Consider the following 72,089-nt stretch of genomic DNA (forward strand, 5'->3'; position numbering starts at 1 on the left):
TGTGGAGTTTGCACATTTTCCCTGTATCTGCGTGGGTTTCCTCCGGGTGCTCGGGTTTCCTCCCACAGAATGAAAGATATGCTGGTTGGGAGCATTGGCTATGCTAAAATGATCCTAGTGTCAGGATTAGCAGGGTAAATACGTGGGGTTGTGGAAATAGGGGCCTGGCTGGGATTAGGGTTAGTGCAGACCCAATGGGCCGAATGGCCTCTTTCTGCACTGTAGGGGATTCTATGATGATACCTGCTGCAGCTCAGAGAACTTCTGGGGGAGAGTAAGGGAGAGTTGATTGGCTACTGATGAACATGCGCAATTGAGATCTCTCTGATGATTGGTTGGTAATAAGCATGAGCAGATAAGGCCCACATGCTGATTGGTTACTAATGAACATGTGCGGGTAGGATGAAGACGCTGATTGGCTTAGTCAATGCACATGCGTGAAGCCTGTAGTGTTGGGGGAGGGATGCCGTTGGAAACGTTTAGGCCATGAGAGGCTCCGTGTCTGCCCGGGCCCTCCGCCTGGTGTCTCAGCTGCCTTCTATCTGCTCGCTCCCTGACAGCGGCCGCTGCCGCCTCCTGCCCTCGGGCCGCGCTGCCCCTCGCACTGTCCGTGCTCGCTCCACGGGCCCTGCGGCGGGTCAGTGCGGCCCTTCCCTTATCACCACCCCCATCTTCTACGTGAACGCGGCTCCTCACATCGGCCACCTGTACTCAGCGGTCCTGGCGGACGCCCTGTACCGTGCCAGGATTTTACTGGGACATGAAGCCAAATTTGCAACAGGTACCGGGACGCAGTAGCCGCAGCTGGTCACAGAATCCCTATGGTGGAGAGCGAGGCCATTTGGTCCGTCGAGTCTGCACTGACTCTCCCGATAGCAATCCCATCTTGGTCCTTTCCCGTAACCCCACATATTTACCCCAGTAATCCCCCAACCTACACATGTTGGGACACTAGGGACAATTTACCTTGGCTAGGCTAGTCCACTCAACCAGCATATCTTTCGGACAGTGGGAGGAAACTGAAGCATTGAGAGGAAACCCATGCAGACATGGAGAGCACATGCAAACGCCATATAGTCACCCAGGCTGGAATTGAACCTGGGGCTCTGGTGCTTGAGGGAGCGCTGTGAACCACTGTGCCACTCAGTCATCCAGCGAAGAGAGCTGGGAGGCTCTTCCAGGTTTTCCTCATAGCTCCAGTTTATTGAATAGTGGAGTTGGTGGAATTAATTTGGAAAAAGCGGTGCACGTGTTGTGTTCAGTGTTTGCAGTGAAAGAAATCTGCATTTTAGTTAATATTCCTGTACAATCTTGTCAAAGTTTCCCACAGGTTTTAGCAATTTAGTTTTAAAATTTCATGGAGTTCTGAGTTGCAGTACGGTTGCCAAATCAAATATTCACTCAATAATTTAAATAAAGTAGGTTTTCAACACTAGAACATTTCATGGCAATATGCCCTAGGATAACTTATTTCAACATTTCCTTACACATTAATTGCAGAGTTAAGGCTATTTAACAATAAATGACATAACTATTACAAAAGGGGTTTCTGTAGATCATGATAAAAGCAAATTACTGCAGATGCTGGAATTAAACAAACAAAATGCTGGAAAATCTCAGCAAATCTGACAGCATCTGTAGAGAGAGAACAGAGCTAACATTGATGATGAGTCATCCAGACTTGAAATATTAGCTCTGTTCTCTCCACAGATGCCATCAAACCTGCTGAGATTTTCCAACATTTTCTGTATTTACTGCTGTAGACTTGATTGATAGAACACTACAGCACAAACAGGCCCTTCGGCCCACAAGTTGCGCCGATCATATCCATACCTACCAGGCCGTAGAACTATCTATAACTCCCAATCCCATTAAATCCCATGTACTCATCCAAAAGTCTTTTAAAAGACCCCAGCGAGTTCGCCTCTACCACCACTGACGGCAGCCGATTCCACTCACTCACCACCCTCTGAGTGAAAAACTTACCCCTAACATCTCCTCTTGTACCTGCTCCCCAGGTGTACATCCTCTTGGTGTAATTTCCTAATGTGTATTCTTATGACTGCAGATTCAAGACTTGAACTATTTTAGAGCAGATACACCATATGTAATGAGCTCTCTTCTTGAATAAGCATAGTTTGAAACTGCACTGACACATCATTGGATCCTTAAACTTTAATTGTACAGTTAAACTAGGAAATCCTGAAGTTCCTGTCAGCAATACTTCCCCAGGGTACGCTGCTGCAGCCTTTGTTAATTGGCTTCATGCTGAAATCATGATAATGGTGTGAACCAACTGGTATGGCACTAATGACAGCTGAAAGTTAGGACTAGTGGTTAGGCCTGGTAAGTGAATTTTCAAAAAGCAACAAATGAAAGTCACTAATGAACAAAGCATCTGGTCCTGAAGAATTAGTTTTACAAGTCTCATTTTACATGGGGTTATGTAAAATAATACAGAAACAGGCCATTTGACCCAACCATTGATTATTTTTGTTTATTTTGAGGTAGTTGAGTTGCTGGCTGGGCCAGCATTTACTGCCTTGAACTGAGCACTAAGAGGGCATCAACCAGATTGCTAGGGTCATACGTAAGCCAAACAGGTAAAGCTGGCAGATTTCCTTCCCTAAAAGGCAGATGGGTTTTAATGACAATCAACAATGGTTTCATGGTAATCACTAGACTATAATTCCAGATTTTTAATTAATTCAAATTTTACCATCTGCTGTGGTGGGATTTGAACCCAGAGTCCCCAGACCATTACCCAAGATCTCTGGATTACCAGTCTAGTGACAATACCACTATGCCACCATCTTTCACTGAAACCTCCTCCCATCTTTTATCATCTAAACCTACAATCATAACGTCTACTGCCTTTTCCCCCTATATGCTTGCCTATTTTCCAGTATAAATGCATCTATGCTATTTGCTTGAACCATTCCTTGTGGTAGCAAATTCATAATTTTTGCCACTCTTTGCATGAAAAAGTTTCTGCTGAATTCTTTGTTCAGTTTCTTAGTGATCATCTTATTTTGCTGCTGCGTAGTTACCCTCTTCACCACAAGAGGAAACATTCTCTCTGTATCCATTCTGTCAACCTTTCATAGTCTTAACTTCTAATAAACCAATCCACCTCACAGCCTTTTATTTTCAAAAGTGAAGAGTCCCAGCCTCTCAACCCTTGCCTGTGATATGTACCCACACATTTCTGTTATCATCTGTGTAACTCCCCTGCACTTTCTGCCATGCCTTCATATCCTTTTAATAATCAGAACTGCATGCAGTGTGCTCTAACCAAGTATCGACACATGTTTAGCTTCCTTACTTTTCAAATCTATCATTCTCAAATGAAAGCTAATTGTTTGTATTTTTTGAAGCCTTGCTAACCTGTAGCACAACTTTTAGTTGATTGTAGTTAAACTTTGTTCCTCTATGCCACATGGGGTTTTTTTTTTGTTTGCTCTTATCTCTCCCTTATTTCTATTTGGATTTCTAAATCAATGGGCCAGGACTTAGCAATCACAGTTGGATTGCACTCTGCTACTTTTTACTTACACTGGTGGCATCACAGGGGCTCATTAGTGCATCTTTTGGAGTACTATATACGATGTTTTGGAGATCAGAAGTTATGGGCCCTTATTTTGCTTTCCATACATGATTTAAATGTAATATATAGTTTCTGTTCTTGTTGGCTTGATCCTCAGTTAATTTACTTGTTTAGTCAAGAAGATTGACTCTAACAATGAGGATACATTGATCTGGTTGAAGAGCCTCATTGTTGCTTGCCCCATTACAGATCCTCTGTGGATCTGTAATGGGGTTAGTGGAGATTTTGCTGACAAGTCTGGAAAATCAGAGAGAATTTGTTCAGGCGGTGACCAGCAAGAGCCATTCTATTATCACTGAGGGCTAACCCTGGGCCATTATGGTGTCTTGATGCTGATAGCTACATTGCACCATGACGAATAGGAAAATAGAGCATTCCCACGATATATATTTGTCCAACTATGAGCTAGCTGATGAGACTTTTAAATAATATTGCCTTCTGGGGGGAAAGTTACCATTACTCTGACAATGCAGTATGAATATCAGAAAAATAGGAAATATGAAAATGTTGATATCTCGTTTCCAGATTTCCAACATTTTCAGTATTTTGCTTACCTGAAAAATTTAAATATTTAAATAACGCATTATAAAAACCTGGAAATATTTGTAATGACTGTTGTGACTGATGTTTTGTGGTAAAGAAACTTGCTTTACTGTGCTGAAGGATTTGAACCTGAATCTATTTCACTTTGCACAGATTCTGTCAGACCTGCATTTTCTGTTGTTATCTTATATGTTAGGTATTCTTGTATAACACGGCTGTATAATTTATTCCAGGGACCGATGAACATGGCCTGAAGATTCAACAAGCTGCAGATGCTGCAGCTGAAGAGCCACTGAAATTCTGTTCCAAAGTATCTTTGGAGTTTAGGACTTTATTCCAACAGTCTCTAGTTTCATACACAGATTATATTCGAACTACAGAGGAACGTCACAAAAATGCTGTCCAACATTTTTGGTGCATCTTGCGTGACAAGGGTTACCTCTACCAAGGATCATATGAGGGATGGTATTCCGTTCCAGATGAGACCTTCCTGTCTGATTCACAGGTTATGGAAAGAAAGGATGCATATGGGAACCTCATTAAAGTATCCATAGAGAGTGGACACAAGGTAAACCTATGTATGATACTTGGGAAGTGCTGTATCAATGTTCTGCTCTGATCAGCATGTGAGGATAAGTATATTGGGATAGATGTTGATGGAAAGGAATAATATCGTTGCTGTTGTATACACTATTTGCATTTTATAATTTATAGAATATTATGGCTGCTTTTTTATTGCCTATTAATGTGTGAAAGAAAACAGAACTTTTTCTCTAATTTTTTAGTATTATCAGTTTACTGCAGAATGGGTTTCCTCCGGGTGCTCTCTTTCCTTCGACAGTACATAGATATCTAGGTTAGATGGATTAACCATTCTGAATGCATGGGGTTCCAGGGTTAGGGTGAGATACTCTTGTCAGAGAGTCAGTGCAGACTCGATGGACTGAATGGCCTCCTTCTGCGCTGTAAGGATTCTATGATAAACCTTCCCTCTGCACTGTCTGAACAATATACCACAATCTGAACTTAAAAGACCACATTTGATTTTGATTTGATTTGATTTATTGCTGTCACATGTATTAAAATACAGTGAAAAGTGAAAAGTATTGTTTCTTGCATGCTATACAGACAAAACATACCATTCCTCGAGAATGAAATGAGAGAGGGCAGAATGTAGTGTTACAGTCATAGCTAAGATGTAGAGAAAGATCAACTTAAGGCAAGGTAAGTCCATTCAAAAGTGTGACAGTAGCAGAGAAGAAGCTGTTCTTGAGTCAGTTGGTACGTGATCTCAGACTTTTGTATCTTTTTCCTGAAGGAAGAAGGTGGAAGAGAGAATGTTGGGGGCGTGTGAAATCCTTAGTTATGCTGGCTGCTTTGCCGAGGCAGCAGGAAGTGTAGACAGAATCAATGGAGGGAGACATTTTTGCATTAGTATATTGTCATTGCCCCACTTGCAATCCACATGCGCTCTTCAAGTGAGAAATCTAGTTTTGTGACCTTGCTGTATGCCTGGTGGAAACTTGATAGAGGTGCTTTGACTTTTGGGTTCTTTGATTATCTATGCACATATATTCTATGCAATTCACAGTGAATGTTTGTACTTAACCAAAGACGTCAAAATGCAATATCTGAGAAAAACTGGGGTAGTATTTGTATTCTCAAATGTATTTCTAATCACAGGTAGAATGGACTAAAGAAGAAAATTACATGTTCAAGCTGTCTGAATTTAGACCAATGTTATTAGACTGGCTGAAGAAAAATCCACATGCAATATATCCTGAAAAGTTCCATCACATTGTTGTCCATTGGCTACAGGAAGAACTTCCAGACTTGTCGGTATCACGACAGAGAAGCCGTTTGAAGTGGGGTATTCCCGTTCCTGGAGATTCAACACAAACAATTTATGTATGGTTGGATGCCTTAGTTAATTATCTTACTGTAGCAGGTTATCCGGAGAATCATAATTATTGGTGGTCTGGAGTACATCACATTGTTGGGAAGGATATTCTGAAGTTCCACGCTATATATTGGCCTGCTTTCCTAATAGCTGCTGGTTTGCAATTACCAAAGCAAATTTGTGTACATTCACATTGGACAGTCAATGGTCAGAAGATGTCCAAGAGCCTTGGCAATGTTATTGATCCCATAGAACGATTTTCTGTGTATACTGCTGATGGCTTCAGATATTTTTTGCTGCGGCAAGGTGTGCCAGAAACAGACTGTGACTATTACGATGATAAAGTGCATAAAGTTCTAAATGCAGAGCTTGCAGATGCATTGGGAGGTCTCCTTAATCGTTGTACAGGCACACGTCTGAATCCTGACCAAATCTACTCGTCTTTTTCAAATCACTGTTTTCCTAAGAGTCCTTACGTGGGCCATTCAAGCAGAGCAACAGCTGAGGACTACAGAATGATCCAATTAGTTGAGCAACTACCTTTAGATGTTGAAAATTGCTTTGAAAAGTTTCAAATTTATAAAGCTTTAGAAGTTATCAATTTTTGCATTCGGTTAACAAATGGCTTTTTCCAACGGCATGCTCCCTGGAAACTTGACCGGACGAATGCCGAAGATTGCTGCTGGCTGGATACAGTGCTTCATGTTACTTTGGAATGCCTGCGTGTTTATGGGATTCTTTTGCAGCCAGTGGTCCCAGCACTTGCTAACAAATTGCTCACGCGATTGGCTATTGGGCCACAGGAACGAGACTGGAGACATTTGGACTTTTTAGCCAAATACCATAATAATATTTGCCGTTTTGAAGGAAGAAAGTTGGGGCCTGATACTGGACTCCTGTTTAACAGATTGGAAAGGACAGATAAAACACAGAGCAAAGCTCAAGACAATTGGAAGCTGATGAAAATTCAACACACTCTAAAATGAATTTGAGCTTTTTTAAACTCAGCCATGTACAAATAATGTGTCCTGAAAATATTGTAAACATATTGATAGTGGTAGTCATCTTCAGTATTGGAATGCAAAAACGTTAATATAAATACTTTTACCCACAATAATGCATTTGTTCTCTTTTTATAATTTTACTATATCCTCAGTATTCATAGAATAGAATTTTACCAGTCCAGAAGGAGGTCGTTCGGCCTATCATGCTCATACCAATGCATCACAAGAGCAACTCTATTCTTCATGTAGATGTGCAAATTTTTTCTCTTCTGATATCTAATACCTTTTGAAAACCGTGATTAAATCTGCCTCCACTACGCTTTCAGCTAATGCATTCCAGATTGTAGTTACTCGCTGTGTAAAAAGCCTTTTTTCTTGTATCTTTGGTACTTTTGCCATTCATCTTATTTGAGCGTCCTCTGGTTCTTGACCCTTTGCCAATGGGAGGTTTTCTCCCTTCTATACATCCAGACTCCGTGATTTTGAATACCTCTATTAAATCTCTTCTCAACTTTCTCTAAGGAGAACAAACTCAGCTTATCCACTCTGTTACTGAAATTCCACATCTCTGGAATCATTCTCACAAATCTTTTCTGCACCCTCTAATACTATTTCATGCTTGTTAGAGTGTGATGTCCAGAATTGGACTCTACTATAATTCGGTTCAAACTTGTGTTTTATAAAAGTTAACCATATCCTCCTTGCTTTTATACTCTGTGCCTTTGTTCATAAAGCACACGACCCCATGTACCTTATTAATCACTTTCTTAACCTGCCCTCCATCTTCGATAGCATGTGCATAATATACAAGGGCAACACAGTGGCATATTGGTTAGCTCTGCTGTCACACAGCGCCAGGGACCCGGGTTTGATTCTGGCCTTGGGTAACTGTATGGTGTTTGCACGTTCTCACTGTGAGTGTGTGGATTTCCTCTGGGTGCTCTGGTTTCCTCTCTCAGTCCGAAGATGTACGTAGGTCAGATGGATCGCACCTTAGTGTCCAAAGAGTTAGGTGCATTAGCTGATTGAGATGTTCTGTTGGAGACTTGGTGCAGACTCAATGGACTGAATGCCTGCCTTCTGCACTGTAGTGATTCTGTAACTTTTAGGTTTCTCTGCTGCTGTAGCCATTTTAGAATTGTATCCTTTAAAATTGCATTTTTGTTCGCACTCCCAAAATCTAAGACTTAAAATTTCTCCACCATGTCTACTCATTCTACCAGATTTTATATCCTGTTGACGTCTACTTCTGTCCTTTTCGTTTTACAATACTGCCAAGTTTTATCATTTTCACATTTTGAGATTGTACCCTGCACATCCAAGTTTAGGTAATTACCATATCAAGAAAAGTAATGATGCTAGTATCCAACCTTGAGGAGCTCTATACTTTGCACCCATCAAAAGTTTATTAACCTTATCAAGCTTCCTTGTTATTTCTGAACTCAAGATTCTGAACACATTGCCATTAACAATTGATTTTCTTTAATCCCAATTTGTCCCAGTGTCCTATGAATATTGTTTCGAAAAACTTTCCCACCAGTGAGATCAAACTGACTGGTTTGTAGCTGCTGCTCTCACCTTTACACTCATTACTGTACAAAAGTGAAATATTTGCAATTCCAATACGGTTTGGCATGACTAAGTAAATCAGCCTTTCACACAATGGAAGTAATATACTTTCATACCATGTATCTTTAAAGTGTCGGTGTTACTGTGTTGCAGTGGTCATCATTTGTAATTAAGTAGAAGGTTTGATTTATTTTAAAGAAATGGAAGGAAAACCCCACCTGACTTGTGCTGTTAGTTGAGCCCTATTTCAGGATTCACTTGGATTGTTATCATCTTGCACATTCCAGTCCCATGTTCCGCTAACTTTTGCTTATTAGGTATCAACCCCCATTATGCTTTTGCTGACTTTTACTGCACTAGATGGCATTAGTTCATAAATCAGTGGCTGCAATTCTGAAGACACTGTCCCCCTGAATGCAGTGTAAATTTTGATTGTCTCCAATCTATTTTGGTTACACACACAAAATAAAGATCAGCTGTGTAGGAAAAGTAATTTTATGTGTGTTGTAAACAGATTTTTTGTACCCATGATCGTGTTAAATGGACCAGCACAAATTGTTGTAAGACTAAAACGGCAAAAGCAAGATTGAGATAATAAAGGAAGGCTATCATATATCCTGCAGCTTCATGTGGCTTGAATCAATATCTGGTTTAAAAACTAATTGGATTATAAAGTGCAACAGAGAAACATATTGGCATCTGCTGTTGGTGATAGAGTATTAGACCCTAACTGCTGTTGAGTTATGCATTATATCACCAGCCACTGTTGTAATAAATGTTTGCACATTAAACTGCAAATATTAAAATTTACAGGAAATCTGGGGAAATTATTAGATATTTTCATAGGAAACTTTGTTTTTGCCAAAACAATTTCAGTTTGGGCAGCACAGTGGTTAGCACTGCTGCCTCACCGCTCCAGAGACCTGGGTTTGAGTCCTGGCTTGGGTCACTGTCTGTGTGGAGTTTGCACATTCTCGCTGTGTTTGGGTGGGTTTCCTCTGGGTGCTACCGTTTCCTCTCTCAGTCCAAAGATGTGTGGGTTAGGTGCATTGGCCATGCTAAATTGCCTCTTAGTGACCTGGGATGCGTAGGTAAGAAGGATTAGCAGGATAAGTATGGTGTAACTGGGAATAGGGTCTGAGTGGGATTGTCAGTGCAGACTTGATGGGCTAAATGGCCTCTTTCTGCACTGTCAGGATTCTGTGATATATTGTCCTGTTACACTGTCAAAGATCTTTTTTCTCCCTCATTTTTTTACAATCTTTTTTCCTGCGAGTACTTAAAACATTACACCTAACTTTTTAGTGTTCTAATGAAAGGTCATTAACCTGAAAAACTAATGGTTTCTCTCTGCTTGACCTGCTGAATATTTAAAGAATTTTCTCTTTTCATTTCAGATTTCCAGCATCCGTAATAGTCATTAAATGAGGATTGTCAATTTAACTATATTTATTACAACTCTGCTTCCTCAGTCAGAGCTTAAAACTTCCTCGACTGAATTCAACCGAAGAAAGCGTGTAGTTACTTTCAAATATCTTTGCTTCAAGATAAGAGAAAGAACTTGTGTAAGGTCTTGGTACTCACTTTCAAATTCTCTCTCCTTGCTCCCTTGCTGAATAATAGCCATATACATTACAATGCTGATTGGAAGAAAGATATGGTGATGATTAAACCTTCCTTTCAAATGTAGAATTTATAACATAGGCCATTTGGCCCGCAGGTCTGGCAGATATTCAAGCTTTAGACAAAACTCTTCCCACCATATTTCCTGTAACCCTATCAGCAAACCTCATTATTCCTTTCTCTGTCCTTGAAAATATCAACACTATTCAAATCAACTGCTCAATGTAATGATGAGTTCTGCATTCTCTGCTTGAAGAACTTTCTCCTGGTATCCTGTTGGATTTATTAGTAATCATCTTGTATTTAAAGAAGTTTTCTCTCTTTCTGACTTTTTGATTCCCCCTCTGTCCATCTCTTCTTTGTCAGTGGTTTTTCTTTTCTGACTTCCTGATGCAATCCCCCCTTGGGAACAGTAATTCGTGTCTCAGCTCGGAAATATCTGATGTGGAGATGCCAGCATAGTGGGGTGCACAGTAAGAAGTCTTACAATACTAGGTTAAAGTCCAACAGATTTATTTGGTATCAGGTGTTTTTGGCAAAATATCTGAACAGGAGGACACCATTCAAGCCTGTCCTGCTATTTGATAGAATAATGATTGATCTTTATCTTGAACTCCATCTAATTCAGCATGCGCTAAACTTTGCCTTCTTAAAGTCATAGGACAAGCTGAACAAAGCTCCAGCCTAGCAACATAATAATGCACTGCACAACTTAATGATTCAATCCTTGGGTTACGTTTTGGGAATCCTAGCTATTTCATGATAGAGGAATCTTGACAATTTATATTAAGTCACCATACAGAGTGACCAAGTGCTGCGTGAGGGTAGGCCACTTTGCAAAATATCTCTCACTCAGCAGTTCAACTTGAGACAATAGGAGTGAATTTGGATCTTCCACTTGACTGTTCGTACTTATTATGCTTCGATAACCTATATGTTTCTGGGCAACAAGAGCAAGCTTCCAGGAATTTTCACCTAAAATAAGATTGCTTAATTCAGTCTCAGAAGAATCTTAAACCAGTAAGTTCTTTTGAGGAAAAAGAAGTTGAATGTTAACAGCTTATTTGTTCTGTCGGTTCCCTTAGGGAAATGTGCTAAATGGGGGGAAGATATCTGTCCCTGAAAAACCTGGTTAACAATAGAACAATTGTTAGTGGATGACCGGCAATGGGAAAAATAAATATCTGATTTATTCTTACAGTCTTCATCACCGCATCCAACTAATCAGACAAATTCTAGCAGCCACCTGGAGAGGGTCAGTTTGATCCTGACATTCTCCGGTCCCAACATATACCCTCTTGGTTTCAGCACTGCTCCTCATGATTTAAATGGTTCTGACAGCCTCAGTCTCACCTTAAGATTTCCTGATTGATTGGTACTAATGAAGATTTGTTCCTGAAGTTCTTCAAGCGATGCTGGACCAATTTTAGAATATTTAAGAATAGATTCCATAGAAGCAATATAAGATTTGGCATAGCAGTCAATAGGTCAGAACCGTCTGACATTTGCCCAATTGTGTTTGATGGTTTGGAGAGAATTTTTTTTCACAGGTGTCTTTAAAATCTTTGCCTCTCCCAGGAAGTGAGGGCAGACAGAAAAGGATGAAGTGTCATTGATCTGAAAGGGAGTACAGATTTTGGATACCCAAATGGGATGAATATATATTGGCATGATTATTTTTCTCATTCTGAGTATGTAAAATATAATATGTAATATTGGAGACAATTATGTTTACTGAGGCAGACTGACATGAACATTAAATATCAAAGTAAGGGTTGGTAGTTGGCATATATGTTTCTGCATTTTGTAATATGCTTTGATATAGCCCTTTGAATGTAATTTACTGCTGTAGAATGATTTTATTGTATCAAGGTTATGGGTTTCCCACTACCAATGACATATTACCACTATAGAGGAAGTAAAAGGCGGCATAGTGGTTAGCACTGCTGCCTCACAGTGCCAGGCACCTGGGTTCAGTTCTGGCCTTGGATTTGTGTGGAGTTTGCATGCTGTTCCCATGTCTGTGTGCGTTTCTTCCAAGTGCTCCAGTTTCCTTCATATAGCCCAAAGATGTGCAGGTTATGTGGATTAGCCATGGTAATGCACAGGGTTAAAAGGGAAAGGAAGAGGGCAGGCCTAGGTGAGATGCTCTTTTGGAGATTCGGTGTGGACTCAATGGGCTGAATGGCCTCTTTGTGCACTGTAGGAATTCTGTGGTATAATAGAAAATGCTGGAGACACTCAGCAGTTCAGGCAGTATCTGTGGAGAAAGGTTAGTAGCTTCAAGTCAATATCTGTTTGCCAAAAGTGGTTCCAGAGATACTGCTTGATTTTTCAAGTCTTTGCAGCGCTTTTGTAGCATCTGTTTTTACATAGAACATAGAACGCTACAGCACAAACAGGCCCTTCGGCCCACGAGTTGCGCCGATCACATCAACACCTATCTATAACCCCCAATCCCATAAAACCCCATATACTCATCCAGAAGTCTTTTAAAAGACCCCAGCGAGTTCGCCTCCACCACCACTGACGGCAGCCGATTCCACTCACTCACCACCCTCTGAGTGAAAAACTTACCCCTAACATCACTTCTGTACTTTCCTCCCCGCACCTTAAATCTGTGTCCTCTCGTAGCGACCATTTCAACCCGGGGAAATAGTCTCTGAGAATCCACCCTATCCATTCCTCTCAACATTTTATAAACCTCTATCAAGTTGCCTCTCAACCTTTGTCTCTCCAGGGAAAAGAGACCCAGCTCCCTCAACCTAACTTCATAAGGCATGCCTCCCAGTCCAGGCAACATCCTTATAAATCTCCTCTGCACCCTTTCAATAGCTTCTACGTCTTTCCTATAGTGAGGCGACCAGAACTGCGCACAGTACTCCAAATGAGGCCTGACAAGGGTCTTATAAAGTTGCAGCATTACCTCCCGACTCCTAAACTCAATCCCTCGATTAATGAAGGCCAGTACACCATACGCCTTCTTGACCACCTCTTCCACCTGTGAGGCCGATTTAAGAGTCCTGTGGACCCGGACCCCAAGATCCTTCTGCTCTTCAACACTACTAAGACTCCTGCCCTTGATAGTGTACTCGTTCATCCCGTTGGTTCTGCCAAAATGGACGACTACGCATTTATCCGTGTTGAAGTCCATCTGCCACTTCTCCGCCCAGTCCTGCATCCTATTTATGTCCTGCTGCAACTTTTGACATCCTTCCAGACCATCCACAACACCACCGACCTTTGTGTCATCAGCGAACTTACTTACCCATCCCTCCACTTCCTCATCCAGGTCATTTATGAAAATGACAAACAGCAAGGGTCCTAGAACAGATCCCTGGGGCACTCCACTGGTGACTGACCTCCATTCAGAAAAAGACCCATCCACAACCACTCTCTGCCTTCTGCAGGCAAGCCAGTTCTGGATCCACAAGGCCAAAGGCCCTTGGATCCCATGCCCTCTCACCTTCTCAAGAAGTCTTGCATGGGGGACCTTATCAAACACCTTGCTGAAGTCCATGTACACCACGTCCACGGCACTTCCTTCGTCAATGTGTTCAGTCACATTATCGAAGAACTCAACTAGGCTCGTAAGGCACGACCTGCCCTTGACAAATCCATGCTGACGATTCCTGATCATGTCAAACCTCTCCAAATGCTCGTAGATCTTGTCCCTCAGAAGCCTCTCCATCAGCTTACCAACCACTGAGGTCAGACTCACCGGTCGGTAATTTCCCGGGCTATCTCTGTTCCCTTTCTTGAAAATAGGGACTACATCCGCAATCCTCCAATCTTCCGGAACCTCTCCCGTCTCCATTGACGACGCAAAGATCATCGCCAGGGGCTCTGCAATCACTTCCCTCACCTCCCACAGTATCCTGGGGTATATCCCATCTGGTCCCGGCGACTTATCTATCTTGATAGAATTCAAAAGATAGAATTCATTTTATTTCAGCTTTCCAGAATATATGTCTTTGTTTAAACTTGGTGCCTCCAATATATCATATAGATCACTGGCATGCTAAAAAAATACAAACACACACAAAGTATTTTTGAAGTTTGTGGTTCTCTGTGTAAACACTATATTGGCAGCATAAAACATTGCAAGGAGGTTGAATCAATGGTAGCAATTATTGAAGTTTAATTACCGAAGTCCTGAATGTATTTTGTGGCACTAATAAATCAGTGGTTTAGAGAGTCATCATTATTTCTTTCAACATCCACGTATCACTCGTTTTATCTGGAAATAATTCTGTAGGTGGTAGCTAGATAAGGTTGTTCACCTGCATTTAAGATGTGAGATCATAGAATTGTTACAGTGCAGAGGCCAATGGTGCCATTGTGTCTGTGCCATCTCTAAATGAGTTATTCATTTAGTGCCATTTCCCACGTTCTCCTCGTAACCCTGCGCATTCTTCCTTTTCAGATGCACTGTTGCAGAACACTTTAGATACATCAAAGTGCCACAGGGATGGGGTGTAATAGTTGGGTACAGCAACAATTCCATGTAAGATAGAAGAGAGTTAAGGGTCATGTTCATGCCCTCAGAGCTTTGTGGTCTCATTAGTACATGTGCTGCGAAGAAGCTGAAAGAACATTGTTCTGTAAAGCAGATTTCAATCTTGGCAATTTACTTTTAATGTGCACGATGCCACAAGAGAGCTACTTTTCCAATTAGTTTGAGGAGAAAAGCAGAGGGGTAATCCTCACAGTATTTGATACTCAACTACACCTAATCTATATTTGATAATCTTGTCTGAATCAAGTTTTTTATTTTTACAGTAACTTGGTATGGATTGGTAGTAGCAGTGCAAAATAGGTTTTAGCCTACTATTGGCTTATCACTGGCTCCAGTACTACTAATGTACAGATCAAAATGGCATTGTATTTAAAAAAAAGTGCTGCAAATACTCAACAGTTCAGACCATGCAGAATCATAGGTAATAGGAACGGGAGTGGGCCTTTTGGCCCCTCGAGCCTGCTCCACCATTAAACATGTGATGGCTGATCCTCTGTCTCAATGCTATCTTCCAGCACTCTTCCTGTGTCCCTTGACACCTTTAGAATCTAGACATTATCTATTCCTCTCTCAATATATTCAATGACTTGGCCTCCACAGCCTTCTGTGGTAGAGAATTTGACAGGTTTATCACATGTTGAGCAAAGAAATTTCTCCACATCTCAGTACTAAACGGCTGACCATGTTTCCTGAGACTGTGACTCCTTGTTCTAAATGCCCCCCCCCACCACCCCCCCAGCTGGAGGAAACAATATCACTGCACCAAGTCTGTTGTACAGCACTATCAGAATTTGAGACATTTTGATGAAATCCCCTCTCATTCTTCTAAATTCCAGGGAATGCAGATCCAGTCGACCCAATCTCTCCTCATATGACAGTCTTACCATCCCAGGAATCAGTCTGGTGAACCTTTGCTGCACTCCTTCTATGGCAGGTACATCCTTTCACAGGTAAGGAGACCAAAACTGCACGCACTTGCTGCTCCTGGTGTGGTCTTACCAAGGCCCTGTACAGGCACAGTAAGACATCCTTGCTTCTGTACTCAAGCTCTTTTGCAAAAGAGAAAGAAGAGTGAAACTGAGAGCAGAGCCAGAAGGTTAAAAGAGCGAGACTGAGAGTGGAGTACTATCTTGGAGTTTGGTGCTCTGGATGTGATATCAGAATTCAAAAGTGAGGTGTAGCAAGTGAAAGCAGCTGATTGATGAGTACAGTTGAGGATGCATTTAATATAGCCAGTTGTCATGGTACACAATGGTACAAACAACACAGATTAAAAAAAAGAGATGAGGTCCTAAAAGCAGAATATGGGGAATTAGGAAGCAAGTTAAAAAGTAGGACCCCAAAGGTAGTGATCTCAGTGCCATGTGTTAGAGCATAAATTGCAGGCTATATCAGATAGAATACAATCATAGAATCCCTACAGTGCAGAAGGAGACCATTTATCCCATCAATACTGCATTGACCACAATCCCACCCAGGCTCTATCCCCATAACCCCACATCCTGCTTATTTCCCTGACACTAAGGGTCAATTTATCATGGCTTATCATGGCCAATCAGCCTAACCCGCACACCTTTGAGCTGAATACATGCCTGAAGAGATGGTGGAAGGGGTGAGTTTCAGAATCCTGGGACTTGGAACTGGTTCTGGGGGAGGTGGGATCAGTGGATTGGATACATCTGGGCGGGACCAAAATCCAGACTCAAAACATTGGTTCCATTCTCTCTCCATAGATGCTGTCAGACCTGCTGAGTTTTTTCAGCATTTTCTATTTTTGTTTCAGATTCCATATCTGCAGTAATTTGCTTTTATTTTGGTATGTTGGCCTTCATTGCTTGAGAATTTGAATACAAGAATATGGATGTCTAATTCTAATTGCAGCTGTACAGGGCCTTGGTGAGACCACACTTAGAGTACTGTGTGAAGCTTTGGTCTCCTTATCTAAAAAGGATATACTTGCCATAGAGGGAGTGAAGGTTCATCAGACTGATTCTTGGGATGGTAGGATTGTCATATGAGGAGAGATTGGATTGACTGGGCCTGTACTCACTGGAATTTAGAGGAATGAGAGAGCATTGAATTGAAATCTATAAAATTCTGACAAAACTGGACAGACTAGATGCAGGGATATTATTTCCCTGGCTGAAGGATCTAGAACAAGGGGTCACAATCTCAGGATATGGGGTAAGTCATTTAGGATTAAGATGAGGAGAAAGCAGAGAGGATGATGAACTTTTGGAATTCTCTTCCACAGAAGGCTGTGGAGACCAAATCAGTGAATTTATTTAAAAAGAAAAGGGATAGATTTCTAGGCTTGAAAGGTGTCGGGGGGTATGAGGGGAAAGCAAGAATATGCTGTTGAGATAGAGGATCAGCCATGATCAAACTGAATGCCAGAGCGCACTCAAAGAGCCAAATGGCCTACTCCTAGTTTCTATGCTTCTGTCTTGCAAGGTACGCTGAAGATTTGTGAGCCACCACCAGAAGAACTACATATCAATCTTTTCATGTTGGGTGCAGTCAAATCTCACAAAGAAAATTATGTCTGCTACACAAAAGATGGTTAATGATTTGAAATGTGATCTGGAACTTCCTCTCTCCACAGATGCTGCCTGACCTGATTCTCATTACAGGAATGATAATTTTTTTTTAAGAAAGAGAAACATATCAAGTAAAGGCAACAATTAACCAGCTGTAAAATCTTCCGGAAGACTCAACCCACTGGTCAATGTTTTGGTCCCTCCTTTTAATCTCTTCCTTTGGCTTGGAATATACTGTTCCTCATGTCTCTTGGCAGGTTTTCTACATGGCGCTGTTTAAACGTTGGTTGTTCTAGAATTCAAAACCATTCAAGCCAGATTGTATTCCTGTGCTGGGTCCAGTTATTTTTTTTAATCTTCGCAGGGATACCATTTAGGAATTCAACTTTGGGAATCCTGAGTAATAAAGAGGATTGGAAAATCAGCCAAAGTTTGCTGGCACTTGCTGGAAATTGCACGCGGTCTGTCTCAGGACAGGTCACCTCTGAAACTCATCACAGGAGAATGAGGTTCTGTAACATTCCCAGTTTAGGTCCACGGATTTAAAAGAAAATCGAGCCGGGCGACCAGAGGGGGAGGATTTTCTTCCCGTGAAACTGCACCAGTCGCTGCTTTCATGGGGGGAAAAAAAACCGCAAGGGAACAAATCAAGTAGCAATTGTCACATTTTAACAATGAAAAATATAATTTGCGCCAAAGATGAAAAAAAACAGAAGATACTTTGGAATGCTTTAGGTAGACAGATATATTTATCTGGGTGGCACATCCAGCTTTAAGGTGGCCTGCCTGTCAGTGACGGATACTCTGGGCTATGTTATAAGCAGTGCTTTGTCCTGGCGTTCAGCCTCCATCACTGCGTCAATTTCACCTGATCAATTACTGCGTGGCTCCATTAATCAGCACAAAAAAAAAACAACGCGCCCACAGCCAGAGGGGGGAAAAAGAAGCAGCTTTTATCATCAATCCAATTCTGTTCAGTCAAAGTGGTGGGGGGTGGGGGGGGCAAAGAAATCACCCCCAGCAGCAAGCTTCGACCTGCTGCTAACGATGCTCTTACAGACAATCTCAGCCCCGAGCCCCATGTCTTGTGTTTAATTTTTAGGTTGGATGTTTTGACCCTAGCCCCTTCCACCGGTGGATACAAAGTGAGGGCTCCCGGTCCCCCTTCCAACGTGAACAGATCATTTTGTGAAGATTTGTCTCACTTTCGTTAACAGTACAAAGAGGTTAATTTCCAATATGGCAAATCGAGTGGCGGCGAATGGCGAGAGACGGGGCTTCACATCTAAAAAGGTGTCCACTGATTATGAATCGTCTTTGGAACTCTCGGTGCAAGCGCGGATATTTAAAATTATTGTAATCGGCGACTCCAATGTTGGTAAGACGTGTCTGACCTTCAGGTTCTGTGGAGGGACCTTTCCCGACAAGACCGAAGCTACCATAGGAGTAGATTTTCGAGAGAAACCGGTGAATATAGAAGGAGAAACGATCAAGGTAACCAGCCTTATTAGGGACCGAGGTTAATTTTTGACAATAATAACTAATGTGCTTCCTGGTGTATGCGGGCATGATAATTCCTTTTCCCATCCCCATTGACGAAATGTTGATTAGCCCAGTCTACTTGATTTCATCACTGTGCCAGTCTTACTAGGAGTAGACCACTATATGTGACAGAACCAAGGTTCTAGTGATGTCTTCATTTCAAACCTCCCCGTGGGATAGAAAGCCTCACATCCAAACTTGCCGATGAGAAAGATAAGAGAAAGAGATGGAAGCAATTATGAAGAGATATTGATAGATTAGGTAATGGGCAAAGCCGTGTCAAATGGATATTGGTGTAGGCAAATGGTGAGATCACCTTCTTTGGCCTTAAATGGATAGAGAATTGAATTGTTTCTAAATGATGTAAAACTAGAAATGACTTGGAGCTACAGGTACATAACTAAAGTGTACTGGATAGGTATAGAAAAATAATCCAGAAAAGAAAACATGATGCTGGCCATTATATCTGGAAAACTAGGAATGCAATCATGCTTTGGATGTCCAAGTTCATGTTAGACCTATACCTTTTTGATTTGATTTGATTTATTATTGTCATGTATTAGTATCCAGTGAAAAATATTGTTTCTTGTATGCAATACAGACAAAACATACCACACATAGAGAAGGAAAGGACAGAGTGTGGAATGTAGTGTTACAGTCATAGCTCGGGTGTAGAGAGAGATCAATTTAATGCGAGGTAGGTCCATTCAAAAGTGTGACAGCAGGGAAGAAGCTGTTCTTGAGTCAGTTGGTTTGTGATCTCACACTTTTGAATCTTTTTCCCAACAGAAAAAAGATGGAAGAAAGTATGTCTGGGGTGTGAGAGGTCCTGGGTTATGTTGGCTGCTTTTTCAAGGCATCAGGAAGTGTAGACAGTGTCAATGGATGGGAGGCTGGTTTGAGTGATGGACTGAGTTTCATTCACGACCCTTTGTAGTTTCTTGCAGTCTTGGACAGAGCAGGAGCCATACCAAGCTGTGATATAACCAGAAATAATGCTTTGTATGGTGCATCTGTAGAAGTTGATGAGAGTTGTAGTGGAGAGGCCAAATTTCCTTAGTCCCTTGAGAAAGTAGAGCTTGGGAAAGTACAGCTTAGGAATGGTATATTGAACTTGGAAGACATATAATGTAGGTCGTTGATTCAAATGGTACTTGGATTCCAAGGACTAAATTAGAAGGAATTTACACAAATAACTGTTACAGTCCATGGAGTTTAGAAGGGTCATTAAATCAAAGACATCAATGGGAAGCGATAGGGTAGATACAAATAAACTATTCCCATTGGAACATTGTCTAAAAACCAGTGCTAAACGTTTTAGAAATGAAATTAGGAAATGTATCCACATACAAAGGGTGGGAGAAATTTTCAACTCTTACACAAACAGCGGTGTATCAATTTTTAATCTGAAATTGATAGATTTTTGTTATACAAAGGTATGAAGGTATGTGTGGCATGGACAACTATATGGAATTAAGTTGGATATCAGCTACAATCATTGAATGGTGGTACAAGCTTGAGGGATTAACATTAGTGTCCCTGTATCAATGTTCTTGTGTTCCCACATCCACCCTTAATCAGAGTCCTAAATACTTACTGGATAGAACATTAGTTTTCCTTCAACATACTGACCAGAAATATGACTAATTTAGTGCACAAAATGTGAACATACAATAACATTTTGATGAAGTAATCCAGTTTATGAACACACTACATTTTTCACAAATTTTGATTAGCCTTGTCAATAGAATGTTGCTACGCTCCTAAAATCAGCAGACGACAAGTCAGAGAGTGCTACACTGAAACTATCCGGTGCTCCAGTTGACCCGCACTTTGCAAATAATGACAAATTTGTAGTTATCGAGACAAAGTAGAAATATTCAAACCATTGAGAAACTGCATTGATTGATTGAATTGATTCCTTAAATCAGTGTATTGAATTCTGAAGAAGATTGGAGAAATTAGGGCCTCTTCATCCTTGACAGAGGAATCAAAGTCAAGTCAAGATGGTAAAAAATGTTGAAATAGGTAAAATGGGAACCCTACTTCAGATTAAACTGTAATAATAGGCAAAGATGTTCAGAAAGATTGTCAGAAAGTCTTTTATGCAGTGTGATCACCTTGTGAGATGGGGCTTCTGGTGACAGTAATGTACACAAATACTTTGGAATCATTTAAGTGTTAGATAATCAGGCGAGGGGGAAACTAGCTTTTGCTGAATTGATGAGCTAAGGTGGGCCAACTGGCCTGCCTTATCCATGTTTATCTACTGATAAATACTGAGAATTAAACGGTAATGATGTGTAGCTGTCATAGTTTGGCAGGAGGGCATTGATTATACATCAGGCTGTTTTAAGAGCAACAGTATATGTACTTTTCCAGTTCCTTACTATTTCAGTAATTTTTTAAAAAGTCAATAAATTTATCTGTTGTCGATGGTGCAGTTGAAGATTGTGTACAGAATTAGTTTCCTTTCCTTCTATGGTCAGTACTACTAGAATTCCATAATGTGTTTCCACCGCTGGAATCATCTCATTGTTCACTCACTGTCAACCTCATTCCTGAATGGGATTTAAAACAGAACCATCTGTGGGTGGACTATCGGGACTTGTGAAAGAATTAGTAATTTTTAAAGAAAAAATGCAACTTGCTGCAAACAACTTGCACAGCAAAGAAATTGAATGCTTAATACCATTCTCAATGCTTTGTACTGAAAGCAGACCACCTGATCACTTGATGCAAAAATAAACTGGTCATCCTACACTGTGGACAATGAGTCCCATATTGGTTTAACAATATAGATTGCAGCCAGTTCACAGGTAATTCTCCCCATTGTTCTGACTGTTGAATACTTGTTCAGTCCCTTTCCCTTGCTCTATCTCCAGAGCCCTGCAAATAAACTTCTTTGGGTCATAGAAGTTTACAACATGGAAACAAGCCCTTCCACCCAACTTGTCTATGCTACCCTTTTGTTTAAAGCTCCTAAATTAGTCCCAATTGTCCGCATTTGGTCCATATCCCACTATTCCCATCTTACCCATCTAACCGTCTAAATGCTTTTTAAAAGACAGATTTGTACTCGCCTCTACCACCAACTCTGGCAGCTTGTTCCAGACCCTCACCACCTTCTGTGTGAAAAAATTGCCCCTCTGGACCCTTCTGTATCTCTCCTCTCTCACCTTAAACCTATGCCCTCTAGTTTTAGACTTCCCTACCTTTGGGAAAAGATATTAACTATCTAGCTGATCTGTGCCCCTCATTATTTTATAGACCATTAATTTTTATTGATCATTAATAGTGCTCATTAAATTCTTTTGGAAATCATTGGCTACACTATCATCGCCCTTGTAGGCAGCAAGTTCCAGGTCATTACCACTCAATGTGTAAAAAGTGTTTGTCCTCAGATCCCCCACTCATCCCTTGCCAAAAGACATTAAATTGGTGTTTCCTAGTTTTTAGGATCAGCTTTATCCACCTTATCTAAATTTGTCATCAAATTGTACTTCTTTATCAAATCTCCTGTCAATGCCATTTGCTCTGAAGAGAACCACCCCAGCTTTTCCATCTTAACATTTGTAGCTAAAACCCTTCAACCCTGAAATAATTCAGGTAAATCTCTTCTGCACTCTCTCAAAGATCCTCACGTTCCTGTTAAAGTGTGGTGACCAGAATTGGATACAAGATCTTGTATACTTTGTTATTACCCACTTTACATGTCCTGTCTTCAAAGATCTATGCACATGAACCCAAATTATGTCTGTTCCTGCTCAACCTTTGAAAATGTGCCATTAAGTCTATGTTGCCCCTCCCTAAACCTTTTGCCAAAAATGCACCACTCCACAATTCTCTGTATTAAATTCCATCTGCTGTTTGGCTGCCGATATTTAAAATTTTGTGATATTTTCTTTTATAGCTTTTTTATTGTCCTCACTGAGAGCATGATCTTGTAGAATGTTATTCATGGCTCTAATGGCAGGGTTGTGTTGTTCTGTTTTGTCAGGACCCTGCTATGTTCATTTCAACTGCTCAGCTAAATTTCCAGGAAGATTTGGGTTAATGCCATGCCTTGACCAAAGCAATCGGCATTCCTGTTTCAGCAGTAGCGCATTGACCAAAGCTCAATAACTGTAGGATTTGGCATATTGTAGCAATTATTTTCCTTTTGTCAGTAACTTTCTCACCTCAACTTCTCTTCCAATAATGTTGGGGATGATTCCATGAGCACCAAAATCTTGCCTGAATGGATATTATTCCTATGCTGGGAAGCCCAAACCTGCCTTCACCTGATGCATGCTTACACATGTATTTTGATATAAGGTATTGGCTAGCAGTCAGGACTGGGAACTCTTACTGGATTTTTCATTCCTTAACTCAGGGACATTGAGGCCAGTTGTTGCCCCCTCAGTATTACCTTTGTAGAAATCAACTAAGTTCACAAATTTGGGACATTTCTGGCCTACCATTGAATGACTGCGTTGATGAAGGGCAGGTGGAGTTTAATTTAGATAAGAACATAAGAACATAAGAAATAGGAGCAGGAGTAGGCCATCTGGCCCTTCGAGCCTGCCCCGCCATTCAACAAGATCATGGCTGATCTGTCGTGGCTCAGTTCCACATTCCCGCCCTCTCCCCATAACCCTTAATCCCCTCTCTTATCAAAAACCCATCAACCCGCGTCTTAAAAATATTTAGCGAGGCAGCCTCCACCACCTCAACGGGCAGAGAATTCCAGAGATTCACCACCCTTTGAGTGAAGAAGTTCCTTCTCAACTCCATTCTAAACCGCCCCCCCTTTATCTTGAGGCTGTGCCCCCTAGTCCTACTGTCCTTTCTGAGCGGGAAGAGCCTCTCCACCTCTATCCTATCCATCCCATTCATCATCTTATACGTCTCAATGAGATCTCCCCTCATTCTTCTAAACGCTAACGAGTACAAGCCTAGTTTATTCAGCCTCTCCTCATAGCTCAACCCCCTCAACTCCGGTATCAGCCTAGTAAACCTCCTCTGCACTCCCTCCAAGGCCAAAATATTCTTGCGTAAGTACGGCGCCCAAAACTGCACACAGTACTCCAGCTGCGGTCTCACCAATGCCCTATACAGCCGCAGCAAGACCTCCCTACTTTTATATTCAAACCCCCTCGCTATGAAGGCCAGCATCCCATTTGCCTTCCTGACCACCTGCTGTACCTGCAAGCTGGGTTTTTGCGACTCATGCACAAGGACCCCGAGGTCCCTCTGCACCGTCGCCTGCTGCAGTTTTTCGCCACGTAAGTAATAATCCTTCCTACCATTATTCCTACCAAAGTGGACCACCTCGCACTTGCCAACATTAAATTCCATTTGCCAGTTCCTGGCCCATTCGCCCAGCCTATCTAGATCCTTCTGCAGACTCTCCACACCCTCCGCGCAAATTGCCGTTCCACCTGCGAGGTGATGCATTTTGGTAGATAGGGTCAGGGCAGGACTTACCCAGTTAATCGTAGGACATTCGGGTGAGTTATAGAACAAAGAGATCCAGGGGTACAGTTACATAGCTCCTTGAAAGTGAAATCACAGTTGGACAAAATGGTGAAGCAGGCATTCAGCACGCTTGGTTTCATTTGTCAGAACATTGAATATTGGAGTTGGGATGTCTTGTTAAAATTGTATAAGACATTGGTAAGGCCACTCTTGGATTACTGTGTACAGTTCTGCTCACCCTATTATAGAAAGGATATTATTAAACTAGAAAGAGTGCAGTAAAGTTTTAAAGTTTATTTATTAATCACATGTAGACTTACATTAACACTGCAATGAAATTACAATGAAAATCCTGTAGTCATCATGCTCTGGCACTTGTTCGGGTTCACCGAGGGAGAATTTAGCATGGCCAATCCACCTAACCAGCACATTTTTTGGATTGTGGGAGGAAATAGAAGCATCCGGAGGAAATCCACGCAGACATGAGGAGAATGTGCAAACTCCACACAGACAGTAACACAAGCTGGGAATTGAACCCAGGTCCCTGGCGTTGTGAGGCAGCAATGCTAACCACTGTACCACTGTGCTGCCCGTGCAGAAAAGATTTACTAGGATGCCACCAGGACTTGATAGTTTGAGTTATAAGGAGAGGCTGGATAAACTGGGACTTTTTTCACTGGAACGTAGGAGGCTTAGAGGTGATCTTATAGAGATCCATAAAATAGTGACGAGCATAAATCAGCCAGATAGTTAATATCTATTTCCAAAGTTAGGGGAGTCTAAAATTAGAGGGCATAGGTTTAAGGTGAGAGAAGAGAGATACAAAAGGATCCAGTGGAGCAATTTTTTCACATAAAGGGTGGTGAGTGTCTGGAACAAGCTGCCAGAGGTGGTAGTAGAGATGGGTGCAATTTTGTCTTTTAAAAAGCATTTGGACAGTTACATGGTAAGGCTGGTATAGAGGGATGTGGGCCAAATGTAGACAATTGAGACTAACTTAGTTGTTCAATAAAGGGGTGGCGTGGACAAGTTGGGCCGAAGGGCCTGTTTCCATGTTGTAAACCTCTATGACTCTATAACTGGAGGAGCTCCACTGTGACTTTTATATGAAATTGGTGGTGAATTGAACCTGCATCTCACCAATTCATGGCATTGCACATTGTCTATGGATAGTCTAATCCAGATGATCAATCAGTGCTTCTGATCTGTTCCAGTGGGCCACTACAAGGTGAATAGCCTTGTAGTGCATTAACAGCCTCCAAGGATGTGGAGTTGGGGGAGAGGGGAAAAATTCATGCTTCCAGCCCCAATAAGGGGACAGCTGGTGAAGCCGACATTGTTTATTATTTTGTTGATAGGTGAGATATTCAACACATCCTTTTTCTGTATGTATTGTGCTATAACGTGTCTCTTCGAGACTTGTACTGCAGTGCTAGGTGCTCCGTAAATTGTTATGCATCCCGAAAGACCAATAGTGAAGAGATTTAAGAAGGAATTTCTGGAATTTCTTTCATGATTCTCCTCCTCTCCATAACCACGCCCTGTTACTTCGTCTCATTTTGAGGTCCGTGCTTCTATTTTTTTCAAACTTCTTAAGTGTATGGAAGTGGACGAGAAGTAACTCTAGTGGATGTGGGTGAAAGTAAGATTTCAATTTCTTTAAAGGTGTGCCAAACTGATTTTAATGTCATCTTAAACTGCCACACTTCTGAAACTGCCTCATAGCGCCAGGGACCTGGGATCTGGGTGTACAGGTAAACAGGTCACTGAAAGTGGCAACACAGATGGAGAAGGTAGTCAAGAAGGCATATGCAATGCTTGCCTTCATCGGCTGGGGCATTGACTTGGCAAGTCATGTTGCAGCTTTATAGAACCTTAGTTAGGCCGAACTTGGAATATAGTGTTCAGTTCTGGTCGCCACACTACCAGAAATATGTGGAAGCTTTGGAGAGGGTACAGAAAAGATTAACCAGGATGTTGCCTGGTATGGAGGGCATTAGCTATGAGGAGAGGTTGGAGAAACTTGGTTTGTTCTCACTGGAAAGACGAAGGTTGAGGGGAGACCTGATAGGAGTCTACAAGATTATGAGAGGCATGGACAGAGTGGATAGTCAGAAGCAGGGTAGTGGGTACCTGGAACTCGCTGCCAGGGAGATAGTGGAAGCGGATACAATCGTAGCTTTTAAGGAGCTTCTGGACAAACACATGAATAGGATGGGAATAGAGGGACATGGTCCCTGGAAGGGTAGGGGGTTTTAGTTAATTCGGGCAGCATGATCGGTGCAGGCTTGGGAGGCCAAAGGGCCTGTTCCTGTGCTGTCATTTTCTTTGTTCTTTATATTATTGTTCCCGATAGAGTGGACCTGAGTTTACAGACAGCTCAAGGATTTAAAGCAACAGAACGGCTGAGGTTTTTTTCCTCTTACTTATTACTGCTTAATGTGTAGCTTAAAGTTTTGCCCACCCAGGTGTATTGCAGCAATTTGTTTCCAAATAAGTCCTTATATGTTTGATTGAAAACTGAAGGCATTGTGGTGGAATTCAGCTGAACTTTTACAACAAGTGGATAATAGACTTGTAGAATAACCTACTGGTGAAAGACCACTTGAACTGTGCAAACAATATGGTTCATATAAATGTTGAGAAATGTTGGTACACAAAGCAGTCATTTCTTTTAAGCTTTTTTTGCCCTTTGGGAGAATACAAGGCAGAATTTGGGGCCAAGAAACATTCTTGAAATAGAAGTCACTTGAAAGATTCCAAATGATTATGAAATCTGTTTTATTGGATACATGTAATAATGTACTGGATAAACATTTTTAAAAATCCCTCTTTAGCTAGTTAATATCCTTCCTTATTTAAGGGCTGCGTGGCAGGTAGTCTCCTCCAACTTCTGAGTATTTGCTGACATTGCTGGGCATTGAGCAAGAGTGGTTAAATGCAACTCTTTCTCTATAGGAAAACACCTAACCTTGAGTGTTATTGTGGATGAGATTGAGAGTTTTATAGTGAATTCTGCCACAAGCTTCCAAACACTGTGTGGTGCATTAATGGAAGTTGCCGTTGCAAATGTTATGAGCAGTTCCCTTGGGAATCGTTAAGTTTTGGGCAGAATACAATTTCCTTTTCCAGTGCCAAGTGTGTCGTTAACAATATAGTCAAGTGAGACAGTGACATAACTCTTTGGTATGATTCCATGCTGTATCATGCAGTGCAATCCACAAGCTCAGAACAGATGTGAAATGCTTTCCTGGAAAGAGGACAAAATGGATATTGTTGTTGTGTGCATCTGAGCTTCTGAGTGGAACTGTATTGATAAGGAGTTTGAACACACCAGGTTCCTTTTGTCTGCCAATGGACAGGTGCCATGACTGTCGAGGACAGTAATAAACAGAGGTTAAACCGATAAAGAATAACTTTATCAAATTCCATTATGCTTTTTCAGCATCGGGAAAACATGTCTCTTACTAAAATATACTGGCTTGTTTTAAGCTATATCCTGTCAAAGAAAAGTGTGTGGAAATCTTGGGATTTTACCCAGAATTAAAAATGAACAAAACAAATAAAGCATTTTTCTGAAAACTACCAGCATCAAGAGGAAAAAAAAGGCAACTACCAAGTGATGTCGGGTTGCCAACTCCCATTGGAGGTTTGATCATGTGATATCTAATCACATGACATATGCCCACATTGAATTGAACCAACAAAGAATACAACACAGGAACAGGCCCTTCAGGCCTCCAAGCCTGTGCCGAAAATTCTACAAGTGCTATTGGTTTGCCTTATTAAAGGTGGGTCCTCTGTATTTGAGTGTTTTGCTTCTGATTTGATGTTAGTATTTTGTTCCTGATTTGATGTTAGTATTTGCTAGAAATTTTGAGAACCCAAGGCTGTAAGGAGCTGAAGAAAGTGCATAGGTAAAAAGCTTTACTTTTCTCCAGATTCCTAGCAGTATTGACAAAAGGAAGGCATTTCAGTTGAAACAAATTAGACTAGTGGCAAAATTCGTCTGATTTATAACATCAAACAATGAACCAGAATCATATTGGGGGTCAAATAAATTAATTTGCATGCATTTGATCAAACTGTGGTATCACAGTTTGTTGAAAGAAAATGATCTAATCAGATTCCATTTCAAAAATGTTCAATTTTTACATTTTCAAGTGTTATTATTTCCTTGGAGATTCCTGCTGGCACTGGGTCAGGAAAGTTAGGCTGTTAGCAAGCTACATGTCCACACACTATTTTGGGGTTCATGAAGCTGGTGTCAGTTCATGCAGGTCAGCACAAGATGGCGGCATGTTTTGTGAAAGGAATGGCATTTGTGCAATGCCATCTCCTCACCCCCGCCCCAGCACAGAAACCAGAAACCACTCTTTGCAACATTGCTTAAAATTATGGTCCTGAGAGAACAGTGTCAGAGCAACCTTCCCTTCCCCCACCTAACGCCAGAGGGCCAAAATGTTAAGCAGCTGTTGCCTTCACATTCATACTGAGAACACCCTTCGTTTTGCTGCTTTAGTCTGGAGAGCTTTCCCATCAATAGTAGGTGGGCTAGCGAACTGTTTTCTCAAAGAAGCTAAAGATATCTGACATCTGCTGCTACTGCTTTTGTCTGAATCTCATAACCTTACAGATAACATCACTGCATAAAAATCTGTTAGCTTCGCATTATACTTGTTTTGAATGCATAACTTTTGATTTAAATAATTTTTTTATATTGTGTTACAAACTGCGATTCAACAATTTCATCACAAGATTATTGGAAAATAGCAAAAGCATTGTTTCTTGAATCAACAATCCTAGTGTTTAATGAGGAAAGGAGGTTAAATTTACTTTACATATCCAAATTAAATTAACTTTGGAATTTGGTAATTCTGGTGCTGTCTATCATGCTGTCAGTAACAGCCCCTCCATTGTGGCAACAGCATTTATTTGCATTTATATCGTGCCTTCAGCCAATAAAAGGTTCTGCAGAGGCTGGTTACTAGGCTAAAATTAACTCTAAATATATTGAAACAAACCATGAAATCCAAGACTCACCAAAAGAAGTAGCTTTTGTGGCACTTGTTGAGACAGCACCAACTTTGGTAATAGATGCTGGGTGGTTTGGTGTTAGATAGCAATTGAGAGGACTGGATAATGAGGTACATAGTCCAAACACAACTGGATAATGAGGTACACTTTCTAAACACAGCTGTGTAATGAGGTACACAGTCCAAACATAACTGGGTAATGAATTACGCTGTCCCAAACACAACTGAGTAATGAGGTACACAATCCAAATGTAATATCCAAACTATTCTTCTCCATGTGGTCAGCAGCAGCACCTGGGAGATCAATTATTGATTCTGATATAATCTGCAGGGGCTGGCAGCCCCCCTCATTGAGGATGTTTGTTTGGGAAGCAGTTAAAAAAGATCTGCTGTAGTGTTATCAATATGTATTACGGGGCTGGGTAGTGCAAAAGTCAGAGTCAGGCATGTATGGGAAATGAAGGAAATTGTGATAATTTCTGAACAGAAATAGGGAAAACATGGAACTTAACCCTCACTGCAGAATTTGTGCAGGTATGGGGCAGATACTTTATCTACTAATACACTGGAGTGGTTTCCCACATTATTTAAAAATGTCAGACATTCATTAGACACAGAACTCGTTCATCTAACTATAGTGGAAGCTCTTTGTTCTCAAAATTAGGCTGGAAAAGAATGTAGCAGCAATAAATTAAGATCCATTATTTTATTAAAGTGAATAAAGCACTTGTCTGCCTGCATTGGGATCCACTCCCATGTTTGCCAATGAAAATCCATAGGACTTCTGGCATTTTAACAGCCTATACCTTGCCCAGCAGTCAGTAAAACTTATCAAGAAAAGGAAGCCTTCTAAGTCAAGCTTAATAGCTAAAGACAGGATAGAAAAGATAAACCATTTCCAATGGTTGGAGATTCTAGAACTAGGGGGCATGGTCTAAAAATTAGGGTCAGAGAGATGTTCAAAGTGCTTCTACACACAGAGGGTGGTAGAGGTTTGGAATTCATGTCCACAAATGGCAGATGATGCTGGATCAGTTACTATCTTTACTAAACAAAAATTTATCTATCTCGGATTTAAAGATATTAAGAGCCGTGAACCAAAGGTTGGCATGTAGAGTTAGGCCACAGATCAGCCAGAATCTCATTGAATGATGGGACAGGCTTGATGGGCTGAATGGTCTACTCCTGCTCCTATGTTCCTAAAACTTTCCTTAGTCAGGCCAGGAGGAGCAGGAATGATTTAATGGGCTCCACAAAGTTATTCTGAGGCTTCTGGCCTTTCCACTCCACCCCAGTTTCACCCCCGTCCTTGGTGCTGGTGGGAGGCTTGTGGATATTCTCATTGTGGCCTGCCTGAAGCTGGCCAGTTACCTTTTGTCACCAGTTTGGGACAGAGAGATGGCCCAACAGTGAAGCCCAGCTGCTAGAATTAGCTGGGTTGGGCAGCTGTCATTTCTCTTCATTTTGGGAGTTAATATCCACCCTTCTGTTAAATTGGGCCACAGGTTAAACTGACAACAGCAGCAATATACTGAGATTAAAACCTCACGGTTATGGAACTGCCTTCCATCATTCTGTATCACAGCATTCTGCCCAGCCCACTGCACTGTTCTTGTGGCAGGTTATTTATTCCATTCATATTCTCAACACAAATGATATGCATTTAGTAATCAAAATATTGTAATCTTAGGGAATTGACGCTACATTTAGTTGAGTAGCTAAATCCACTTTTCACACGGGTACAGCACCATTTAGAAAATATACAGTTATAGCGTGCTCCCATTCCCACCCCAGCCACGATCAGTTTACAGTGTGCAGGTCAAGAATTAACCAATTACCTTTCTGATGTGGATGTGCCATTGGTGAGACATTCCATCACCAAACCTTGAATAAAATCAACTTGCCAGTTTCTTAGTGAAACACGATTACATCATATTCTAAACAGAGATTTCAGACTGACAGTGATTCATTGTTGTGACGGGAAGGTTTTTATGTCAGAATGCTAGCTCCTTCTCTGAGGAAGCAAGGGGAATATTGTTCGATAGAACACTCTAAGTTACTTCTTGTTGATGCCAAAAGGCTTCCTTGTATTGTGTGGTATGAATCCAGAAAAAGAGCAGGAAATGGAAGTGAGCAGAATGACGATGTGTAAGATACAACCTCTGGCTAGAGCACTTCAGGTATTTCACATGGAGATCTATCCACTGTTAAAACAGACCCTGTGATTCCTATCCACCCCTCCATGATGGTGAAGCCCCAATGTGGCCCAGATCTGACTGCGCCTTCCAACTTCTTCCCCCTCAAGTTGATGATGTCTGTGACCCATTGCCCTTGCCGACCTCTCAATGATTGTGTGGCCCTGGGCCAGGCTTCCCCTGTAGGTTATAGTGTGGGCGAGAACCCTGAGACTAGGGTTGAACATAGGAACAGGAGTAGACCATGCAGCCCATTGAGCCTGTTACATGCACCATCAATATGATCATGGCTGATCATCCATCCCCATATCCCTTGAAAACAGTCATTGATATTTGGAAACCTGTCAATCTCTGCTTTATCCATACTCAATGACAAAACTTTCACTGGCTAGGCCTCTGGGGTAGAGAATTTCAAAGATACTAACCCTCTGAGTAAAGAAAATTCACTTCAACTCACTCCGAAGTGGTTTCTCCCTTATTTTGAAATTGTGTCCCCTTGGTCTAGACTCCTCAGCCAGGGAAAGCATCTTACTTCATCTGCCCTGTCTACTTCTTCGCGCTATTTGCTGAGTTTCAGTGAAATCACCAACCATTCTTTGGAACTCTAGAGAATACTGGCCCAGTTTCCCCATTGTCTCTTCGTAGCATAGTCCCGCCATCCCAGGAACAAGCCTGGTGAACCTTCATTGCATTTCCTCTATGATAATAACATCCTTCCCAAGGTAAGGGGATTAACACTGCACACAGTACTCCAGATGTAGTCTAACTAAGATTCTATATATTAGCATAATACTTCCATCCCTTCCTAATTTCTTGCTGCACCTGCATGTTAGCTTTCAGTGATTTATTGATGAGGACACCCAAATCCATTTGTACATTTACACTTTCTAATCTCGCACAATTTAAGAAATATTCTGCACCCATTCCTCTCATCAAGTGGATTGCCTCACATTTTTTCACATTATGAACTGGATTGTCGGTCTCACACACGTATGCTGCTCAGTGCGAGAACACAAAAACTCCCCTTTCTCCTGCTCCTCCTGCCTCATCAAAGACATACTGGGCTGGGATAGCAGAAAAGGCAACTCACTTCCAGCATCCACTTTCATGTGAATTCTGCTGAGGCCAGCTTGGTGTGTGCACCACAGGAGACAAATGCAAGGTCAGTATCAGTTAAACTTAATTCCTTAGTTCAATGCCAGTGTCCTCCCTTTTCCCTGGTGACCAGGACTTGGGACAAAGTCTGTCTCTCTTGCTACCTGTTCATGTTGGTAAAGGCAAGAAAGGTTTTAGTTAGCTTTGCTGTTTCTTGATGGTCATCTAATGCTTGGTTTCATTGGTCAGAACATTGAAAACAGGAGTTAGGACATCTTGTTGAAGTTATACAAGACGTTGGTAAGGCCACGCTTGGAATACTTGACAGTTCTGGTCACCCTATTATAGAAAGGATATTATTAAACTAGAAAGAGTGCAGAAAGGATTTACTAGGCTGCTACCGGGACTTGATGGTTTGAGTTATAAGGAGAGGCTGGATAAATTTTCTCTGGAGCTTAGGAGGCTTCAAGTGATCTTGTAGAGGTCTATAAAATAATGAGGGGCGCAAAGAACAACACAGCACGGGAAACAGGCCCTTCGGCCCAACGAGCCCGCGCCACCATCTTAACAATATGTTTTTCCTCCTCCACCCTTGACTCATGTCTATGCTTATGGTACCCCCATTGGAAACCAGATTAAGGGGAGAATAATTTAGGGACAATTTGTTACACCAATCAGCTGGATAGTCAATATCTTTTCCCAAATGCAGGGTAGCCTAAAACTAGAGGGCATTGGTTTAAGGTGGGAGGGGAGAGATACAAAAGGGTCCAGAAAGGAGCTGTTTTTTCGCACAGAGGATGGTGAGTGTCTGGAACAAACTGTCAGACGTAGTAGTAGAGGCTGGTACAATTTTGTCTTTTAAAAAGCGTTTGGACGGTTACATGGGTAAGATGGGCATAGAGTGATATGGGCCAAATGCAGACAATTGGATTAGCTTAGGGGTTAAAAAAAAGAGCGGCATGGACAAGTTGGGCCAAAGGGCCTGTTTCCATGCTGTAAACTTCTATGACTCTATTTTCATCCAGTGCACATTTTTAGAATTATCAATATATTGCCTTGACATTTATTTTCTTTGCTCAGCGATGTTACTTGCCATTACACTGTTCTCCCACTGCAGCGTGGTCAGAGAGTTTGGCGGCTAGCCAAATCTCTGTTCAGTGCAGCAGGAAGGGAAAATCCCGCTGGCATGAACTGTGGTAAGATTCCGGCCTTTATGTTTACTGCTACCTTAACTTATTTTGAAATTTAACGTTGTACCAAACCGCTGGTGGTGGCAGTGGTGGCATTGAAAATGTACAAAATAACAGCACATTACTGCGGATGCTGGAATTTGAAACCCAGATTCCAGCATCCACAGTAATTTTCTTTGACAAAGGGTCATCTGGACTCCAAATATCAGCTCTTTTCTCTCTTTACAGATGCTGCCAGACCTGCTGAGATTTTCCAGTGTTTTCTCTTTTGGGTTGGAAATGCACAGCATGCCTGAGAGTATCTGTGAAGAGAGAAGCAGAGGTCGGCGACCTCTCGTCAGAACTAGTATAGACCCTGGGCTTGAGCAGTTAACTTTGCTTCTTGCTCCACAGATGCTGCCTGGCCTGCTGAGTATTTCCTGCGTTTTCTGTAATATTTCAGATTGCCAGTATCTGAGGTACTTCACTTTCCTATTACATGCTCCATGCTGGGCATTGTAAGTGGTTGGTTTCAATTCAAGATGCTTATGTATTTAACACTTAATACAAAGTGTAATTTTTCAGTTAACAAAGCTCATTTGTGTGGATAGAAATAGTACATTATTGCAGGTGAATTGGTTAGTGCTAATTTACTGGAAGATTTTGCCATCTTTAAACTTGGAAGTGAAACCACGCACCAATAGAAAATGTCATGATTAATTCAAGATATTCTCATTTGTATGTAGGATTATTGTTTCTGGTGCTTGTAAAATTCAAGTCTTTTGGATGTTGCTATCCAGATATTGCATAGGGCTAACTTCAAAGAAGTGGAGTTGGTTGCATAATGTAAATGACCAAATATTTGTAATTGTATGACAAAGCCCTGCTTGTAAAGTATATCATACTGAGCCAATGGCAGCCACGATCATAGTGAATGGGAGAGCAGGCTCAAAGGGCCATATAGCCTACTGCAGCTCTTAGTTTCAATGTTTCTGTATTCCTATAAAAGTTGGACTTGCAATGAGCTTTATGAATAGAGCTTAGAGTACAGAAGCAAAGAAGTTTTGATAAACCTATAAAAACACATGCACTGTGGTTCCCAATTCTGGGCACCCGAAGAATTTGAGGGGGTGTGAATAAGAGGCCCGGAAACAGAAAAAGTACCAGGGCCCATCATTTCTCATCTTGGCCCTTATCTGTTGTGTGGTTATTATTGTTGTCTGAGGCAATGCTTCCACTTACCCAGCATCAATTTAGATGTATTGGTATTGTACTGCCGATTCTGAGGTTAGATTTGGCTGGTGTTGGTGCCAATATAACCTATATGCACCGCTGTTACCAGGCACTGGTTGGATATTTGGGTGTTTTTTTTTCAGTTCAGTCTGGATAGTAACCTGCCAATTGAAGGGGATTCCTTGTTGTGTGCATGTTTGAACTGCTAACCAGAGACTGGGGCCATGTTAGGCTTGAGCTATGAATATTAAGATTCCTCTGACCACCACCACCTCCCCCACCCCCCTCCCCTCTGAGAGTGCTGTTATCCAAAGATTGGATGGCAAGGATGGAGAAGATTGTGGTAATGCGGGGATGAAACTATCTTGTTGTTCGTTGCTTGAATGTGTTCGAAGTAAAAGCAAATTACAGCAGATACTGGAATCTGAAACCGAAAGAGAAAATGCTGGGAATTTGCAGCAGGTTAGGCAGCATCTGTAAGGAGAGAAAAGAGCTGATGTTTCGAGTCCAGATGACCCCTTGTCAAAGCTTTGACAAAGGGTCATCTGGACTCAAAACGTCAGCTTATTTCATTCCTTACGGATGCTGCCTGATCTGCTGAGATTTTCCAGCATTTTCTCTTTTGGCTTGATTGCATTCTGCTTGTCAGACGTATGTTTCACTGATAGTTGTTAGTGAGAGTAGTTTGCCAAATGTTTCTGTTTATTCACCACTTGCTCACCCTTGTGTGTTGTGTATAACTAGAATGACAGTCTTCTGATCACTGCTCATGTCTGCTCTGCATTCTGCAGCCAGATTTCAGCAAAATACCCCAAATTATGTATCTTTTCTATGGAATGTTAAAAAATTAAAAGGTCATTGGAGGGGAGGTGAGTTTGAATTTTACAATTCCATTCAACTTGGACCAGTTGGCATTTTCATTCATTTGGGTCTGTTGATTAATAGCCAATTTGGGTTTGAAAATTGCTTCAAGAAGCAGTTCTGTAACAAACCAGACTTTTGGTGCTGTGGACTCAGCTACTTTTAAAATTTGCAACAGAAAACAAAGGTATATGGAGAACGATAATAATACTGATTAAAGAAAAGGATCAACATCTCAGTCTGTCAGTACCCAGAAAAGGTGAACAGAAAATGCTGGAGAAACTCAGCAGGTCTGACAGCACCTGTGGAGAGAATAGAGCCAATGTTACGAGTCAGCAAGAAACCTGACTTGATACCTTGGCTCTATTTTATCTCCACAGATGCTGTCAGATCTGCTGGGTTTCTCCAGCATTTGCTGTTTCAGTTTTAGATTCCAACATCCGCAGTATTTTGCCTTTATCCAGATAAGGTGATACAATTTAGACTGTGTATGAAGGGAGGAATCTTGGCTCTGTATGTGTAATAAAAACACAGCTCTTTACAATTACTCTTCACACCTTTAGATCTGTATGTGGTTTCTTACTTATCTACTGGTCAAAATATTGTTGGCAGTACTGCTGGAAATGGGTCCTATTTCCGTACAACAGGATGGTGTACACCAGTCTCCTAGTCTCCTGTTGTTGATGCCATTTGTTTTGTAGCCCACTCTGGGTCTATGTTCTGTGGCACAAGGCAGATCTGCTTTTTGTGGACAGTTAATATTCCAGGAAAAACATCCACTGGCTGATATGCCTCACGGTCAAATGTTACTTTTTTGCTTAAATGGAAGTCAAAACACTACAGTTGCTGAGTCCCAAGTAGAGGTCTTAACACATGAAATGTTGGCTGACTTTGATTTTGCCCTACAATCCAGAGTATTTCCCGTTTTGTTTTTGTTTGGATTGCATTGTTGGCCTTGTGATGCTCTTAACTGCTCGATCATTGGCAAATTTAGTTTTCAATCATTTGGTCAGCAGATGGAGAGAGTCACAGTGATAGCTCCAACTTCGTAGCTGGGTGAACAAAATGTTAATTATTAGGTTAGAATGAAGACAGCTTGTGTGATTATTGAATTTAATATCTTTGAGCCAGCCTTTAGATCATCCATAGTTTATTCAAAAGGAGCAACATGATGCTGTTGCGTAGTTCCATCAAGCCTTGTGAATTAAACACAAGGGAGTTGTTGATTGTCCTTTTTGACACAGTTACGGGCCATGTGGCTTAAAGGTTAATTACTCCTCCTCGGTACATAAGTAAAGTGACTACACTGTATTTAAAGCTGGCCAGTGATTGTAATGTGAATTCAACTGCATTAATGTCATTAGTGAGCTTGTGATCTGACTCTTTGACTTGGGAGTCCCTCAGGATAATGTGCTGGTTTCAACTACCTTCAGCTGCTTCATCAATGACTTCCTTTCCATCACAAGGCCATGACGGAATACTCACTGATTTATGATTCCTCAGATACTGAAGAAGAGTCATGTCCAAATATAGCAAGATCTGGACAATATTCAGGCTTGAGTGATAAGTGGCAGGTAAAATTTGTACTACATGAGTGCCAAGCAATGACCATCTCCAACAAGAGCAAAGTTAACCATCACCCCTTGACATTCAATGGCATTACCATCATTGAATTTCCTACTATCAACATTTTGCGGATTACCATTAACCAGATGCTGAACTGCACTAGCAATTTAAATACTGTGGCTATGAGGGAAGATCAGAGGCTAGGAAGCCTGTGACGAGCAACTCACCTTCTGACTCCCTAAGCCTGTCCACCATCTCAGGTGAAATGGAATACTGTCCCTTCCTGGATGAGTGCAGATCCAACAACATCAAGAAGCTCAACACCATCCAAGACAAAGCAGCCGGCTTGATTTTTACTCTACCCATAAATATTCACTCCTTCCCTGAGCCACATACTATGGTAGTGTGTATCATCTACAGCATGCACTGCAGGAACTCAGGAGGATCCTTGGACAGCAACTTCCAAACCAATGATTATTACCAGTTGAAGAATAAGAGTAGCAAATACATGGGAACACCACCACCTGGAGGTTCCCCTCTAAGCTACTCCCCATCGTGACTTGGAAATATATCACCATTCCTTCAATGTTGCTGGATCAAAATCTTGGAACTCTTATCCCTACACCCCACCCTAACAGTACTATGAGTGTCCCTACACTACATGGACTGCAGTGATTCAAGAAGGTTGTTCATCACCGCCTTTTCAAGGGCAATTAGTGATGTGCAATGCATGCTGGCCTAGCTAGTGAAGCCCACATCTCTGAAGTCAATTAAAAAATAAGCTATTTGTATCACAAGGCTGCAATGGTCTCTGCCTCAGTCAAATCCTTGGCAAAGTATTTTATTCTTCTTTAATTTGGTAAAAGACATTTCTCCTTTCCTCTTTCCTTTTAGTAATTTTTAAATATATTGTTATGACCAGGATGACTCCCCCTCTTCTGTTGTTGAGTTGGATATAATGCAGTTTGAGTTTTTAGCAAGTGATGTGGCTTTCTATATGTGCTTCATGTTTAATAGCCATTCTGCATTAACAAGCAACATGTTTTAAAATATCTTCATTAAATTTCCTCTTCTTCTTTGAAAAGAAACCTACTTATAATTTTCCTACTCTTGCATCATTCTGGTGAAGTTCTGACTTAACATTCAAAGGTTTGGATGTCCTTTTGTTAATGGGGCATGAAACATGCACAATGTAGTCTAAACCAATGTTTTGCTAAAATCCATCATTGTTTATTCGTCCTCTTTAAAAAGCTGAATTAAATTTTAGGTTTATAATGACTTTATCTGCCCGCACTAGCACTTCTAGGGAATTATAAGAACATAAGAAATAGGAGCAGGAGTAGGCCATCCAGCCCTTCGAGCCTGCCCCGCCATTCAATAAGATCATGGCTGATCTGTCGCTGCTCAGTTCCACTTTCCCGCCCTCTCCCCATAACCCTTAATCCCCTCTCCTATCAAAAACCCATCAACCCGCGTCTTAAAAATATTTAGCGAGGCAGCCTCCACCACTTCAACGGGCAGAGAATTCCAGAGATTCACCACCCTTTGAGTGTACTTATGTACACTCAATGTACTTATGTACTTGAGCCCTGAAATTTCTCTGCTCAGCTGCATCATTTAGCATCATACCATTGAGTATGTTCTACTGTACTTTGTTATTTCTCTTACGGTGTATTACAGCACAGTTATCCACATTAAATTGGGCAAACACCTGGCAGATGCATTCAAGCTATGACTTCTTGAAGTCTTTTATCATCGCTGTTTGTGAAATCTCCCATTTTTATGTATTCAGCAAATTATAAGGTTGTGCTCTCTGTAGTCAAGCCCAAATTATTGAGATATACCTAGAGCAAAGATGGACTTTTGGAATATGCCATTTCTAAACTGAGTAACACCCTAACACATTTTCTAACCATTAGCCAATCCCAATATGTGCTTTGGATATTAATCTTTCTAATGAACCTTTCATGAAACAATTCATCAAATGGGGTTTCAAAAATGCATAATCATTTCATATTAAGTTATAATTAACTCATGCATTGCCGGATGCTTACTAATTAAATTTTACTAATAAATTTTAAAATTATTCCCAAAGCTGACTATGAATCTACAGACTTATTTACTGTTCTCCATCTCTTCTTGAAGAAAGATTTAGCATTGGCTACTCTACAGTCTCGTGGCATAATATGCATAGCAAGGAGGATTGAAACTGTAGTTAAACATTCTATTGTTTCATTTTTAGACATTTTTCAATATCCTGCATCTGCACGAATGTGATTTTCTGGAAGTACTTCATATATATAAAATAGTTGCCACAGAAAGTAGTGAGATAAAAGTTAACATCTGTGTCCATTAAATAATACATTCCTGATGGCAGCGGGTATCTCATCTGAGTGACAACTCTTCATCTTTCAATCAGCACTGTGAGGACTGACAGGCTATTCATTTCAATGTTAAGAATTTACTGAAATTGAGCAGTTCAAACCATTGACTTTTTCTTGTATATTTGCAACAATATGGAGAAACGTTCTTGTTTGTGAGAAGATGATTATTCTCGTAGTGAAGGAGTTCTGGCCATGGTTGCATTGTGCCAAACCTTGGTTTTGATAGTGTAAAGGTGGCAGTTGGGAAAAGATTGTGTAACCATTTAGGGATGTTGCAAGCTTTGGGAAGACCTAATGAAAGAAGGCTTATTTTTCTTGCAATATCAAAAAAGGATGCTGGTTGGTCGCTGTGTGTGTTAATGTTTATACACACCTCGACAGGTTTGATTTTTATTCCATGTTGAGTTAAATGTTCAGATGGATGTTGACAGTCTCTTGGCACCATTCAAAGAATAGAGAGATAATCTTTCCCCTCACCAACATTCCTTTCAACCACACTAAAGAAACTCTCAGCATTTGGTTCAAAACTGTTTATCTTTAATGTTTTCCGATTCTAATGGCAGGCCATTAATCTGAAATGTTAACTCATTCACTGCCAATCACACTGAGTCTTTCCAGCTCTTTATGATTTCATTTAATTTCATTGCCTTTTATGAATGGGATCTTTGCTAAGATTGAAATGTCTGCCATGTTTCTCCATTTAACTGTACAGTATTTAAAAGTCATTGACCTTGTGGAGTTCTTTGAACTGCTTTGAAGATGTGATAGAAATGTTACAGAAGTGACCTGTTTTTCTTTTCCTTTCCCCAGCTGGTGGCAGAACAGTAGGTGTTACAGTTTGTCTCTCTTCGCCTTGACTGTAATTGGAAAATCAAGCAAAGGGCCCACCCATGTATCGATCCACGTCCCAACTCCTGACCCAAGAGACATTTCTCATTTTATCATACATAAAAATCAGTCACTTGATTCAGCATTAATCATTTGGAGGGTTGCTGGCTTCACTAGGGCTGCTTTCCATCATGATTCAGTGTGGGAAGTGGAGGGGTGATGAATAGAATTATTTCATTCACCCTATTGTTTCTTTTATTTCTTTTACTTAGATTCAGGTCTGGGACACAGCTGGCCAAGAACGATTCCGAAAAAGTATGGTGCAACATTATTACAGAAACGTGCATGCTGTGGTATTTGTGTATGATGTGACAAAACTGGCCTCCTTTGAAAACCTCAAAGCGTGGATTGAAGAATGTAACAGCCACTCAGTCTCGCCCAGTGTGCCAAGGGTCCTGGTGGGTAATAAATGTGATCTTACTGATGAGATACAAGTATCTTCCAACATCGCCCTCCGATTTGCAGATGCCAACAACATGCTTTTATTTGAGACGTCGGCAAAGGATCCAAAAGAAAGTGACCACGTGGAATCCATTTTCATGTCGCTGGCATGCAAGCTGAAGGCACAAAAAACATTGACATTCCGAGAGATGGAGAAAAGAGATGGGAAAGTTCATGTACAGTCCAGTGCTAAGAATACGTGTCCATGTTGAGTGGCTTAGTCCATGGAGCTGAGTGAGGCTGAAGCTTTAGACTGTGCCTGCATCAGTTTGTTAAAACTGCTTGTTCTTTACTGTATATGACATTTGAGAAAAATCAGTGAACTTTTGGGATTCCCAAGTCCAAAAAGCTCACTATAATCACAGTTCTTTTATAATAAATCTGGAACCCTTTCAGCAATTTTAAGCTAATTTTGAGATAAACATTGCCGCCTGGAAAAGAGTCTTGTGAAAAGCTGTCAAGTTTATAAATACACAGCAACGTGCAAGGTATTAAGGTGGTGAGATCGCATTGCCAACTATATTGTTAAAGTTCGGGATGCATGAAATAAAAGGGCTACTCCCTCAATCCTGTGCTCTCTTGGAAAACATGTTAAAAGAGGAGGCAGGTCAGAGATTAAGCAGCAACTTGACTCTTCAACCTGTTTTCCCTGCACAGCATTGTTGAATTACTCCATCCAATGGTTCCACCATAGCCATTGATTTGAGATTTACAGCATGCTGTTCCCTAGGGACTGTGATTCTTGAAAGGCACCACTCTTCTAAAAAGCCAAATATCAGTATATATTTAGTGGCAATATTTGTAAATGGATAGATGTTATAATACACCAGAACATTTTTAACTAAACATAAGAAATGGTTTTCTGGGAGGGGGCGATCAGTGAAAATATTCACAGTGGTCTTCTCTGATTCAGAGTTCAGACTCTGGTTCCTGTTCAAGCTTTGGGTTTAAGCCTCTGCTATTGAGTTGGTAGAGACTTGGTCCATCTGCACTGAAAATTTTTGGCAGACTTTGAGTGAAGCAGAAGATAACGATGATGAATTGCGTGAATAATGGAGCTGTTGCAAATGTCTCATACTTTGAGTTTGTGAAGAAAATAAACCTTTTAGCCAGATCAATCTACTAGAACTTGGAAAGGCAACACCAGCCAGTTTTAGTTTGTTTTCCCCCACAATATTTGATCCAAAGATAAGATTATGATTATTGATTGCCAGGTCATAACACTTTGAATTGTGATCCAGTAAAAAGTGGCTGAAGAATGGTTAGCAATCATTAAAAGTCAAGCCTTTGGATCGTCCATTCAATTTGCTTTGAGAAATATCACAAAAAAGTGGGATGTGGCACCGGAAAAGGGAACAAGATTGTACTCCCATGCAATCCTCTTCACATTTTGATTTGTTCAGCACTTTAATTTTTAAAATGGTGCTTTGATTAGTTAAAAGATTACACATTTCTCTTAGAATTCAACAGTCAAATGTCTGAAAAGATGAAAGAAGAAGAAAACACCAGTATCTATTCTAGAAACTAAGATATTAAAGAGTGAATTTAAATGATCAGTTGAAATAATTCTTTTTAGCATCCCCCATACTTGCAGGCTCTTTCGAATGATGGCACATGAAATATATCTTTTACAGTTCAGTACTAATGGACCCATGTTTGAAAATGTGCAAACAGATGCTTTGAATTGTACAGTCAAACAAGACTTGTCAGTGTCCAGACTCTAGAGTTTGATGGCAAATGGAGCTGAGCCTGAGTAAATGTTAGGGATACTGTAGTGATGGAAGTATCGTACTGTAGTTGGTGTAAATTCTTTATGACTGACAGACGCCAAGAGCAGGGCACATCTGTAATTTAATTCAATGTAACTTGTTTCTAATTTAAAAGAAAGTGAAGAATAAAAATAAAATATGAAATGTAAATGGTTTGAAAATGATTCTTGAGTTTTTGGGGTTGGGAGGGAGTCAAAGTTGCATTTGTAATGCAAAGCAATCTCAGAACTGCAATATTCACCCCTGTAGATTTCCCTCCAAGGAGTCCATTTTACACTTTTTTAAAAACTTGCCTGTTTTGCAAAATCTATAGCCCTGGCTTCATGACTTATTTTTTAGACAACTGAAATTTTACTGTTGCCTCATGTTTTACATTGGCCTAACTTTAAAATATTCATATCATAGCACAATAGGGTAGGATTTTCCTGCTGAACTTGCCCCAAAAGCAGAAAATCCTGCCTGAGGTCAACAGACCTCTGCATGGTCCACCCTCGCCTGCTACAATTCCTGTGTAAAAAGTCTGACAACACCAGGTTTTAGTCCAACCTATTTATTTGATAATATTCTCACTAGCTTTCGAGGGGACAGCCTCTTCGTCAGGTGAATGGAGAGTTTGCTTTTCACCTGACGAAGAGGCTGTCCCCTCGAAAGCTAGTGAGAATATTATCAAATAAATAGGTTGGACTAAAACCTGGTGTTGTCAGACTTTTTACTGTGTTTACGCCAGTCCAACGCCGGCATACCCACATCATGACAATTCCTGTGGCCAGTGGGATGGGAAAATTGACTTCATCCAATCACCTATCTAACCTATTCTTGAATGTGTGTTCTCCAAGTATTAACTTTGCTCCAAGAGATCACAATGTCCATTTGAAAACAAAGTTTATCTAACCATCTGTTCTAAATCACTTACATAGAAATCATAGAATCCTACAGTGCAGAAGGAGGCCATTTGGCCCATTGAGCCAGAACTGATCACAATCCAACCCAAGTCTTAATCCCATAACTCTACGCATTTACGTCTAGCTAGTCGTCCTGACACTAAGGGGCAATTTAGCATCGCCGATTCACGCACGTCTTTGGATTGAGGGAGGCAACCGGAGCACCCGAAGGAAACCCACACACAGACACGGGCAGAATGTGCAAACTCCACATGGACAGTGACCCAAGCTGGGAATCGTATTCGGGTTCCTGGCACTGTGAGGCAGCAATGCTAACCACTGTATCATCATGCCATCCTATTGCCTTATTCTAGACCCCGCTAAATGGAAACAGTCTGCTTCATATACCCTAGACTAACCCTTCAAATGTTGTTGCTTCAACTTTCCTCAAGTGTGCAACATCAACTGCACCCTGAGATTGAAATCAGAAACGCCTTACATGAGTAAATCTGTTTGAACACTCAATAAGGCTGTTACATTTCAGTATTCAGGCAGTTGGATCTCAAGCAGTCATTGGTTATGAGTATGACCCTAAACTTAAAGCTAGTAAGATTGTGCAGACTTTGAATATATCACACTTCACACTCATCAATGGTAGAATCATACAACTGAAGAATGAGACTGCACAAAAGGAGGTCACTCATTCCATTGTACCTAGGGTAGCTCTTGGAAAGAATTATTTACTCCCTATTCCTTTCATATAACTCTGACATTTTTGTCCTAAAGCCATTTATTCTACTCTCTTTTTGAAAGTTACGTACTTGCTTGCACCACTCATTCCATAACTCACCGAATACCTTTTCCTTGTCACATTGGGTTCCTTTAGCTAATGATCCTATATTTGTGCCGTCTAGGTACTTGTCCTGCCATTGGAAGCAGTTTTTCCTTATTTAGTCTCAAGCTGTCTTGTGCTTTTGAGCATCTGTATTAATCACTCCTTAACCTTAGTTTCACTAAGCTGGGATGATACCCTGCATCCCTGATACAATAAATTTCCAGTAAATTTCCCATGTGCCTTGAAATCTTGCCTCAAGGCAGGCCATGAAAGCCCAGCTGGGGTCTAACTGCTGTTTAACAAATACTTAGCATAGCTTCCTTGCTTTTGCACTCCACACTTCAATTTCTAAAAGTCAATGTGTCTTTTTATTAGCCATCTTAACTTGCCTTGCCATCTTCAAAAGTTTTTATGCATACAACCTCCCAAGTCTTTCTGTTCCTGCACCCCTTTCAAACTGTACCATTTAATTTCTATTGCTTGCCTCATCTTCCTACAAAAATGAATCACTTCACACTTCTCTGCATTAAATTTTATTGTCATGTGTTTACCCATTTTCCCAGTCTCTCTGTGTCCTCCTGAAACCTATTATAGTTCTCCACTGTTTACTGTATTTCTGAGTGTCACATCATCTGCAATCTTTGGAAATTGCGACCTGTATATCCAGGTCATTAATGTATGTTGGAAATATCAGTGATCCCCAACACTGACCCCTGTTTTTCCATCACTATATAATTACTTCCTTTCAGCTTGAAAAAAATTTGCCAGTACTTTCTGCTTTCAGTCAGTGTGACAATTTTATACCCCACAGCAATGGCCATAAACTCATGGATTTCAGTTTTGCGAACAAGTTAACTGTGTAAGACTTTATTAATAGCTTTTAAATGTCTATGCACACAACATGAACTGCAACATCCTTAATAGCCTTCTCATCCACTTCATCAAACCAACTTATTTGTATAGCACTTTCAAAGCAATATGTTACAAAACCCTTGACAGTAGAATTATAAAGTAAAATATAATGTTAAAGCACACGAGATATTAGATCAGATGGCTTTACCAAAAAAATGGGCTTTGTGGAGTGCCCTGAAGAAGGGAAGTGAGGGACAGAGACAGGTAGTGTAATGATGCACTTTCACAAATTTCATTAGAAACACAAAAAGTATTTAATACAAACTTTTTATGAATTTATTTACTTTTTAATTTTTTTGAGTATTTACTAATATAAACTTCTGGAAATGTTGTTTACAGACAAATAAGCAAAAAAATTCAAGAGCGAAGAAGATCGCCTAAAATAAAAGGGGCAGCACTGTGCCACAGTGGTTAGCACTGCTGCCTCACAGCGCCAGGGATCCAGTTTCAATTCCAGCCTTGGGTTACTGTGTGGCGTTTGCATGTTCTCCCCATGTTTGCGTAGGTTTCATTTGTGTGTTCTGGTTTTCTCACACAGTCCAAAGATGTGCGGGTTAGATGGATTGACCATGCTAAATTGACCCACGTGTCAGGGGAATTAACAGGGTAAATGTGGATTATGGGAAGAGGGTCTAGGTGGGATTGTGGTTGGTACAAACTTGATAGGCCAAATGACCTCCTTCTGTTTTGTAGGAATTCTATGATTCTCTGATCTATGAATAAGAAAAACTGTACAGAGGCAAGCAGCCCACACAACTGCCCCAGCCCTCTGTATATCTTCTGCTGGAGAGATGGTTCCATCCCCTGGGTGATTTCCCACTATCCTACCCAATTGGTCCTCCAAACCATGTGACACTGTTCTGTTGTGTTGGGCCTTAAAGAGACAATCACCACACCCCTCCCTCTTTAACTCATTTATATAATCTTCAATAACTAAATTACTCAGTCCTAAATGCTAACTAAACGTTATACAGATAATTTGGCCAGTTATAAATCGAGTCTTGAGGGGGTTTTCTGTTAATTCTGTAGTCTGAGATGCTTCCTTAGGATCTACATTAACAGGAACTGCAATAACTGGTATCTCTTCTGGCACAGGCAACTCATTACTACTTTGATTCTATGGAGACATCATTTATGTCTGTAACAGATTCAAAAGCATATCTTGATGGTTACACTGACTGTTGGAATGTTTCGCTACACTCCTCAAGTGATGCACATGTTTACAAATGATTTGTCCCTCCATGTCTACTGCATAGTATAAGAATCCAGTCTAAGAGACAATAATTCAAGGGATCCAACTTGATCCACTACCAGAATTTCTTATTATATACGTAATATGTTTTATTTTATTATTGCAGTTCAACATTGCTCATCGATGAGACCTTAAGACTTGTGTTTCAACATAAACACTGTTTTGGTAGGTTGTCACTACACACAGTTCCAAGTACAGCCTTACGAGTTTTTTTCACAATCTTGTTCTGTCACATGTGAAGGAATGGTCATAATACTCTGTTTCTGGTACTTAGGTCAGGAGGTAAAGTTTCTTCTCTTTCCAGCATTTCAATTCAGCTTCTTTTTCATCGACCATTTTATCATATTGGTTCTTGTAGTTTTCTATTACTGTGACAGTTCAGCAATCTTGTATTGGCATCAAAAGAGAAAATGCTGGCAGCACCTCTACGGGGAGAAAAGGAGCAGCATCCACAGTAATTTGCTTTTATCTTGTTTTGGCATGTAATTTCAGTTTCTTTCTCTGTTGAATTGCTGATTCTGCTGTCAATTTCAATGTTTTCATCCCTTCACTTAATTTGTCATTGCCAAGTTTCCCTTCTTCAAGCTCTTACTCTCTCGATTCAATTCTTCACTAGACTTGTTCATATATTTGAGTTATTTTCACACTGTTCAGCTTATTCTACATTGCCTCATTAAATTCCCCTTCTTAACTTTCATTTTGTAAATTTATGCAACTTTTTTTCAAGTTTCCTATCTGTCATTTCATCTTGTTCTTTTAATGTCTTCTTGGAGTTTTAATTCTTTTTGCCGATTCCACTTTATGTTCAAAAGTTCCTCATTTGTTTTGAAATCTTTAATTTCTGTGTTTCTTCTGAGGCAAATCTATCATGTTCTTACTGGGCATATACATTTCACAATGGAATCTTCATTTCTACTTGTATTAACTTGAACAAACCCTTTTGGCTTCACCTTTGGTCAGGTCTCTCGCTGTAATGAGGTGTTTTCATTCTGCAATTCCATTGTCTTTCTTGCTGCCCTCCTTCTGGTATCTTTAATTGCCCTTCTAGGGTTTTTCAGTGCTCTCCTTCTGGGGTTTTACATTGCCCTGGGTCAGGGGTCTTTCATTGCCCTCTTTCTGGGGTTTTACATTGCACTCCTGGGTTTTACATTGCCAAGGTCAAGAGTTTTTCACTGCCCTCCTACTGGGTTTTATACTGCCCTAGGTCAGGATCTTTCATTGCCCTCCTTCCAGGTTCCTTTTTGCCTACTTTTTAAGGTCCTATGAGGTCTTGCTTGTCTCTTCTTTGAGATTTTTATTACCTTTTTGAGAGTGAACCTTTATCCAGAATCTCCTTCAATTTTCCTGTCCATTGCTGTTTGTTTCTTCTTCTGCATTGCCACGTTAAATGCATTACCACTTTAAGACTGTCAGTTTTTTACAGACCTATCAGCAGCTGCTGGTTTTCATTCTTTTTTCTGTACTTTTGAAATTTTCACGTAAACCTGGCTGCTCCTTTTTCAAAAAAATGAAGTTCCATTTTTACTTTAGGAATCTTTGCCATTTTCCCCCTTGGCCTTCTGGAGAGCCTGTTTTATCGCTTGTTCCTTTGAAGGTGGCGATTTTTTCTTTGCCGATTTCGCTGGGAGATCCAGTGAAGAAGATCCAGTGGGAGACTGGGGTGGCACGGTGGCACAGTATTTAGTACTGCTGCCTCACAGCGCCAGGGACTTGGGTTCGATTCCTGGCCTGGATCACTTTCTGTATGGAGTTTGCACATTCTTCCCATGTCTGCCTGGGTTTCCTCCAGGTGCTCCGGATTCCTCCCACAGTCCAAAGATATGTGGGTTAGATTGATAGGCTGTATTAAAAATCACCTCTTAGTGTCAGGGGGACTAACTAAGGTAATTGTATGGGGTTATGGGGGCAGGGCCTGGGGTGGGATTGTGGTTGGTGCAGTCTCAATGGGCCGAATGGCCTCCTACTGCATTGTAGGAATTCTATGATACTCTATGATCCAGTGTGGTCCATTCAGGGTCATTGTTTTTAAAACCATTTAGTTTTTTTTAAACAGTTTGATGACTTCTCCCCAAAACTTAAGAACTTCTCTGCTCCAAGTCCATCCGCACGGCGATTGCCTCCATGGAATCCTTGCAAGCTCTGCACCAAGATCGAAAGCATGGCGGTCTCACCCCCTTCATTTTCCCGAGCTTTGGATGAACTCACTGCAGTTCTTTGGGGCATTTCTTCTTCACTTAACACACCCCTCTCTGTGCTCTCTTCTTTTTCAAAAACACTTTGCAGCAACTTTATTTTTCCTCAATGAAAGTTCTATTTTCCTGAAACTCAGAGTCACAGTACTTGCTTCTGAGGATTATTTCTCTTTTTTCCTATACATTCCTAAACTTTTGACTGTACCAGCCAATCCAGATCTGTTCTGTGTCCATCCCTCAGGTCCTGGCAAAATCTCAGCTAAGTCTATTTGCCCAAAGAGAGGCATTTGGGTGAGTACATTTTTTTGTATTCAGTGGCGAAAACCATTAAAATGTTAATAATATTGGAACTTAGCCTTGCTGGATTAAATAGATGCACCTTTAAGTAACATGTTCTTACTGGTAGATGAAAATACAAATTCCTTTGTTGAAGCAGAACCTACAATTGAATATTACTTCAGACCACCATAAAAGAGTGAGAAACAGGGAGAACAATCAATGTGGAAAACAGAAGAACTGGTATAACCCCAGGCATAGAGTGAAGACTTTAGGCAACATTAGTACCAGGTCAGAAAGCCTGGATTCGAGATTGAAAGTCTGAAGGCCCAGTCCTTAAACAAACAGACCAATCACATTCCTATCTTATTCTAACTGCGTGTGGCACTTTCAAGAGAAACATAAAGCTCTAACCTTATGACAGTTTCAAGACCAAATGAGTTTGATAATCACGGCCTTTGGGATGGTGATCCACAGACTACACCAACTACCTTGCAGAATGGCAACCCAGTCAACAAACTAACTCAAGATCATCACCCTCGCTTGTTGGTGACAAGAATAATATCAGGGAGGGCTGTGAAGGCTCTGCTAAGCTTCAACATGTGAACTGAGGACTTTGGGGGAGGGGGGAGGTGATGGTGATAGTATAAATGTCATTTAAATAGTTGAAAGAAAATGCTTAAGAATGTTATTTAAAAGTTAAAAGGGGTGTAGCATAATGGGTTAATAATTACGGGAAGGAGATGTGATACCAGTGAAATCAGCAGTCATGTGTTGTTAAAATGAGGGAATAGTATATACACAAGAGAAATGTACTGACTTAGTAGCTTATCAAGTGTATATAATGTAAATAAAATAGTTTTGAAGAAAGCTGTCTTGGTCAGACCACAGTCACTCATGTGCAGAGGGAAACCTTCCCAGTGTAGATTAGGCCACAAGTTAAAACACAAACAGCAATCAAGATCACATTGACTGGGCTCCTCTAACAGCACTCACCTCTCCGGGCGGGGGTGCCAGGTGTCCCCAGCTATAGGCTGTCTGATTAGGCCTCCAGCCTTGAGAATCTGTCCACTGGCCTTAATAACACAGCAGGTTTTGAAGCAACCAATTAGATGACCGTCCAAAGAGGTTTACAGCATGCAGACAGGCCCTTCAGCCCAACTTGTCCATGCCACCATTTTTTTAACCACCGAGCTAATCCCAATTTCTCTCATTTGGCCCATATCCTTCTGTACCAATCTTACCCATGTAACTGTCTAAATGTTTTTTAAAAGACCAAATTGTACCCACCCCTATTATTACCTCTGGCAGCTCGTTCTACACACTCACCACCCTCTGTGTGAAAAAATTGCCCCTCTGGACTCACTTGTATCTTTCCCCTCTCACTTTGAACCCATGCCCTCTAGTTTTAGACTCCCCTACTTTTGGGAAAAGATGTCGACTATCTAATTGATCTATGCCTCTCATGTTATAGACCTCTATAAGGTCACCCCTAAGCCTCGTACGTTCCAGGAGAAAAAGTCCCATCTTATCCAGCCTCTCCTTATAACTCAAACCATCAAGTCCTGGTAGCATCCTAGTAAATCTTTTTTGCATGTTTTCTGGTTTAATAATATCTTTTCTATAACTGGATGATCAGAACTGTACATAGTATTCCAAGTGTGGCCTTACCAATGTCCTGTGCAACTTCAACAAGACATCCCAACTCCTGTATTCAATGTTCTGACCAGTGAAACCAAGCATGCCGAATGCCTTCTGTCCACCTGTGACTCTACTTTCAAGGAGCTATGAGCCTGCACTTCTAGGTCTCTTTGTTCTATAACTCTCTCCAATGCCCTACCATTAACTGAATAGGTCATGCCGTGGTTCAATCCACCAAAATACATCATCTCTCATTTATCTAAATTAAACTCCATCTGCCATTCATTAGCCCTACAGGATCAAGATCCTGTTGCAATCCTAGATAATTTTCTGGGAGATTACATGCTGACATAAGGGGCAAGCTGCAGATTGCCATATGTGCCTGAAGTCAGGGTCCCCTTGTCCACTAGAAACTTCACTCCAATGTTTCAGGTCGATGAACTTTCATCAGAGTCTTTGTGACATTCAATATTTCACAACTCCACTCTCACCATGTGGGACCAGTCAGGGTTCCTGCTTTTTATGGTTATATATTGACTCCTGATAGAAAATGTCTATGTGAGGATAACTATGAGGAATGAATAAAACATTATCATCTGAATGCTTGTATAACCGGCCAACACTCACAATCATGTTCAGTATAGCCATTCAGACAAGGTTCATGAGGGCTGCCTTTGCATGTTGAACAACATCTCGGGAAGAGCAGAGCCTTCAATCTTTAGCCTTCTGGTGTGACGACAATGATCTTTCCTTCAATGTCAACAAAGCAAAGGAAATAGTCATCGACTTCGGGAAGTGTAATGGAGGACATGTCCCTGTCTATATCAATTGGGATGAATAGAAATGGTCAAGCGCTTTAAATTTTTAGGCGATGAGAATACCAACAACCTGTTCTGGCCCTCCCTCCATGACAACGCTACAGTTAAGAAAGCTCACCCCCACCTCTACTTTCTCAGGAGGCTAAGGAAATTTGGCATGTCTGCTATGGCTCTTACCAACTTTTCAGATGCACCATAGAAAGCATTCTTTCTGGTTGTACCACAGCTTGGTATGGCTCCTGCTCTGCCCAAAACCACAAGAAACTACAAAGGATTGCAAACGAAGCCCAAGCCATCACTCAAACCAACCTCCCAACCACTCTCTATCTACATTTCCCACTGCCTTGGAAAATCAGCCAGCATAATTAGGGACCCCAAACAACCCAGACATACTCTCTTCCACCTTCTTCTGTCAGGAAAAAGGTATAAAGTCGGGGGACACATACCAAACGAATCAAGAACAACTTCTTCCCTGCTGCCATCAGACTTCTATATGGACCTACTTCACATTAAGTAGATTTTTCTCTACACTTAACTATGACTGTAACATTACATTCTGCACTCTCTCCTTTCCTTCTCTATGTACAGTACGCTTTGTATAGCACGCAAGAAACAATACTTTTCACTGTATACTAATATATGTGACAATAATAAGTCAAATCAAAATCAAAGGGTTGCATTGAACTTGTTATAAATCTTGCCTTGTGATAGTGTTTACCAACAGCTGTCATGATCTAATATGTGACAAATAATTGGTGTCTAGTCCCGTGTATCACCACACAGTCAGACGCAAGCTGCCAACTCATCCGCTTACCAGTGAAAGCATCACAGCTGCTAGAAACTGACAGAAAATGTGATGGAAAAACTGAAAAGATTATTCACCCATTAGAATGAAAATATACACACTCTCAGAAGTCTTATCAATTCTTCAATATGATTATATTCAAACAGCTTAGATGTCAAGTGGGATTCTCATTTGTCACTTTCTTTTGGTTTTATCTCCGGGGTCAGCTTGAAGCCACTCCGGATTTCTCGGGTAAGTGCTCGATTCAGTAATGGGAAGACAGGGGGACCCTTTGAGCTGAAGGGTCTTCATCATCTGACATTATTTGATAAAGTTTCTGGTTTGTCTTTATCTTTAGAATATTATAAGATGTACAATGTAGATTAATAAATTAAACTATATTAATACATTAATTAAGTCAATATTGCCATAGGAGCAAAATATTTTTTTCACATATTTAAAAATCATTGGGAATATTCATGGATGTGATTTTTTTTTTAAAAATTGATGTCTGCATCAATAGACCTGTCATATCATATCGCTTATTAACTGATGTTATCATTTTCTGGGCTAGGGCTCTCAAATCAGCAAAAGAGGCCAGTCATGTACAAATTTTGTGTTAACACAGTGTATCACTTGAAGTGTGAACAACGAGCATTTTATATTTTTGGAAATCCATAGAATCCCTACAGTGCAGAAGGAGGCCATTTGGCCCATCAAGTCTGCACCGACTCTCCACAGGATGCTCCACCCCCTCACCTCCCACCACTCTATCCCTATAATCCCACACATTTAGCATGGCTAATCCACTTAATGTTCACATCTTTGGAGTGTGAAAAGAAATCAGAGTGCCTGGAGGAAACCCATGCAGACATGGAGAGGACATGCAAACTCCACACAGGCAGTCACCCAAGGTCAAAATCAAACCCAAGTCCGTGGCGCTGTGAGGCAGCAGTACTAACAACTGTGTTGCTGTGCTGTCCTAAATGGATACAGGTGTTGCAATTGAGTTGATCCTGTCCATATTCTGTGTTTATTAATACAGACTTTCCAGTGGGTGGGGAGTGCTTGATATCTCTGGATAATAGAACAGCATCAGATTTTCTCTAACAGCTAACAATTCTCCACTAATTTGTTTATACGAAAGGAGGTGTTTTTTTTTGGTTGCTGTGCACAGAAGTGGAAAATTCTGAGTAATGAGCAACAACACAGACTGACAGTCTTCCCTCTACAAGTATGCCTGAGAAACTGAGGCCAATACTAGCACCACTACTGTTATCCAAGCTGAGATCAACTATGGAGAAGTTTATCCTTCAGATTACAGTCCACTCCCCCACTCCTCAGCACCCCACCCACCCACATCCAATTCTTTGATTTTATTTTCTGCTCTTCAACATTAGAAACTCATTAGTTAATGATCAATGCAGATGTGTTTCTGTCCACCCACAACACGAAACAAAAACCTCCTTGTACATCTCTCCCTAGTCTGAAAACAAAGCATTACAGTGACGATTTGAGAATCTGACACCAAGTACTGCAGGCAATATTTATTTTAATTCATTCACAGGATATACACGCAATGATAAGGCCAGCATTTATAGCCTATTTCTGATTAGGTTTGGGAAGGTGGTGGTTTGGAGGCGAGCATGCATGTGGTAGTGTTCAGGTGCGACCCTTGTTCTTGTCCTAGTTGGTAGATTTTGTTTGTTTGATAGGTGCTGTCGAGTAAACCATGGCAAGTTGCTGCAGTGTGTCTTGTAGGTCACGCACAGAGCAATCAATGTGTGCCAGTGGTGGAAGCAGTGTTGCTGGGCAGGCCCTGCAGATTTTCAAGGCGTATTTCTGAGCTGCTACATGCAAATACATTGAGTCAATGAAGTTTTAAAGCAGCTTTTTGGCTGACAATTACTATTGATACCCATTCCTTACACCTATATCCTGATTGCAAACACTGTGCCTTGAATGCCATAACCAGTACATTGGAAATGTGGATAATTGGAAGACCCATGCTGTGTCTGCGCAGTAGATATGGCCATTGGGTTTTTGACCCTATATTCATTCTGAAATGCCTCTGTAAATTTAGATGCCAATCAAGACTATATGCAGCACAGCACTAAACATTATGGACTCTGGCCTGAATATGCATCATTAGTAAATGTTGATATTCCCATACCCTTTGTCAACATGGCCCCTCTTCTTTGCAAGGCCATATGCATCCTTAAAGTTTGGGAACCCCTCCAATGAGACCATCCAATACCCCAAATGAATTTTCAAATACAGGCATACAGGGTGCAGATGTCTCCCTTGAACATGACTGTACCACCTGTCTCCCAGTACAATGACCCAAACCTTCAGGACCAAATTCCTAGCCACTGACCATATCCTACACACCTACTATGTAGGACTGCCGTTGTCCAGAGAAGCATGTGTACCATGCTGAGTCCTATAACATGGCCCGCACAGCCCCAGGACAGTCTGTTCGATACACTCCAGGCAGCATGGCCTCAGCCCCAGGACAGTACGTCCAATATACTCCAGGCAGCATGGCCTCAGCACCAGGACAATCTGTTCAATATACCCCGACAGTGTAGCGTCAATACCAGGGCAGTCTGTTCAATATGCTTCCAACAGCTTGGCCTCAGCCATGGGGCAATCTCTTCAATATACCCCCAGACAGCATGACCTCAGCCCCAGGGCAGTCTTTCACTACTCCACTCTGTTCCTTTACCACTCCCTAGTCTTGCTTCTGTTTCCTCCCCTCTAAACTTGTGTTTCCTCCTATCCTGGGTCCTTCCTCCATGTTTCCCCTCTCCACAGGTATTGTCTCTCGAGACCAGCCTTAGCACAACTTCTGATACAGGCATCCAATGTCTCAGTGCAATATTCTTAAAGATAGGTGAAAGCAATATGTATATCTACAAGTCACTGATGAAGTGAAACTCACCAGATGCACGCCACTTATATCGAGTTGGGAAACAGACTATTCTAGTTGTCCACTGCTGGGGCATTTACTCTGGAGGGAGGAATGTAATTCTGGTGAATTGACCTTTTAAGGACCATCCCTGAGATACAAATACATACAAATGTGGGTCCCAACATGGATCAGTAGGAATCATAACCTGTTTTTAACCCGCCATCAAAGTCAGGAGAACAAAATTCCAAACTAATTTCCTGCCGGTGGGAAACTGACCGTGTTGAACTTGGTGGCAACACCCATCGCAATTACGCTGCCGGCGGGAGTGGAAAATCCTGCCCAAAGGATATGGGGAAAGAGCAAGTAGATAACTCTGGCACCAGGATGTGTTGGATGTTCCTCCTTCACTGACATCTCTAAAATAAATAATACTCAGCCTCTCAAAAAGAGGGAAAGATAGATGCAAATCAAAACGAAAGTAGCTCTCCTGAGTAACTATCAGATTGATGTGATGTGCCCATCAATGGCACACATAGCAGACCAATCAGAATGCAAATGCGCATTGTATCCAAGCGCGTGTTTGCCTGGGAACTACACACGCCAGCTGCAGCTGCTGGGGAAATGAAAAACAAACGTTGTGTGGAGAACCATGAAAGCTTTCTGCAGCGGACTGCTGGTTTCCGTGGAAACGTGATGAACATGCTTTGCACTCATCCAATACTTACAGAACCTGTTGATACAGATTTTTAAAAATTGCTATTTTACATGTCACAAAAATAATTCAGGGCCAAGGGAGCAGAAAATTTGAGATGTAACACTGGTTGCATACACATTCTGTAAAAATTTGTAGTTTCTTCTCTTAAAAGGCCATCATTTATTGCTTAGTTACATTAAGCAGAAGAATTTTTGACATTGGGAACAAAACAGATTGATCAATATTCAAACACAATTGTGAGATTGTTTTGGGGAAGTGAGGAATCACATCCAAAACATTAACCTATCTTTTCTCTTTCAGATGTCATCTCTCCTGCTAAGCCTGTCCAACATTCTCTGTTTTTATTTCAGATTTGCTGCATTCGCCGTTTTTCTTTAGATTTGGCCTGTCTATAGTTTACGCAGAAGTGATTTACACTAGAACATTATAAATCAGAACGTCCTTTATTTTTTAGCAAAAATCTCTCTCCCTTCAATTATTTTTATTAATACAGCAGGCTACAACAACTTGTGTTTAAATATCATTGCATGAGTAAGAGAATCTCTCAGTGTAATTCTTAAGGAGCAGGCTAAACACCAAGCAGCAATGGATTTGTAGAGGTGGCATGGTTGAAAAGATAGGTTTTGCGAGAGAGATGGGGAGAGCACTTCAATTGGAACAGGCATAGTAGCTGAAACATGAACCTGTGATGGAAATCAAGCAGAAATGTGGATTCAGAGGAATAGAAGGATGAGCTCAGAAACTTGATTATAAATGATCTTGTGGTTAAGTGGGGGTGGGAGGCAAGCCTATTAGTCATAAAGTCATAGAGGTTTACAGCACAAAACCAGGCCCTTTGGCCCAATTTGTCCATGTCACCCCTTTTTTTAACAACTACGCTAGGCCCAATTGCCCTTGTTTGGCCCATATCTCTCCATAGCCATCTTACTCATATAACTATCTAAATGCTTTTTAAAAGACAAAATTGTACTCGCCTCTGCTCCAACCTCTGGCAGCTTGTTCCAGACACTTACCACTCTCTATGTGAAAAAAATGCCTCTCTGGACCCTTCTTATCTCTCCCCTGTCACCTTAAACTTATGCCGCCAATTTTATAGACTCCCCTACCTTTGGGAAACAATATTGAGGAATTTGAAAACCTTAGGATCTTGGTCAGGGATAGGACTTTGCTGAGGATTGTCACGATGATGGAGAAAAGCCTTGGAATTACACAAGGAAATATTGGATTTTAAAATAGGTCTGTGTTATATATTTTTAAAAATGGACACAGACGCCAAAGATGGCTGCAAATGTATAGCTAGCCAATGACAGGAATTGCTGCAAGGGGTTTCTCTAAGGAGAAGTGGAACCCCTCCCTGTGCTTCCGGATAAGGTACTTGGAAAACCATCCAAAGACTGATTACTGTCTCCAGTTAGGATAAAGGGAAACAGTGCTTTCTCATTTTCAGGAGCCTGGGAATAATGGCTAAGACAGGCCAATACATTCCAGTCCTCTTGGAATACACCTACTTAGGGTTAAAAGCCTGGTGCTACCAGCCTGTGCTGTTATGTCTGTCTGTCAATCTGTGTACTGTGAGAAAAGCAACCAAAAGCTTACCACCTTGAAGGTGATATTGTAACTGAAGCAGGGTCCCTGAAAGATAGTCAGGTTTTGCAGGAACATCTAAAATTCTCCTTTTCTCTGTGAAAATCAATAAAGCAGCAGGTGGACTGCAGCTGGAAAAGAACTGAAATCTCTACCAAACTATCGAACTACGGGACACCCAAACCAGCAGAAGCGAACTATACTGAAAACAATTGTAATGGACGCAAAGTGTCATCATCTACTCCTCGAAACTCAAGAACTGTTCTGTACAACAAGGGAAAGGGATTCTTGTTAGATTAAACGTTTGTTGCTATAGCAGAGGACGGATTGAATAAACAGTCCTTGATTTTCGAGGAGTGGACACTTTGCATCCATTACAATTGTTCTCAGTATAGTTCGCTTTTGCAGGTTCAGATGTCCCGTAGTTTGATAGTTTGGTAGAGATTTCAGTTGTTTTCCAGCTGCGGTCTGTTTGCTGCCTTGTCGATTTTCACAGAGAGAGAATTTTAGATGTTCCTACAAAACCTGGCTATCTTTGCATGGGCCGTGCCTCAGTTACTATATCACACAGAGCCAGTCATCCCTCATCAACCGAGTTTGTGACACTTAGTAGATATCCCAGTCGGATGGTGACAAATCGAGGGTCTCACCCAGATCAATAGCTTTTAGGGAACCTTACCTAGGGCAGGTTTGTAACACGATGAAAGTTGGTAAGTTGAACATTTGAGAAATCAATCCTCATCATGATGAAAGTGCGGATGTTTGTTTCAACATAATATTTGAGAGAGGAGAGGTGGGGCAGTGGGTATGATGACGACTGACAAGAATGTCGTTTTTTAAAAATTCTTTCACTGAATGTGGGCAACATTGGCTAGGACAGCATTTATTCCACATTCCTTCCTTGAAATTGGTGAGCCAACCAATTGGATTGCTGCAGTCCATACGGTGTAGGGAGACACAGAGATCCAGGATCTGGACCCAGAAACAGTGAAGGAACAGCAAGCAGATGAAGCAACATCCATGTCAGGATGGTGCGTAGCTTGGTGGGGAACATGCATGTGGTGGTGTTCCCATATATCTGCTGCCCTTGTAACTTCTAGGTGGTACATGTCATGGGTTTGGAAGGTTCTGCTGAAGGAGCCTTGGTGAGTTGTAGATGGTACACACTGCTGCCACTGTGCATTGGTGGTTGAGGGAGTGAATGTTCAAGGTGTTTGGCTGGGTGCCAATCCCTGTGAGCTGCTTTGCCTGGATGGTGTCAAGCTCCTTGAGTGTTGTCGGAGCTGCATTCATCCAGGCAAGGGAAGAGTATTTAATCACCTGTGCCTTGTAGATGGTGGACAGGCTTTGGAAAGTCAGGAGGAGACAGAGACACAGTGGTATTGTCACTGGAATAATAATCCAGAGACCCAAGATAATATCCTGGGGACTTCTGCCAGAATTGGGAGAGCTGTCTCACAGCTAGTCATGCACCACCACTGTACCAAACATAATAGAATTTGAACAGACCTAGTAACTCAAGTATGGGCTACCATAAGGCACTGTGGGCCATCAAGCAGCAGCAGATGGTCATTGCCTGGCACTTTTGTAGCTTGAATTTTATTTGCCATTTGTCAGCCCAAGCTTGGATATTGTCCAGGTCTTGCTGCATACGGGCACGAACTACTTCAGTATCTGAGGAGACACAAATAGTGCTGAACATTGTGTAATCATCAGCAAACATCCGGATTCCTGATCTTATGATGGACGGAAGGTGGTATTCGATGAAGCAACTGAAACTGGTTGACCCTAGGACACTACCCTGAGGAACCTTTACTCTGAGAAACATTTTATAATGTTTGAATAATTCAGCAGCTCTGTCAACATCTATCTCTCTTAATAAATGCTTGCAGAGCTGCTGAGTGTTTCCAGTATCCCCTGTTCTTGTTTCACATTCCAGTACTTTGCTTATATTGTGATATTGGCTAATTATGTAAAGTGACTATGTTTTACAGCATGCTTTTGTCGCAGCTTCAAGCAGAGGTGCATTGCTCAGTCTTTCGACTTTCTTTTTCCAGGCTACCTTCTGAAGATTCTGCAGAACCACACAGTCCATGCGTGTGACGGAGATCGCCTTTCAGTGAGCTGCCCACCTCAGACAGCCATCAGCGTTCTGTCAGCTTTCTATGGTCGCCGTGTTCCCAGTGAATACCTATGTCCCAGTACTAGAAATACTTCAACTGAGAGCACTAATTGTGCTGCACTCACTGCGCTACCGGTGGGTAAAGTAAAGTTTATTTATTAGTCACAAATAAGGCTTACATTAACACTGCAATGAAGTTACTGTGAAATTCCCCTAGTCACCACAGTTCAGGACCTGTTCGGGTCAATGCACCAAACAAGCACGTCTTTCAGAATGTGGGAGGAAACCCACGCAGACACAGGGAGAATATACAAACTCCACACAGACAGTGACCCAAACTGGGAATCAGACCCAGGTCCCTGGCGCTGTGAAGCAACGGTGCTAACCAGTATTGCACCCGGCTTGAAAATGCAAATTAATTGCTTCAAACGCCATTTCTAAATTTGTGGAGGACAATAAATTGGGGGGCGGGGGAATGCTGCACCAAACTGAAAGCTGACACAGATTCACTTACAGAATAGGAATATCATTGACAAATGAATTTCAACACAGTTATCTCAGAATCATAGCTGACCACATTCCCAACCAGGCCCTATTCGCGTAACCTCATGCATTACCCTACCTCGTTCCCTAACACTAAGGGGCAATTTAGCATGGCCAATCCACCTAACCTGCACATCTTTGGACTGTGGGATGAAACCGGAGTACCCAGAGGAAACCTACGCAGACACGGGGAAAACGTACACACAGACAGTGACCCAAGCTGGGAATCGAACCTGGGTCTCTGATGCTGTGAGTTTGTGCGGTTTGGCAAAGAGAATAAGGAGGCCACATTTAACTTGGAAAGTAAGAACGTAAATGAGATAGATGAGCAAAGGAGTCATCGAATCCCTACAGTGCAGAGGGAGGCCATTTGGCCCATTGAACCAGCACCAACAACAATCCCACCCAGGATAATCCCCGTAACCTAAAGCATTTACTCAGCTAATTTCCCTAACACCAAGGAGCAATTTAGCATGCCAATCAGCCTAACCTGCACATCTTTGGATTGAGAGGGGAATCTGGAGGAAACCCATGCAGATACAGGGAGAATGTGCAAACTCCACACCATCACCTGAGGCTGGAACTGAACCTCTGTCCCTGTCCCTGGCGTGATTTGATTCCCGCAGTTGGGGGAGTGGTGGGGATCTAAGCTCTCCCACAAGCCCCTTGCTCACATTAGAGGATGCAATCACACATGCGCAGATCCTTTCTTCTGTGCAACAGACCAGAGAGATCCGTCAGTCACCCACATCCCCAGATATGGCCCACACCCCCAATCACTGGCCTCCCTGGCTGATCACCCCCCCCCACCCCGCTGGATACTGCTCTGATAACCTCTCCACCCTCGGCTGATTGATGCCGTGGTCGACCGTACCCTTCCCCAACATCCCCCCGTCGGGTTGACCACCACCCCGGAAGATTGCCAGTTGCAGAGTGCGCAGCTCCCCCCACCCTGCTTCCCCTTAAGCTTCACCCCATCATGGTTCCACCCCATCCCCACAGATTCCGTCCCTATCACGGTCCCATCCCTTGACACCATCAAGTGCTTGGGTGCCCAGTGGACAGTGTCAGACTGGCAGTGCTGGGGTCCCATGTCGGCACTGCCAGGGTCCCCAGGCTGGCAATGCCAGGTTGGCACTGCCCAAGCGGCACTTCCCCCTGGCCCTGACCACTCAGCAAGTTTGAATGGGCTCCAGTCCCACCAGCGAGACCGTTAAGGCAAGTGAGATCAGACGATTCAGTTCCGGACTATTTATATCACAATGAAGATTTAACTATTTAAATCAGCTTTGTGTCCTTCCCGGGACCGAGGCTGATCACGCTGGAAATCTGGAGCCAGTAAGATCGTGAGAAGTGAGAAACTGGGCGCGAGCCTCTTGTGGGGACATGTTGGTTTGACAGGTCTATTTACCGGTGGGACATGTCGGTAAGATTGTCCCCAGAGTGCTTCCTGCTGAAGGCACCAACGTGAATTCAGACTGAATCTTATGCCTCATTAGCGAAAACATTATGCCCATGAGATTTACGTTCCCTTGGATTCACCCGCCCTGCAATAACGTCATCGCTGTAATCACTGGGGAGCTCCATATTGACAGCACTTGTTCCAGAATGACTGCAGGGGATGGCAGCTAGGAAGTCTGCACCTCACTTTTCATAGAGGCCCCTTACCAGGCTGTTTGATGAAGTGGAGCAGAGGTGGGACACACTCTACTCCCACTCCAAGGGTTGGCCTTCCAGCAGGGTCACCACCCCTGCCTGGGATGCAATGGCAGCCCTGGTTAGTGCAAGCACACTCCAGAAGAGGATGGGGCAGCAGTGTTAGAGAAGATGAATGGTCTTCTTCACTCAGCCAGGATAAGTGAACCGCCCCCAGTCTCCCAATGGACCCCTCTTGCACTTCCAAACCTACCCCAGCAGTCGCCAACACCAGGCACCAGGTTCCCCCCTCCATCCCATAATCACCACCTTCCGCACAGCTCCAGCTCCCACCCAAGCCCCATGTCTTCCATAATCTCATCATCTTCAATCTCACCACCCCCGCCTACACTCTGTGTCATTGCTGGACAAACTCAATCACAACAAGTGTGAGCGGAAGCAGCCAGATGGAGTCATGCCCAAGCTCTGAACCCTCACATGTTTTGAGAAGTGTGCCCTCGAGCTGGCCAGGGAGGAGCTGCGGCTGCACTGCTGGTGAAGTGGGGACAGCAGAAAAATGTGAGAACCCTAAGACAAGCTTCCATTCACAAAGCCTCAAGTGAGTAAGCAGTGTTTCCTCCGTATCCCCTGTAATGCACCGATGCCATGTACATTCTCTTGCAGGTCAAGGAGCCAAACTGGCCGGGCAATCCTTGGACCCCCCTAGACACACCAGATTCCAATAATTCCAAGGTGGACTTCTTCAACCCCACCATTGAAGAGGCATCACAGCTATCACCCACACCCAGTGCCAGTGTAGATACTCACACCTTGGTGTGACAACTAAGCAGACAAGCCTCTGGGTCCCTCCCTGGTGAGCACCTCACAGCTGGAGATCCACAGCTGGCGGAGGCAGGGACATCCCAGGGAACCAGCACTCAGAGGAATGCCAGAGCCCAGGACACTGCTGGTTCCCTGGCTGATGATATGGCCCTGGACCTGCTCATCCTGGAGCTGCAAAGGCAGGAGGGGATGACAACATCCCTCCTTGGAATTCAAGGCTGACTGGAGGAGTCCCATCGCCTTCTGTCTGAGGAGAATGTGCTGTTACTGTCGCACAACAAAGCCAATACTGCGAGGGTGGCACCCACAGTGGAGACCTTGGTGCAGAGTGTGTACTTCATGGCAGGAGATGTCTGCACCATGGTTCAGCTCATGACAGCTATGTCTGGGGGGCATGAACTCCAGGGAATTGCAGCCTCATTATAATGAGGCTCAAGCTGTAACACACATGCTGTCAAGCTGGTGATTGGCTTCTGAAGATGTGGTTCAGCTGCCTGCACCGCCGAGGAGGGTGGGGGTGGGGGTGGGGGGTGGTGGGGCGTGCGCTAGCGTGATGGAAATCAAGTGCCGAGATATGTTTGTAGGATGCCTAAAGAACCATAAAATCCAAGCTGAGCTTTTTGAGCAGAGGCTGAGGTGGACAGAGACCACAAGGATGAGACAGCAGCTGGTATTTAGGGGCAGTGAGCATCATCCTTTCTGAAGCTTCCCCTGTGTGTCTCAGCACTGTGACTGTGTCTGTGATATGGGTTTGCTGGCAGCACGCCTTTCAGCTGCTACTGGGGCGCCTGATCCATGTGTGCACTCACCTTCCCATTCCTCTCCCTGATCTGGCGTGGGACTGTGAATAAAGGGAATCTCATGAGGTGTGCCACAAGGTCCAGCGCTGACGTAGGATTTGAAGGGAGAGCGGTCTTGGGTCAGTGACACTTGTGAGGGGAGTTAGGACAGGGCTGGCCTGAGTTGGGGGTTTATGCATGCCGACAGGACTATGTCAGGCAGTGAGAGGTTAACAGGTCCGGGTATGCAGGGGCCTGGATGTCCTCTGTGCATGGTTCCCATGGAGCCAAAAGGTGAGAGCTGAGACTGGACATAGAGAAGAACCAACACTTTTGATATTCAGATGCCTGAAGCTGATATGGATCTGATTAGCTGCAATACTTCAAAGAGCTAATGGAAGCTTCACTGATCCAACCTACCACCTCACTTTCCTCGAACTTGAACCCCGGTTGCCCCCATTGAACCGGACATCATGCCCCCCAACAATGATGAAAATACGTCCTAGATCCCCCTCAGATGCTTTGCTGCCAGGTTCCCGCTTTTCAAAAGCAACACCAAACTATGCCGTGAGATAATGTTACAACTGTACAAAACTCTGGTACAGCCGCACTTGGAGTATTGCGTCCAGTTCTGGTCGCCGCATTATAAGAAAGATGTGGAGGCATTGGAAAGGGTGCAGAAGAGGTTTACCAGGATGTTGCCTGGTATGGTGGGAAGGTCTTATGAGGAAAGGCTGAGGGACTTGAGGTTATTTTCATTAGCGAGAAAGAAGGTTATAAGGTGACCTAATTGAGGCATACAAGATGATCAGAGGATTAGATACGATGGACAGTGAGAGCCTTTTTCCTCAGATGGTGATGGTTAACACGAGAGGATATAGCTATAAATTAAGGAGTGGTAGTTATAGGACGAATATCAGAGGTAGGTTCTTTACTCAGAGGGTAGTAAGGGCGTGGAATGCCCTGCCTGCAGCAGTTGTGGACTCGCCAACTTTAAAGGCATTCAAATGGTCAGCGGATAGGCATATGGATAACATCGGAATAGTTTAGGCTAGAGGGTCATTAGATTGGTTCCACTGGTCGGCGCAACATCGAGGGCCGAAGGGCCTGTACTGTGCTGTAATGTTCTATGTTCTAAGGGGGGGTAGGGAGAGTATCGCGTGGCTGCTGTATCTGGGGTCAGTCTCGTTAACGACATTGAAATGAAGTTATTGGGGCACGGTGGCACAGTGGTTCAACTGCTACCTCACAGTGCCAGGGACCCGGGTACAATCCCAACCTCGGTACACTGTCTGTGTGGAGTTTGCACATTCTCCCCTTGTCTGTGTGGGTTTATTTTGGGTGGTCCAGTTTCCTCCCACAGCCCAAAGATATGTGGATTAGGTTGATTGGCCATGCTAGATTGCCCCTAGTGTCTGGGGGATTGGCAGGGTGAATAGGTGGGGTTATGGGAATAAGGCCTGGGTGGGATTGCAGTTGGTATGAGTTGATGCACTGTAGGGATTCTATGATTTTATTTGCATAATAGTTGGGTCATCACCCACTCTGGGTGGATACCCAATCAGGACTGGCGGGGCGGGTGGAGTGAATCCCAAGAGCCCTCATGCCTGTTGGGAATCCCAATTTTCGGTTGGTGCCCCATTCACTGGGACATCGGAATTCCTGTGGGCCCTTTGAAGAGGTTGGAGAATTGCCCCGATCCATGTACTGGGGCAAAAATAGATGCAAGAGGCAACAGGGTGGCCTTTACTGTGGAGTTTATTAAATATTAACTAAAATAGTTTCAGCAATTTTTAGCTACAAGTGAATAAACTTCTGATGCTTCAGATAATTAACCGATTATATTAAAAATTAGTTTTGTTATGCATTGGCTCAACTGCATGCTGGGAAATCGCCATATGTGCAGAGTGGCACTGCGGGTTTTGGGTACAAGCTGTAACTTGGGAACACACTAAAAACTGAATTTTCTAATATCTCTTTTTTTAGCTGGGACCTGCCTGGGAGAAAGGTAAAATTGGGAAATGTTATTGGCAGTTTAGTTCATCATGATCAGATTTGTGCACCTTGGATAGTAAACACATTTGTCCTTTCTACAGAAAGTTTTTGATGAATGTCAGGACCAGCGCTCCTGCCAGTTTTCAGTCAACAGTCGAGTCTTTGGTCTCGATCCCTGTCCTGGGACCAACAAATATCTGATTGTTTCATTTAAATGCAAACCTGGTAAGTCCAAAAGCAAATAGTGACTTTTAGCAAGCAGCATTTTACACTTCTCACACAGCTGCATACCAACTCCTGGTGCCACACTTAACTTGCTTTGATTTGATTTGATTTATTATTGTCACATGTACTAATATATAGTGAAAAGTATTGCTTTTTGTGCGCTATACAGACAAAGCATACCATTCGTAGAAAAGGAAACGAGAGAGTGCAGAAAGTAGTGTTACAGTCACAGCTAGGGTGTAGAGAAAGATCAACTTAATGCAAGGGAGGTCCATTCAAAAGTCTGATGGCAGCAGGAAAGAAATTGTTCTTGAGTCTATTGATATGTGGCCTCAGACTTTTGTATCTTTTTCCTGACAGAAGTAGGTGAAGAGAGAAGATCCGGGGTACGTAGGTTCCTTAATTATGCTGGCTGCTTTTCTAAAGCAGCGGGAAGTGTAGACAAAGTCAATGGATGGGAGGCCAGTTTGCGTAACGAATTGGGCTACATTCACAACGTTTTGTAGTTTTTTGTGGTCTTAAGCAAAGCAGGAGCTATACCAAGCTGTGATACAACAAGAAAGAATGCTTTCTATGGTGTATCTATAAAGGTTGGAGACAGTCATAGCTGACATGCTGAATTTTCTTAGTCTTCTGAGAAAGTAGGGGCGTTGGTGGACTTTCTTAATTATAGTGTTGGCATGGGGGGGTCCAGGACAGGTTGTTGTTGATCTGGACACCTAAAAACTTGAAGCTCCCGACCCTTTCTACTTCATCCCCTTTGATGTAGACAGTGGCATGTTCTCCTCTACGCTTCCTGAAGTTGATGACAATCTCCTTCATTTTGTTGACATTGAGGAAGAGATTATTGTTGCCTGTTTGTTCAGGCAGCATGAAGTTTGAATTCTAACAAATGGACATGACTTAGCCACTCATCCCAATCCCCACTCCTGTTTTCCAGTCAGAGCTAATTTTTTTCTTCCTTAATGTTACAGATGGACACAAAAGTAAACTTGTGTGTGAGAATGAGGCATTATTACTCCAGTGTCAGAACCAAAGCATCCTTGTCATTTATGCTGCAAGTTTTGGACGAACCCTCCATGGCAACATGGATTGCCGTTCAGTGAATAACACAATACCAGATATTGGTGAGTCTATAACCAGGGGGTTGGAATTTGCTGTGCGCTTCCAGCGCTGTCTGCTTTTGTTTCAGATTTTCAATATTCTCAGTATTTTAGTTTTTATTCCAATCTGCTGTCACATAGGCATCTTCCAGCAAGGAGCAAGACCACCAGGAACAAGAACACTTAGGTTTATTTCCCCCTCCTCTAAGCCTATAACCACCCTTCCTGAGATTACCTAACTCAGCACATTTTGGATACGGAAATCTGAAGTCCGTTTCGTTCATATATCTCAGTGCTGCATCCAGTGACATAGCTCACTGAGTGATTGAGGAGTTCACAGCTTTTATTAATTGGTAATTGACTTTAAACCTAATTAAACTTTTTCTATCACAGTCTACACTTTGTTTTAATTGTCCAATTTGATCTGAGATCGGGCGAGTGCAATAGATGTTAAATTAAGTGATAACTCTTTCATTAACAAGTGGTGAAATATTGCAGTCATTTGAAAAGTGTAAAATGCTTGACAAATCTGAATTAGGGCCATGTTCAGTGAGACAGAGAGAAATCTTTAGGATTCACATTGCAGTAAGTTAGTTTGTTAATTCTGTTTCATAGGGCTGAATCTTTCTGGGGGGCTGGGGTGTATTTCTTGTCTCCCTCAAACCCCGCAGTTGGAAATGTCAGGCACCAACCGACCCATGATAAGCAAGGCCACCCAACCCCAGAGCAATAACATGCTGCAGTGCCAGCAGTAAGAAGCAGTAAGTGCAGGCTGCTGGAGGAGCTCCAGCTCAGGGTAAATGAGCTGGCCTCTGAGCTACAGACACTGAGGCTCATCAGGCGGAGAGAGGGTGCCATTGTCAATGGGGTGCAAGTGACATCCACCCCCCCTAGACTGGCTAACTCTAAGGGTCAGGAACAAGAGGGGGCTGCCGGGAGGAGGAAGGGGGGTGAGGAGCATAGGCCTCAGCCTCTTAATCTGCAAAACAGGTTTGAGGTTCTTGCTGCCAGTCTGGAAGAGGACGAGGCAGGTGAGGTTGGTGAGCAAGCTGCACACGGTACAGTGATGCAGCAGGACATAGGCAAAAAGAAGGGGAAAAGGAATGCAGTAGTAATTGGGGATAGTGGGGTGAAGGGTATTGACACTGTCCTTTGTCACAATGACAAAGTGCACAGAAGGGTGTGTTGTCTGCCTGGTGCTCGGGTCCGGGATGTCGCAGCTGGGCTGCAGAGGAACCTGGAGTGGGAGGGTGAGAATCCGGTCGTTGTGGTACATGTGGGTGCCAACGACGTAGGCAAAGTGTGGACTGAGGATCTGGGGAGGGAGTATGAGAAGCTGGGAATGGAATTAAAAAGTAGAACCGACAAGGTGGTCATCTCTGGGTTACTGCCTGAACAGTGTGCAGATGGGCGTAGGGTTGACAGGATTAAGGAAGTGAATGGGTGGCTCAGGGATTGGTGTGGGAGGAATGGGTTTGAATTTATGGGGCATTGGCACCAGTATTGGGGTAGGTGGGACCTGTTCGGGCAGGATGGGGTTGGTCTGAACCGTGCTGGGACCAGAGTGCTGGCGAATCGAGTAAAGAGGACTGTAGACAGGGCTTTAAACTAATTAGGGGGGGGAGGGTGCGAGGGTAGGTGACCTTACGAGGCCTAAAGTTAAGGAGAGGGTACAGGTAAGGGAAGAGGCCGAGGATGTCCCAATAATAGAGGGAGTAGGGGGCGTGAGTATGGTTGGTGGCGTTACGGCAAATAGGGTCCAGGTGAAGGCTGGGATGAAAGCGCTGTATCTGAATGCACGAAGCATTCGGAATAAAGTGGATGAGCTGGTGGCGCAGATCAACACAAATGGATATGATCTGGTGGCCATTACAGAGACGTGGCTGCAAGGTGACAGGGACTGGGAGCTGAATGTCCAGGGGTATCAAGTGTTTAGGAAGGATAGGCGGGAGGAAAAAGGGGGGGCGTAGCTCTGCTGATTAAGGATAGCATCAAGGTGGTAGCAAGGGATGATATTGGAGCCAAGGAGCAGAGGGTGGAATCGTTGTGGGTGGAGATTAGGAACAGCAAAGGGAGGAAGACGCTGGTGGGTGTCGTCTATAGGCCCCCGAATAATGATCTGGAGGTGGGGCGGGCTGTTAACGCGCAAATAAGTGCAGCGTGCAGGAATGGGACGGCCGTAGTTATGGGGGATTTCAATCTGCATATTGATTGGTCGACCCATGTTGGACACGGAGGGCTCGAGGAGGAGTTCTTGGAATGCTGCCGGGATAATTTCCTTGAACAGTGTGTGTTGGAGCCGACAAGGGAGCGAGCTATCTTGGATCTGGTGCTATGTAATGAGGAAGGTAGAATTAGGGACCTTGCGGTGAAGGATCCTCTTGGGGAGAGTGATCATTGTATGGTGGAGTTTCTGGTGCAGATAGAGGAGGAGAAAGTGGGTTCCCGGACACGCGTCCTTTGTTTGAATAGAGGGGAGTACGGTAGGATGAGAGAAGAATTGGCGAATGTGGACTGGGGGAGTGCATTGGAGGGAGGGTCTGCTGAGGAGCAGTGGAGGATCTTTAAGGAGATCTTTCTTGGTGCTCAGCAGAAATTTATTCCGATGGTCAAAAAGGACTGTAGGAGGAGAGGTAATAAGCTGTGGATAACGAAGGAGGTGAAGGAAAGTGTTAAATTAAAAGCGGAGGAATTGAGAGTAGCTAAGAGTAGTGGGCGAGAAGAGGATTGGGAGAGGTTTAAATGTCAACAAAGATTGACAAAGAAGTTGATAAGAAGGGTAGGAGAAACTATGAAGCTGGGCTAGCGCTTAATATAAAAAAGGATAGCAAGAGTTTTTATAAATATATAAAAAGGAAGAGGCTGGCTAGGGTGAACGTTGGTCCTTTAGAGGATGAGAAAGGGGACCTAGTGGTAGGGGATGGGGATATGGCTAAGGTATTAAATAACTTTTTTGTTTCTGTCTTCACGGAGGAGGACGTGAATAATTTGCCGGGTGTTAGCGATGGAAAGGTGGTAGGACTGGAGGGTCTTAATGACATTACTGTTACGAGAGAGGCGGTGCTCGACAGACTGGAGGGGCTGATTGTGGACAAGTCCCCAGGACCGGTTGGAATGCATCCGAGGGTTCTGAAAGAAATGGCGGAGGTGATAGTGGATGCCTTGGTGGTTATTTTCCAGACGTCGCTGGATTCCGGGGAAGTGCCGGAGGATTGGAAAACGGCTAATGTTACGTCGTTGTTTAAGAAGGATGCCAGGCAAAAGGCAGGGAATTATAGGCCGGTTAGTTTAACGTCTGTGGTAGGTAAAATGTTAGAATCTGTCATTAAGGAGGAAATTGCGAGACATCTTGAAGGGAATTGCTTGATAAGCAGACGCAGCACGGTTTCATTAAAGGGAAGTCGTGTCTGACAAATTTACTGGAGTTCTATGAGGATGTGTCTAGGGCGGTGGATAGAGGAGAGCCGGTGGATGTGGTCTTTCTGGATTTTCAGAAGGCGTTTGACAAGGTACCTCACAAGAGGTTATTGCAGAAGGTCAGGGGACTTGGAGTTGGGGGTAGGGTGTTAGCGTGGATAGAGGATTGGTTGTCAAATAGGAGGCAGAGAGTGGGGGTCAACGGGTGCTATTCGGATTGGCGGATGGTGACTAGTGGAGTGCCCCAGGAGTCGGTGCTGGGGCCTCAGCTTTTTACCATTTATATAGATGATCTGGAGGAGGGAACCGAGTGTAGGGTGTCGAAATTTGCGGATGACACCAAGATTGGGGGAACGGCAAATTGTGCGGAGGGTGTGGAGAGTCTGCAGAAGGATCTAGATAGGCTGGGCGAATGGGCCAGGAAATGGCAAATGGAATTTAATGTTGGCAAGTGTGAGGTGGTCCACTTTGGTAGGAAGAATGGTAGGAAGGATTATTACTTACGTGGAGAAAAACTGCAGCAGGCGACGGTGCAGAGGGACCTCGGGGTCCTTGTGCATGAGTCGCAAAAACCCAGCTTGCAGGTGCAGCAGGTGGTCAGGAAAGCAAATGGGATGCTGGCCTTCATAGCGAGGGGGATTGAATATAAAAGTAGGGAGGTCTTGCTGCAGCTGTATAGGGCATTGGTGAGGCCGCAGCTGGAGTACTGTGTGCAGTTTTGGGCGCCGCACCTGCGCAAAGATATTTTGGCCTTGGAGGGAGTGCAGAGGAGGTTTACTAGGCCGATACCGGAGTTGAGGGGGTTGAGCTATGAGGAGAGGCTGAATAAACTAGGCTTGTACTCGTTGGAGTTTAGAAGAATGAAGGGAGATCTCATTGAGACATATAAGATGATGAATGGGATGGATAGGATAGAGGTGGAGAGACTCTTCCCGCTCAAAAAAGACACTAGGACTAGGGGACACAGCCTCAAGATAAAGGGGGGGCGTTTTAGAACGGAGTTGAGGAGGAACTTCTTCACTCAAAGGGTGGTGAATCTCTGGAATTCTCTACCCGTTGAAGTGGTGGAGGCTGCCTCGCTAAATATTTTTAAGAAGGGGGTTGATGGGTTTTTGATAAGAGAGGGGATTAAGGGTTATGGGGAGAGGGCGGGAAAGTGGAACTGAGCCACGACAGATCAGCCATGATCTTATTGAATGGCGGGGCAGGCTCGAAGGGCCAGATGGCCTACTCCTGCTCCTATTTCTTATGTTCTTAAGTCTCACAACACCAGGTTAAAGTCCAACAGGTTTATTTGGTAGTAAACACCACTAGCTTTTGGAGCGCTGCTCCTTTGTCAGGTGAGTGGGCTTCGCCAGTGAGTGCCAGAGTGCAGTAATGGGCACTGCTGGGATTGCAAGCAATCCCACCGCTAAGAAGGCATGGCCACTTTAGAGGTAAATTGGGGGATTTTGAAGGGGAAAGATTGCGATACCTTGGGGGGCGGGCGAAGGGGGGATGTCAGAGGTTTTGGGGAATGTATTTTTAGGGAGCACGGCCCTGGATGTGCATAGGGCATCTCCCAAAGGACATATCTCCTTTCCTTCCTGCCTTTTAAACAATTAGTTTAAAAAATGGCCTGCCCATTCCTACCCACCAGCTCACACCACCTGCATTATGGTGCCAACGGAATACCTGGG

At 42.5% G+C, this 72,089-nt stretch overlaps 3 protein-coding genes across 4 annotated transcripts in view; all 3 read left to right on the top strand.

The window, feature by feature from the left end:
- Nucleotides 1–472: 472 nt before the first annotated feature.
- On the top strand, nt 473–8,226 carry mars2 (methionyl-tRNA synthetase 2, mitochondrial). The gene is made up of 3 exons (XM_080187583.1): nt 473–781; nt 4,384–4,718; nt 5,834–8,226. Exons 1-3 carry the CDS (start codon nt 487–489, stop codon nt 7,034–7,036), a joined length of 1,833 nt encoding a protein of 610 aa, XP_080043709.1. The 5' UTR covers nt 473–486; the 3' UTR covers nt 7,037–8,226.
- A 9,939-nt stretch (nt 8,227–18,165) lies between these two features.
- On the top strand, nt 18,166–43,062 carry rab33a (RAB33A, member RAS oncogene family). The gene is made up of 2 exons (XM_080187587.1): nt 18,166–18,799; nt 40,947–43,062. Exons 1-2 carry the CDS (start codon nt 18,545–18,547, stop codon nt 41,385–41,387), a joined length of 696 nt encoding a protein of 231 aa, XP_080043713.1. The 5' UTR covers nt 18,166–18,544; the 3' UTR covers nt 41,388–43,062.
- A 9,501-nt stretch (nt 43,063–52,563) lies between these two features.
- The window catches only part of LOC145342669 (protein eva-1 homolog C), a 27,585-nt gene continuing 8,059 nt past the window's right edge, over nt 52,564–72,089 (top strand). For both annotated transcript variants that reach the window (XM_080188219.1, XM_080188220.1), the window contains exons 1-4: nt 52,564–52,787; nt 59,806–60,005; nt 65,767–65,890; nt 66,865–67,017. In XM_080188219.1, the coding sequence (XP_080044345.1) occupies nt 52,685–52,787; nt 59,806–60,005; nt 65,767–65,890; nt 66,865–67,017 (580 nt within the window). In that variant the 5' untranslated portion in view covers nt 52,564–52,684. The remainder of the gene's footprint in view (nt 52,788–59,805; nt 60,006–65,766; nt 65,891–66,864; nt 67,018–72,089) is intronic.

This window comes from Carcharhinus amblyrhynchos, chromosome 4 (genome assembly GCF_965287045.1).
Source record: "Carcharhinus amblyrhynchos chromosome 4, sCarAmb.v2.hapA, whole genome shotgun sequence".
Classification (NCBI taxonomy): Eukaryota; Metazoa; Chordata; class Chondrichthyes; order Carcharhiniformes; family Carcharhinidae; genus Carcharhinus; species Carcharhinus amblyrhynchos.

What these genes read in the sequence shown, in the direction of transcription:
- mars2 (XM_080187583.1), top strand. Translation starts at nt 487, where the DNA reads ATGAGAGGCTCCGTGTCTGCCCGGGCCCTCCGCCTGGTGTCTCAGCTG. An exon ending in TGAAGCCAAATTTGCAACAG is followed by an intron (nt 782 to 4,383) that starts GTACCGGGACGC and finishes AATTTATTCCAG; the next exon opens with GGACCGATGAACATGGCCTG. An exon ending in CCATAGAGAGTGGACACAAG is followed by an intron (nt 4,719 to 5,833) that starts GTAAACCTATGT and finishes TTCTAATCACAG; the next exon opens with GTAGAATGGACTAAAGAAGA.
- rab33a (XM_080187587.1), top strand. Translation starts at nt 18,545, where the DNA reads ATGGCAAATCGAGTGGCGGCGAATGGCGAGAGACGGGGCTTCACATCT. An exon ending in TAGAAGGAGAAACGATCAAG is followed by an intron (nt 18,800 to 40,946) that starts GTAACCAGCCTT and finishes TCTTTTACTTAG; the next exon opens with ATTCAGGTCTGGGACACAGC.